Source organism: Chiloscyllium plagiosum, unplaced genomic scaffold (assembly GCF_037043375.1).
Source record: "Chiloscyllium plagiosum isolate Xiang-an unplaced genomic scaffold, Cpla_swu_hap1 HiC_scaffold_35, whole genome shotgun sequence".
Lineage (NCBI taxonomy): Eukaryota > Metazoa > Chordata > Chondrichthyes > Orectolobiformes > Hemiscylliidae > Chiloscyllium > Chiloscyllium plagiosum.
The window spans coordinates 55,549,284-55,621,372 of NW_028270173.1; the positions used below are offsets into that span (position 1 = coordinate 55,549,284).

Sequence of the window (72,089 nt, forward strand, 5' to 3'; positions counted from 1 at the left end):
AGAATTCAATGCAGTGAGGGCAGAAATACAATTCTAATCCTTAACATAAAAGGAGTGGACCAAAGAGAGAGGAGTGACAGAGATGAGCAGTGGGATATGCGTGCTGAAGACTGGAAACATTATTTAGGTGATCAAATGGGTGAGTGGTGAGTGGATTTTGTTTCTTTTTCACATTATTTGTAAACAGAGACAGAATGGTGTCACATAAAAATATGCTAGATGAAAAGAAAAGCACATAATGTCGAGGATAATACATTGGCATGATTACAGGACTGGCTAAATAACAGGAAACTGAGAGTTGGGAGATGTAATTTTACATCAGCACATGGTAGATATTGGAGGGTGAAAGGAGCAGTGATGAAGAGCAGGACAATGAAAGTACTGAAGGTCCGAGTGATCTTAGTGTGCACATCCGTAGAGCCTGAAGGTAGCAAGGCAGATAGATGGTAATTGAGAAAGCATATAGTATACTAGCCTTTAACTGCTTTTTTTCCAGAGGGGTCATAAAGTCAGAGGTTCTGATATGTCTGGGTTTATCTACTTGAGAATGTTTTAAGTCTTTCTTTTAAAACACATGTACAATGAAAGGAGAGTGGCTATTTCTTCCAATACTGGGTTGTATTTTGTTTGGTTTTAAGAACCTGTTATGTTTGCAGCTGCTGATCAAGCTTTAGCTGGGAACCCAGAGAAGCTGTCCGACCCAAAGAAACAGCTCCATTCTGATCCTCTCTCCCCCTCTCAGATATCTCCCCTGTAAGAACCTGTGTTTGATTCTACCGTTTTTGCCAAGGGGATGTTTGTGGGGATTTGGCAAGTATTTGGAACAGCATCATTAAGTCGTAGTGGAGTCGATTGGGTTTTCAGGTAAATTATGTTATTCTGTATTCTGGTTTCTTTTGTTCATGTATAAATAACTTTTATTTTGTTTAAAACAGTGTGATTGGCCAGCTGCATCACTCCTGGAATATCCACTCTACACTTGCGTCAAATAACTAGAAAAGTTAGGATCTGGGCTGCTTTCTTGAAATGCTTTGAGGGGGTCTGGCCTGGTCTATAATACTGGTTAGTCCACAACTGAGTACTCTGTGCAGTTCTGTTCATCACTCTATAGGATGGATGTGCTTGCAGTCTAAATGCTTTCTTTTATTCGCTCATGGGACTTAAGCATTACTAGCTAGGCTGACATTTATTGCCCATTCTGACTTTCCCTTGAGAAGATGGAGGTGAGCTGATTTCTTGAACTGCTCCAGTCCGTGTGCTGTACCTTAATCCTTTTGGGTGGAAATTCCAGGATTTTGGAAGGGCATTCCAGGATTTTGATCCAGAACACTGAAGGAACAACATCACAGGACAGTGAACAGCTTGGAGGGGAATTTGCTGGTGTTCCCATGTTTCTGTTGTAGGGGCACCATGGTAATTAAGAAAGATGGACTTTTTCATTGCAAGGCAGATAAAGTATCAAAGCAGAGGTGCCTTGCTGCAACTGCATTGGGCATTGGTGAGATCTTCAGTCAAACTTGTCCATGCTGACCAAAGACAGCACCTTTCAAACCCATGACCACTTCCATCTAGAAGGACAAGTAAGATCCCTCTCATTCTTCAGAACTCAACTAACTATAGCTCCAACTCCACTTGCTTAATGCTTTCTCATCAGTCACGGGGCTCATCCCAGGAATTACCTGAGTAAGTCTTCTCTGAAGAAGGAGAGGGGATTCTACTGGCATGTACAAATTCCTGAGGGACTTGTCAGGCTGAATGTTGAGAGGGTGTTTAACCTTGCATGACAATCTAGACCCAGGGCAAATGATTCGATAATAAGGAATCTGATTAAGATGAGAAGGAATTCCATCCCTCAGAAGATCATTACTATTTGAAATTCTTAACCCCAGTGTGATGGAAGTTGGGTTATTAAACATATTCAAGTCTAAGTTAAAATATTGATTGACAACTGTCATGTACCATCATGATAATGTGCTGAAAATAAAGCCTTGCTTTTTGTGGAGTTGCATGAAAAGTTTAAGGTTTTAAAAAGTGTGCAAAATTCCCCAATTTTTCAGACTTTCAGACCCACGTTGGTCGAAAACACAGATCAGCTTTCTGTGCTGTGTTAGGATTACTCCTACTAATACACACGCGCACAAAAAAAGGAAAGGAGAAATTAGGTTGTTGGCAGAGAAAAACTGGGAGGACAGTTCCTCTTCATGGGTTACTGTGATGATCTTGATAATTCTTATGCTGGTCAGAACTTATTTTTCAATCATCTTTCTCCGGATGCTCCTAATAGGTTGCAAGGGACACACAATGCCTGGTTCACAGATAAAAGGTCTCTACCTAATCAATTGAAAGTACAACACCAGCTGAAGGAAATGTTGCCTTGTACTCTTCAGGTTTGCAATGAGTTTTGATTGCACATAACAGACAGACAGCTGCTGAAGTCGGGAGAACTGAACTCCTCTCTCTCTTTCTGTAACTTATTCCCAGTTTGAAACTGTACTGTTGGGTCTTTTTCCAGCCTCTGAGCTGCCATGGAGCTGATGCCTGTCTCTCCACCCTACCACCATCACCATTTTCAAATTCAATACTGTACTTGAACCTATCTAACTCCCTTTTCCATAAAAGTCTGAAACTCATTCCATCAGATGAAAAGTTTCAGCACTCAGCTCAATGGCAGAGCTGGTGCATCTCCTGCAGTGGGTAGAGTTGCCAACTTACTCTCTTTTCTGTGCCACTGAGGATAGTCAGAGCTCCTTGTTATTTTTCTTTCCCATTACCTTAAATCTGTGTTCCCTGGTTGTCATCAAATTGCAAAGAACAAAGAGAGATTGAGAAATGTACACTATTAGAGATGGATTTCCAGATCTTAGATCTTTTGCAACTAAAGGCAATTCAATCAATATTCCACCAATATTTAATGCTCAGGCATTGCATAATATGCTGAAGGTCAGAATAAGAGATTTTATTCACTTTCTGTTCCAATCTATGTTATCAGATATTCACAGGTTTTTTTGGCTCTTCAGAATTTGGAAATTTCTGAAAACAGAGACATTTCTTCAAAGAGTTTCAATTTGTACTCATCAGGACACACACAAGAATATCAAAAGAATATAGATATTTCTCCACCAGAAAAGTGTGCTTATTCTTTGGGACAAGATGATTGATTCACTGAGCCATTGCCATAAAAAGAGAAGATATATAGACTCCTCAATATCTCAGCTACTTTAAGAAAAAGTGAGGTTAAACATATTAATTTTGGTTGCAGAGAAGGGATCCCAACATATGGATGTGTCTTCTATCAAGGGTCAATCAACCACATTATGAGCTTATGTGACGACCTCAAGTTTTGTTTTCAAATGATACTCCCAGTACACTCAAGATTGTTCAGCAAATGTCTGATTGTTGAAGAGATTGAACAATAGATGTTTTGTTTCGGGTTTTGCAGGCTTAGGTTGGTTAATTATGGTCTGCATTCTGCTGTTATGAACCAAGGAACATACTGATTGAGTCAATCAGCCTATCAGTGGGATATATTGCCACATATTTAGCATCACACTGACATGGAAATTTATACAAAGCATTGCTCAGTTGTGTGGGAGGCAGAATATCTTTTTGTATTTCCTAAGGAAAATCCTGTTTGTGTAGAATACCACTCACATTGCCACTGCACAGTAACAGAGGGACTGGGCTTGCTTAGTCTTTGAGATGTTTAAATCTACTGTTAAATGTGATTCTCTGATTAGTCTGCTCTTGCTGTAGTGAACAAAACCTCGACCAAGAACAAAATTAGGATTATCATAAATATTATTTTTTAAATTTCCCAATGTTTTGGGGTGTTAGTTACCCATTCCTTCCTACGTAGCAATTCTTTGACCAATTAGGTTTACTCTTTAACCAATCAGCACCTCTTCTCTTGGTCAATTATTGTTGTCATCATTTGGAATTTGGCATTTTTACGTTTGGTCTGATGAGTGCAAAATGAAAAACATTGGCATCATGTCTCAGCAAATATAAGGTAGGAAACATTTACAGACACCCTCTGATGTATAGATACCGTAGCAGGGTAGGGATGAGATATGGATTCCTGATGAAGGGCTTTTGCCTGAAATTTCGGTTTTCCTGCTCCTTGGATGCTGCCTGACCTGCTGCGCTTTTCCAGCACCACACTCTCAACTCTGATCTCCAGCATCTGCAGTCCTCACTTTTGTCTAGGAGCAGGAGTCGGCCATCTGGCCCTTTGAGCCTGCTCCACCCTTCAATAAGATCATGGCTGATCTTTCCATGGCCTCAGCTCCACTTACCCACCCTCTCACTATATCCCTTAACTCCTTTACTGTTCAAAAGATTATCCAACTTAGCTTTAAAAACATTGGATGAGGAGATATCATTAGGGGATATGAGGAAAATATTTCATTAAAACAGGTCAAGCACTTAACAGATAATATATAGAAATCTATCCTCCACTCAGTTATTTTCTACACAGGTTTGTCCAACCATTTATTTGTTATTAAAGGCAACACTAAGCTGGATTAAATCATTTGTTTATTGACAAGGAGGTGATAGCTGATTATATTTCATGAAAAAAGTTGAATCGAGGAATATCTTTATAGAAAATTTAATTACATTCAAAACTGTAGAGCAGAATACAGATTGTTTGGATACAATTTCAAACTATCACCAGCGAAGAATTTCCGAATACCATCTTAGTTGGTATTGTTTGGATGAAAATTTTAATATTCTATTGGGATAATATTGCCAGGAATCATATTTTCTCCAATAATTGATGTAAACAACAACAAATTTGTCATCTGTTATTTAATTATTTAAGGAAAGTATCGATAATAATAAAACACCAAAACCTAAAGGAATAATCGTATTTGTTAATAACATGTTTATTATTTCTGCTTTACAGAATTAGAAACCTGTTACAATTACCACTTTATTCTGAATAATCCATATCGTTGTGACATCAATTACAATGATTCAGCAATGTCAGTCTTATTTGACTTTCAAAGAGACAGTTCAAAATAGAATATCAGGTGAATTCATGACAGATAACTGGAAGAACAAAAAGGCAGCTTCCCTTTTCAGATGAGATCCTTTTAGTGACATTAAGAAGAGGAGTTTCAACTTGCTGCCTGGCAATAAATCAGGAGACCCAATCAGGTGCCTGTCTCACTCTGGTTTGTAGGCCTATATAGAAATTACTTAAAGGTGAAGAAACAATTACCCCAAATTTAATTTTCTGGTCAATTATTTACATGTGGGACTGGTTTACTTTTTCCACCTGCTAACCATCAGTTGCACCTTTAGAAACTCCTTCAAACCTGGTAAATCGGCTGGAAATTTCTCAGAGCTGCTGTCTCTGCCACTCCATGACCTTCCGGTAGGACTGGGTGTGAGCTGAAGAGATACCAATAAAGCACTTTGGACTGAAGGTGGGAAGTGGGGCTGGCAGATTTCTGGAGATGAGTATCATAGCAGGGGGGAGCGAAGAGGAAGGGGCAGACAGCTTCCGAGAGTAGGTGGGATGGTATGGATGGGGGCGAAGAGGAAAAGGGGCGTCTCAGGGTCTGTGTTTGAAGTTAGCAAGCTATTTTAACTCACTAATTGTTAATTTGTATTTATCTTCAATGTCTTTTTCAACTTGTTCCCAAGATATATTCCAACTAGAAATGCTGTCTGCTGGTTTTGCTGAGTATTTATCAGCAAATTCAGTGTTGTATTTGTAGAAAACCCATTTCCAAAAGGCTGACGTTTCAATGCTGGTATCAAATGGAATATTCCAGCGTTTGTACCGGTCATTGAGTTGCCTGTAGTTCTTGGTAGGAAACCATTTCCCGCCGGTATCTTCATTCATGAAGCTGCCATCACTCCCAACACATGTTGTACAATTCTCTGACACCAATATCTCAGTAGTGACATATCTTTCTCCATTCAGCCCTTTACTCCGGTGATATTCAGTGCTGTGCTGTGAGTGCTCCCTGCTTGTACAATCACACAGGACCCCACAGAAGGGACACCGCTCCCCACAGCCACATAACATTGTATACAATTCACTGGATGGATCTGTGGGGAGTGCAGAGATTTTCCCAGCAATATCCTTCCCCCAATCTTTAACCCTTTCGTTCAAATCATTTGTACTGATAAAGCTTTCAATTTCTTGTTTGAAGTTCTGGGCGTTAATCTTTTCAGACTGAAAAGTAACAGGTCCCAGTGTCTCTTGTGGAATCTGTATCTCATCCCCCAGTTTTGCCCTAAATGTCTGAATGATCCCAATCACTGATTGCTCATTATTTGGAGGTGTGATATATGTCAGAGTTTCCCTCACCCGGGTGATAACCCCAGACAGAATATAGAGTGCGTGAGAGCACAGCAGAGGAACATGTTCATCATCTGTGGCTGTACAATAAAGGACAACTTGTTCTTTCAGCCAATCTTTTTCGAATGACATGGTGTGTTTTATATATCGGTAATATTCTTCAAACGTATCTCTCTCCCTCAAGTGAAGCATCAGAGCCACTTGGAAGTTTTTCCGGTACAAGAATTTCCCTCCCTTGCAGTTGTACCTCATGTGATGAGCAATATTCGATCCCAGTTTATTCTCCACAGCTTGGATTATGGCTGGAATCAGACAATTTTCACAGAATAGTTCTGCTCTCCGTTTGGTTTGATCCTTCTCCTGGTAGGTATCCTTAAAACTTTGGCAGTAAGCTGCTTTCTCCTTTTGTAACTGCTCCACAGGATTGTGTTTCTTCAGGAAGTTTTCCTGCACTTCTTCATATTTTTTGATGGCAAATCCACAGATATGAAGTTTAAAATCCACACTGAATTGTTGAGTAAAAGTGAATCTCTGATCCTGGTGTGTCTGGATTTTCCCATCAATGACTCTCAGGAGTTCTCTGCAATGATTAGAATCATAATCCTGTTCCTGGTTCACTGTCTGATTCACAAACTGTTTACACTCCCTCACCCACTGAGCACACAGCTCCTGGGCACTTGGTATGTCATTCTTACCAATAAAAAAAGACTTCAGTTTATCAACACATTTCCAACCACATTGCTGAATATGGCTGCCATTTACTTGGAGTTTTACATCACTCAGTTGACACAGGGTTTTCTTGCTAAGTTGCTCATTGAGGAGTTTGGTATTCGCAGGCATGTTCTGCTGTAGACTTTGTTCCATGTCCTTCATTATATTGGCTTTTGGTGGTGGTGAATAGTTAAACATTGAAATTGTCTCTTGCCACATTTTCTCAAACGCTCTCTCCAGTTGTGTTTCATCCATTTCCCTGTTTTCCTGTCTGCACTGCTGTAGGAGGTTATTGACCTGTTCTTCAATCTGACTCTGATATTGTTCCTTAATCTCATTCACCTTCTGCAAAGCTCTCTTCCTTTGCACTGCTTCATTACACTTTCTGTCCATGTACATCCCACGTTCAATGATCAGAGAATTGATGCTTCCGACAAAATCCTCCCTGTATTTTTCGACAAGGTTTGAGTTATTGTCAGTGGAATAATATTCCTCTAATTTTCGGAGAGCTTTTCCTTTCTGATCATTGAGCAATGCAATCTGTTCACTTTTCAAACTTTGAGCTTCCCTTTCTGGATCCTGTTTTGTATTAAAGATTCTGTTCTGTGCCTTTTGCAGGAAGGAATGTATCTCTTTCCTCAGTTCCCACTCCAGATCGGTGTATGTGACAGAGAGTTCTTTATAAGCTTCGGCTACCAGACTGTTCCGGAAACTGAAGATGAAATTCTCATATTTCACTGCATTCCACAGGGATTTAGTCCACTCAATAAACTCAGAGATGGTCGACAGTCTCCCTTTATTTCTCTTCTCTTTCAGATTCTGAAAAAGCCTTTTCTTCAGCTCAAACACCTTGTGGCTGTAGCTGCTATTAACAGCTGCCATGGGTGGATTCCCATGCCACAGGCCTGGGATATTCCAGTTATTCTCCATCGGATCATACTCTAACACATCGGAGAATTTGCTGAACTGTCCATCTCGGTTTTCCATTTTAGCTGCTGCCCGTGTCATCACATCCAGCTGTTCCAGCAGATGTTTGCAGCCTCTGATATTCTGATCATGAGCAGCCACGTCACTCACATTCTGGTGAACAAAGTAACAAACTGGCCTTTTCCCCACTTCTCTCATTCGTATAAATGCGTGGACCACTATCTGCAGCACGTCCTTCATCTCGGTGGAGTTCTCCATGGCCATATTTATCAAGGTGACATCACTTAACCCGATCACCAGGGTGGCAAGCTCATTGTCATGTTCATAGCTGCCGTCAATGTCTGACAGTTCTGGTGCTTTCAGCCCCTCAGTGTCGATCACCATGATGTACCCACAGCCCAGCTCCATCTGTAGATCTCCTGTAATCTTAATGAGCTGCATGAAGGCCCCACGGGTACAGCGCCCACTGCTCACAGCAAACTGCAAACCAAACATGGTGTTGAGAAGTGTGGACTTGCCTGTGCTCTGCACACCCAGCACCGTCAGCACAAACACATGGGTCTCTCTGCCAATCCTGGCTTCAACTGCCTTCAGTACATCAGCGACCCATTGTAAAGGGATGTTGGAAACATCTCCATCGATGAGCTCCAGAGGGAACCCGTCCAACATCAGCTCAGCAGCAAAGTGGGGTAATATTTGCACTGTGTCTCTCTCTTCCTCATTACGGTTCTCCTGCTTTATCAGTGTTTCATAGATCAGTCCGATTTCTCGCATGAAGTGTTCAAGTCCAAGGGAGCTGGCAGTTATCTGTCGGTCTAATTCCTGTAACTGTTTGTTGATTGTAGGGTCTTTCTGCTCCGTTGACTGTCCCTGAGATTTCTCATACAAAGCTTTATACTGTTCACGTAAAACAGAGAGAGTGTCTCTCGATCTGGAATCCAACTGGAATTTCATCCACTGCAGGAAATATGTCCTCTCATCCCTGTCTGTCAGGGCTGTGATAAAACCTTTCATATCAGCCGATATACCTTTCTCTCGCTGCTGCTTTAGGAGTTTCCTCTTCTCTTCCTCAAGGTCATTCCAATATTTTTGTGGTGAACTCTCCTTTCCCTGTTTTAGGCGACATTGTTCTTTTTCTATTTTGGAAACTTGTTGCCAAGTGAAACCCTGAAAAGACATGTTTTTTGATTTGTATTGGCTAATGGTCTCTCCTTTAATAGGGTTATAAATGTTACCAGATTTTTCTTTACCCTGTGAACACAGCTCGTCATCCTCATCTATTGAAATTCCCATCTCTCTTGCAGTTACTGCCAGTGTCTCCAAATGGCTGGGGTCCCGAATATTATTTTGATGGGTTATTTCCAAGGCCTTTTTCAATGTGGATCGCAGTGTCTTAGTAAACTCTGCATTGTTTCTTTTTCCTTGAAAGAATATTTGTTCCTTTTTAAACACTGAGGATGTAATGAATTCCTTTAAGTGCCCTTTAGTCTCACTGCTCACACTGCTCCCAGTGAGCACTATGTATTTACTCGCTGGAGACTGGGCGAGGGACTTCAGGGTCTTGCTTGAGCCACTGTCAACATTATCAATCCAAATAAAAACAGCTGAAGAGATGGTTGTCAGAAACTGAACCTGTGTGTGGAACTCGTGACCGTCACCTCGAAGGTTTAATATGGTCATTGGCTCTGGGAAAAGATCCAATTCCTCACTCCCACTGGGCAGGTACCAGCACAACTCGACAAGACCATCAGAAATCCTGCGAGGGATATCACCGCCCTCCATATTGTGATGGATGAAGAAGTTGTGATGTTGCTGGGAGGGGCTGAGGACTTCATTTAGAATCATTGATTTGGAGATGGAGCAGGAACCGAGTCGAATGAAGGAAAAGATGGGAATGTCGGCAGTCACCATATTTGTTTCCTTAAAGCCTGCACTGTCTCGGAGTGAGAGTGGGCACCACTTCTTCACAATGGAGCGCAGGGCCCACAGTAGGAAGGTGTAGCCCTTGTTGCCAGCAGGCAGTAACAGTGGCAATGCAAACTGGCACAGGGACATCTTTACCATCAGCTCCTGCTGCACGAATGGGTCAGCACACAGGAAAATAGACACAATGATATCCAGGGGATGGTATAAACCTTCACTGTGTTCATCCTGAGATAGAAAATCCAAGTTTTCTGATTCTGACTGATTTTGTGTCTTAGTTAGTTCATAATTAAAATTTCTTGCCCTGGAATGAACCATCATTAAATTCCGGAGAAAATATCCTGGTATTTCCTGAGGTGAATCAGGTGATTGATTTTGAAGTGTTTCTGCATTTACGCTGAGAATGTCACTCAGGAACAGCTTCTTACTTTGATACGCTAATTCCATGAGGAGTTTGGGAATATTGTTTCCTGTATTAAATTTTCCATAACTAATATCAGAATAATTGTTTTCAGAAACTGAATTATCTCTTTGGACTGAATTCTGTTCTTGGTCAGTTGTGGTTTTGTTTCCTTCCACTGAGTTATGTGACCCTGTGCTGTGTTCTGATTCTCCCAGAACAGGCTTTGTTGTGAACTGTGAGTTAGATTCAGTTATCATCTGTTCCACCTCAGTATTCATGGCTTCCTGATGGTGCAGAGAGAGATCAGGCTCTGGCTGTGCTGAAACTAAGAAAGATATCATATTAAATTATTTGATCAACATTATTCAGCCAGTAATTCAAACAGTGCTGTAAAAAAACAGAACTATACGGCTTTGTTATCCTATCACCTTACACTCTGCATCCGCCAACTCTGGCCTAAGCCCCCAGCTCATGAATTCACTCTCATTCACAAATTCCCTTGGTGTCACTCTGCCTATTGTTTTCATATTGTTTTCTATAGTCATTTCTTGTACAGAACTTGAAAATTACTGAACAAAGTCCTGCATTCACGAGGATTCAAGGAAGGTGAGGCAATCATGAATACCAACTCAAAGACCAATCGGTGTTAACCTGCTTGATTTAAAATTTAACAAAGCCTGGCGGTTAACTGTCGATCATCATTATTGGGTTCAACACAGCCAAGAGTCATCTAGACTTGAAACATGAGCTTGCTGTCTCTCCATGGATGCTGCTTAACCCACTGTGATCGCCAGCATTTGTTATTTTCAGTACAGATTCCACTTGTTGGCCAATCATGACCCTTCTTTAATGTTGGAGAAATGTTGGTTTTCCCTTTGAATTTGTTCACATGCAAAGTATCTTCATGTTTGTAAGACAAAAATCTTTGACAAAATGTGTTTTTTCAGCAATATTATTTTCTTTGTATCAAGAAGAAAATAATTGCTCTCCTGTTTTCTACATATCGCTTCTTCGATATCAGTGTACCTGGACAGCAAGAAACCTTGGTCCCATTGATCTTACCTTCCTGATGTACATGCAGAAAGTGGTTTTACTTTACATGACACTGAATTGCTTTGTTAACTGCTGCCAGTCCCACTCTGTGAGCTGCTGCAATCAATCACAAACTTGGCTCCAATTTGGGATCTGCAGATGATGTATTATCAGCAAAACTCCAAAATGGGTCTTTCAGGAACTGCCCTCAGTTATTCCTCATGTCTTTTTGAAATCTTTCTCCTGTCACTTCAAAATATGCCATTCAATCTCAAATACCTGCACCCACCTCTGCCACCCTAGAGAAAGAACTCCTATCATTCCCCTTATCTATACCCCTCATGCTTTTATAAACCTCTACAAGGTCACCCTTCAACCCCCTACACTCCGGTGAAAAGGTCCCAGCCTATCCAGTATCTCCATATGCTCAGACACTCCATTCCTGGTAAAGTCTTGGTAAGTCACTTCTGAAATCTCTCCAGCTTAATAATACCCTTCCTACAACAGGGCAACCAGCACTGGACAGTACTCCAGAAGAAGTCAAGAGTGTGGTGCTGGAAAAGCTGGGTCAGGCAGCATCCGAGGAGGAGGAAAATCGATGTTTTGGGCAAAAGCCCTTCATCAGGAATGTGGCTTGTGGATCAGGGCTGAGAGATACATGGGAAGGGGTGGGGTTGGTGGGAAGGTACCTGGGAAAGTGATAGGTGGATGAAGGTGAGGGAGAAGGAGATAGGTCAAAGGAGGGAGTGATGGACGGATCCGGAGCATGGTGCCGACTTGGAGGCTTGGGAATGGGATAATGTGGTGGGAGGGGAAATGAGGAAGTTGTTGAAATTCACATTGTTGATGGTGTGGTTGCAGGGTCCCAAGGCAGAATATGAGGGGTTCCTCCTCCAGGCATTGTGTGGGAATGGTTTGGCAGTGGAGGAGGCCCAGGACCTGCATGTCCTTATCGGAGTGGGAGGGGGAGTTGAAGTGTTCAGCAACGAGGTGGTTGGGTTGGTGGGTGCAGGTGACATAAAGATGTTCTCTGAAAAGATCCGCAAGAAGGCGTCCTGTTTCCCCGATGGACAGGAGACCATACCGGGTGCAACGAATGCAGTAGCTGACATTGGTAGAGGTACAGGTACTCGAGAAGAAGCCTCCCTAACATCCTGTATAATCCCAACAAGACATCCATGATGACATCATGATGGACAAATTTTTTAAAATTCTTGAAGTAACAAGCAGAATATGTAAAGAGGAACCAGCATGTAATATATTTGGTCTTTGAAATTCCAAATTTGATGAAGGTGCCTCATATTAGGCCATTTGATAAAAGCCCGTGATGTTGGAGATAATTTCTTAGTATAGATAGAGTATTGACTAATTAATAGAAGGCAGAGCATTGGAATAAATTCAACATTTTCATGTTGGCAATGTGTAACTCAGCATGCAACTGGAATTGGTGCAGGGGCCACAATTATTTACAATATATTCAGGACTTGGATGGGGAAGTGAATATACTATTGTCAAGTTTGTGAGTTTCATGAGCATTGATGGGAGGGTAAGTAGTGAGGATGACACAAAAAGTCCACAGAGGATATATTCAGGTTAAGTGAGTGGGCAAAAACGTGGCAGATGGAATATGTGTGGGAAAATGTGAGATTATGCACATTGGCTGGAGAAAAGGAAGATGAAATAAATTGCAGATATTTTTGTTAGTTAGAATGGATATTTCACACTGTGTCCCCCACAGGCAAAATTAGAAGTGGTTGTAATCATTCAAGAAATAATGTAAACTTTTTATCATTATGGTAAGGAAATGTAGTGTTTTCACATGGGCTGTGTTTGCAAACAACTTGGGTTTTAAAACAGTGAATTGAATTTCTGAATTTTGATTTTTCTGCCCTAGGAAGAGGTCTGTTTTATTTCTGAAGTTTATTTGCTATAGTTATGACATGTTTCAGAGTTTGTGTCAACCTTGACAAAGTATATAAATGTGGAAAGGGAAATGTGACCGTTGTGCTGTGGTTCCCCTCCCCCTTCCTTTGAACATCTCTTGGCTTTGCATTACTTTGCAAACTGGTGTTCTTGTGGGTTTTTATTATATTGTGTTCCTCTCTTGCTTCATTGCTTTGGTGAAGGGCAAAGACATTTTTTAAAAAACTGTGATCACAGTTTTTTAAAAAAACATTTTTTAAAAAATGGGCAGCCTGGTGGCTCAGTGGTGAGCACTGCTGCCTCACAGCGGGGTTTGTTTCCAGTCTCGGACGACTGTCCGTGTGGAGTTTGCACATTCTCCCCGTGTCTGCGTGGGTTTCCTCCGGGTGCTCTGGTTTCCTTCTATAATCCAAAGATGTGCAGGTTCGGTGAACTGACCATGCTAAATTGCCCATAGTTTTCGGGGATAAGTAGATTAGGTCCATTAGTCAGGGGTAATTGGAGGATAATAGGGTTCGGGAATGGGTCTGGGTGGGTTACTCTTTGGAGGGTCAGTGTGGACTTGATGGGCTGAAGGACCTGTTTCCACACTGTAGGGATTCTATGATTCTATAATTATAAATGGAGGAGCTAAATATTATTTAAATGGAGAAAGACTCAAGAAACTGATAGAACAAAGGAGTCCTGGTACATGAATCACAAGAAATTGGCATCCATTATCAAAGGGAATAGATAAAGATTCCTTGGCCTTACAAAGAGTCCAAAACTGAAACAAAGGGAAATAAAACAGACCTCTTCCTAGGGCAGAAAATCAAAAACAAGCACAAACTCTAAAGGCAAAATGAATACCTATGCTATTGAAATACAAAAAAGTTACGGAATCAAAATATCATTGTCCAGGCTAAACCATCATTGTCCAGGCTAAACCATCATTGTCCAGGCTAAACCATCATTATCCAGGCTAAACTATCATTGTCCAGGCTAAACCATCATTGTCCAGGCTAAACTATCATTGTCCAGGCTAAACCATCATTGTCCAGGCTAAACTATCATTGTCCAGGCTAAACCATCATTGTCCAGGCTAAACTATCATTGTCCAGGCTAAACCATCATTGTCCAGGCTAAACCATCATTGTCCAGGCTAAACTATCATTGTCCAGGCTAAACCATCATTGTTCAGGCTAAACCATCATTGTTCAGGCTAAACCATCATTGTCCAGGCTAAACCATCATTGTCCAGGCTAAACTATCATTGTTCAGGCTAAACTATCATTGTCCAGGCTAAACCATCATTGTCCAGGCTAAACCATCATTGTCCAGGCTAAACTATCATTGTCCAGGCTAAACCATCATTGTCCAGGCTAAACCATCATTGTCCAGGCTAAACTATCATTGTCCAGGCTAAATCATCATTGTCCAGGCTAAACCATCATTGTCCAGGCCAAACTATCATTGTCCAGGCTAAACTATCATTGTCCAGGCTAAACCATCATTGTCCAGGCTAAACTATCATTGTCCAGGCTAAACCATCATTGTCCAGGCTAAACTATCATTGTCCAGGCTAAACCATCATTGTTCAGGCTAAACTATCATTGTCCAGGCTAAACCATCATTGTCCAGGCTAAACCATCATTGTCCAGGCTAAACTATCATTGTCCAGGCTAAACTATCATTGTCCAGGCTAAACCATCATTGTCCAGGCTAAACTATCATTGTCCAGGCTAAACCATCATTGTCCAGGCTAAACCATCATTGTCCAGGCTAAACTATCATTGTCCAGGCTAAACCATCATTGTCCAGGCTAAACTATCATTGTCCAGGCTAAACCATCATTGTCCAGGCTAAACTATCATTGTCCAGGCTAAACCATCATTGTCCAGGCTAAACCATCATTGTCCAGGCTAAACTATCATTGTCCAGGCTAAACCATCATTGTCCAGGCTAAACTATCATTGTCCAGGCTAAACCATCATTGTCCAGGCTAAACTATCATTGTCCAGGCTAAACCATCATTGTTCAGGCTAAACCATCATTGTCCAGGCTAAACCATCATTGTCCAGGCTAAACTATCATTGTCCAGGCTAAACCATCATTGTTCAGGCTAAACTATCATTGTCCAGGCTAAACCATCATTGTCCAGGCTAAACTATCATTGTCCAGGCTAAACCATCATTGTCCAGGCTAAACTATCATTGTCCAGGCTAAACCATCATTGTCCAGGCTAAACTATCATTGTCCAGGCTAAACTATCATTGTCCAGGCTAAACCATCATTGTCCAGGCTAAACCATCATTGTCCAGGCTAAACTATCATTGTCCAGGCTAAACTATCATTGTCCAGGCTAAACCATCATTGTCCAGGCTAAACTATCATTGTCCAGGCTAAACTATCATTGTCCAGGCTAAACCATCATTGTCCAGGCTAAACTATCATTGTCCAGGCTAAACCATCATTGTCCAGGCTAAACCATCATTGTCCAGGCTAAACTATCATTGTCCAGGCTAAACCATCATTGTCCAGGCTAAACCATCATTGTCCAGGCTAAACCATTGTCCAGGCTAAACTATCATTGTCCAGGCTAAACCATCATTGTCCAGGCTAAACCATCATTGTCCAGGCTAAACTATCATTGTCCAGGGTAAACCATCATTGTCCAGGCTAAACTATCATTGTCCAGGCTAAACCATTATTGTCCAGGCTAAACCATCATTGTCCAGGCTAAACCATCATTGCCAGGCTAAACTATCATTGTCCAGGCTAAACTATCATTGTTCAGGCTAAACCATCATTGTCCAGGCTAAACTATCATTGTCCAGGCTAAACCATCTTTGTCCAGGCTAAACCATCATTGTCCAGGCTAAACTATCATTGTCCAGGCTAAACCATCATTGTCCAGGCTAAACTATCATTGTCCAGGCTAAACCATCATTGTCCAGGCTAAACTATCATTGTCCAGGCTAAACCATCATTGTCCAGGCTAAACTATCATTGTCCAGGCTAAACCATCATTGTCCAGGCTAAACCATCATTGTCCAGGCTAAACCATCATTGTCCAGCTCCAGCGACACCCATCAGTCACGAAAGACTCCACTGATCACTGTATAGGATCACACTATATAGGACAAACAGGAAGACAGCTAACGATCCGCATCCACGAACATCAACTAGCCACGAAACGACACGACCAGCTATCCCTAGTAGCCACACACGCAGACGACAAGCAACATGAATTTGACTGGGACAACACTACCATTATAGGGCAAGCGAAACAAAGAACAGCCAGGGAATTCCTAGAAGCATGGCACTCATCCACAAACTCCATCAACAAACACATCGACCTGGACCCAATATACCGGCCACTACAGCGGACAGCTGAAACTGACAACCGGAAGCGGCAGGGACAGGCCACTATAAATGCCGGAGGAAACACCACAGAAGCGCTTCACAGGAGGCTCCCAAGCACTGAGGATGTCACCTAGACAGGGGACGAAACGTTTGCAACAAAAACTTCCAGCTTGGCGAACAAAACCACAGCAACGAGCACCCGAGCTACAAATGTTCTCACAAACTTTGAACACCTACGGGCGAGAGACGCTACGACAAGCCAGGAAATGGGAATCCTGCGCTAACCGCCTAAGCGCCACAAACGAACAACTCCGGTTCCTGCATGAATGCCGAAAGAATCGAATCCTTCCACCAAGTGTCAGATACAGACCACCAGTCAACAACCCACAAGCCAGAGACACAGCCAGACAGAAAGGACTCAGGGTGATCCAGGTAATGATTACAGACGCTCACAACATACTTCACAGATACAGACATGAAATTGCGCGCCAAAAGTCGTTAATTTCAAAAACCACGAATCAGGAATGGACCCGGACCATAGAACAGGCTGTCACCATAGGACAGAACAGGACTACACACCGCAAAAAAACGGCACTAAAAGAAAAAATGGCCAAACTAACACAACAAAGAGGACACCACAACACACACCTGGGTTAAAAACCTCTCCCACAGACAGCTCACAGACACGGAAAGAACAATACTGGCCAAGGGACTCAACTACAACCACAGGGATGCCAAGACAGCAGACTTCCTAGCAGCACTAGAATGCACACTCAGGAATAATGGACTGACAGAAGAGACACAACAAACAGTGAGGCAAAGTATCGTACCCCTGATAACAAGGAAAAGACAAACACATAACCTCAACACCAAGGAGAGGGAAGCACTAAAATCACTAAGAAACGATAAGAACATAATCATACTACCAGCAGACAAAGGCAGAATGACGGTCATCCTGGACAAAGCAGAGTACATCCAAAAAGCACAACAACTACTTGCAGATACCAACACCTACCAAAAGAGGGAGTTTGACCCCACCCCACAGCTCACCAATAGGATAAACAACACACTGAGGAACCTACAAAAAAACGGACAGATAACCAGGTCGGACCTACAAAGAATGAAACCTGAAAGCAACAACACCCCCAGATTCGATGGACCTAAAGTGCACAAACCAGACATCCCACTCAGACCCATAGTATCACTACCAGGGACACCATCACACAAACTGGCTAAAGAACTACAGCAGAAACTGAAACACTTGATCAGCGGATCCAGACACTCTATACAATCAACACAGGAATTCTTGGACATCATCAGAAATATACACGTAGACAAGGAAGAAACCATGGTCTCATTCAACGTAACGGCACTGTTCACGTCTATTGACAAAGCCCTAGCCAGAGAAACAATAGCCAACCTGCTGAACAGACATAACAGACAACAGGACGTTGAACCCATCAACAAAGACGGCATACTTAAACTACTGGACTTGTGCCTCATAACACACTTCACATTCAACAACCAGATATACGAACAAATCAAAGGAACACCCATGGGCTTACCGATCTCTGGACTCAGAGCAGAAGCAGTAATGCAAAGGTTAGAACAAACAGTCTTACCACAAATTCAACCCAAACTCTGGGTCAGGTATTTTGATGACACCTTTGTAATCATTAAAAACACGGAAATAGAGAATACACACCGGATCATCAACGCCACACTCACAGGAATCCGATTCACTGGAGAGGAAGAAAAGGACAACCAACTCCCATTCCTAGACGTGATGGTACAGAGAACACCAAACGGAGAATTCACCACTAAGGTACACAGGAAAGCCACACACACAGACCAAGTCCTGAACTATGAAAGCAACCACCCCAACACACACAAACGAAGTTGCATCAAGACACTATTCAAAAGGGCCACAACACACTACAGTACACCAGAACTGCAAAAAGAGGAAGAGGAACACCTATACAAGGTATTTGCAAAAAACGGATATCCTCGCAATTTCATCAACAGATGCCTAAGGGAAAGACAACAGAACGAGGACATGCCGCAACCCAAAGGACTAGCCACACTACCATACATCAAGAACATCTCTGAAATGACATCCAGACTACTGCGACCACTAGGACTTATAACAGCACACAAACCAACAGCCACTCTCAGACAACAACTCACCAAAACGAAGGACCCGATACCCAGCATGAGCAAAACTAATGTAGTGTACAAAATCCAATGCAAGGACTGCACAAAACACTACATAGGACAAACAGGAAGACAGCTAACGATCCGCATCCACAAACATCAACTAGCCACGAAACGACACGACCAGCTATCCCTAGTAGCCACACACGCAGACGACAAGCAACATGAATTTGACTGGGACAACACTACCATTATAGGGCAAGCGAAACAAAGAACAGCCAGGGAATTCCTAGAAGCATGGCACTCATCCACAAACTCCATCAACAAACACATAGACCTGGACCCAATATACCAGCCACTACAGCGGACAGCTGAAACTGACAACCGGAAGCGGCAGGGACAGGCCACTATAAATGCCGGAGGAAACACCACAGAAGCGCTTCACAGGAGGCTCCCAAGCACTGAGGATGTCACCTAGACAGGGGATGAAACGTTTGCAACAAAAACTTCCAGCTCGGCGAACAGAACCACAGCAGTGATCACTGTATGCTTCCTCTCCACCCGAGTGTGGAAGTCACCCTCAGAGAGGGATAGACAGTCAGTATCAAGGAGACCCTCTTCAGCCTGCTACCTGTACCTGTTCATCTCCATCATGGCTAGGACCACAGCCATGAATAGGCTCAGAGACTTGCTACACCTCCCCTGCACCAAGTGCCCAAAGATCACGAGTGTGAGGCTGAAATGCAAACAAGACTTCAACAGGAGACCCTTCAAAAACTGAAAAAAGACTGCAAATGGACACGCTCAATGTAAATCTGAAACACCATCCTCTCCAGGCCCAGACTATGGCCATGGTCTGTCACCTGGTAAATTAACTCATTAGCCATTTGCACGGGATCAACAATGCAGCACTGTCCACCCCAGATCCCTGATGTAGGAGAGGACAGGAATTGCATGTTGATACCATAGGACACTTCCTGGGGCACAAATCAAAAACAGATATAAACTCAAAATCAAATGGAAGCAACCGTAAAACTAACTAACTCAGAATATTGTTATCCAGACTGATAATATCTTCTAGAGCGTGCGGCACCGAGAAGTCTTGAAAGGTTGTGACTGTGCCACTGAGCACCATCTGCTCCCGCTCCATGGACACCCGAGTGCAGATATAAGAGAAAGGTGAAAGAGAAGCAGACGGTCAGGAATGATAAGATCCTCCTCAGCACCATGTCTGCACCTGTTAATGGCAATCTTGGCCAGGCCCAGGCGTAAAGGCATGGGAATGTCTGTAGACTTGTCAGCCCCTCCCCGCATCAGGTACCTGTAGATCAGGAGTGTGGGGCTGAAGTGCAACCAAAGTTTTAACAGCAGCCCCTTCAAAAAAACCAAAAAGGATATGCAAATAGTTGCACTCAACATAAATGTGCCACACCATCTCCTCCAGATTACAGAACGTGCATGTGGGTCTGGCACCCAGTAAATCGGATTCACCAGTTACACGGGCCCACCGTGTGCAGCACTCTCCACCCCTGATCCCCCAAGTAAGAGGGGAGGACCCCTTTGTAGAGGGCCCTCCACTTCCTGAGGGCAGAATATTATGCCAGGGTGTGTGGGTGCTGATTGATAACATCACAGGGTAGAGTGTACAGCATCAGCTTATACAGATAGTGCCTCTGTGCTATCAGAAAGGGGCACCAGGAGGATATCCCTGAGATGGCTCAGATTGCCGCAGGGGAGGGTCCATGGTGCAGAACTAATATCGACATCCAGTCAGACAGGGCTCAGTTCATCTGGAAGCCCACCACACGCCTGAATCACCTTGAGTGCACATGTGGTGTTGGGGCCGAATGCCTTGTCTGCCAGGCTGCAGATGGGACAGGGACAACGTGGGGCTAAAGTAAAAAAACCCTCTTTGAAGGGATCCAAAATCAAAACAAAGGGAAATAAAACAGCCCTCAAAATGGATCAAATCAAAACAAATACAAAGCTCAAGATCAAAAGGAAACTTGTACTACAGAAGCAAAGAAAGATGAACTAAATCATAATATCATGATCCAGGCTAATCATGCTCTCCATCCCTGTGGGTGCCATTGGTCATGAGCAGCCTCCACTGTGCCAGTGAACACTGCATGCTTCCACTCCAGGGGCACCTGAATTCAGATGTAACTGTGAAAGTGGGGCAGACAGTCAGGAACACTGAGCCCCTCCTCAGTATGCTGCGAATGGCCATCTTAGACAGGCTCAGGATCAAAGCCATGAGAAGACTTGTACACTTGTCCATCGGTACCACATCGGATGCCCATGGATCAGGACGGTGGGGCTGATATCGGGGGAACTACACTTTTAAGAGCAGCCCCCTCAACCAACTAAAAGGACCAGACTCTCTCTACATAAATATGAAACATCTCCTCCAGGCCACAGAATTTGCCCATGGTGTGGCACCCAATAACTTTGCTTAGTTGCTGGTTGCATGGACCCCACATGCAGCACTCTGCACTCAGATCCCTGATGTAAGAGGGAACAACACCTTGGTAGATTGCCGTCCACTGGGGATATCCGTTGCTTGTGGGCAGAACATTGTGCCAAGATGTGTCTGTGTGGTAGGGAAAAGCATGACAGTGGAGAGAGTTCAGCATTAGCCATCCAAAAGACACTGGGAAGATATCTCTGAGGCAGCCCAGAATGAAGAACAGCACATCACAGGGTGGGTCTGTGGCACAGGTCCAATGTCGAATTCTGGAACAGACAAGGGTCAGTTCATCCAGATGCCTTTCCTCATCAGACGACTACTTACTGACTACATAACTGCCTTCAACACAACAATACCAACCAAACTCATTTCTAAACTCCAAGACCTAGGTCTGAGCAACCCCCACTCTGTAACTGGGCCCTCGACTCCCTGACACACAAGCTGCAAATTGTTTTCCAGTTGTAGGGGAATCACTGCAATGTGTGGAGACACCAGTGACAATATTCTCTTTCTTAAAGTCATCAAAGTGAACGAGCTGGTTATTGACTTCAAAAAGCAGAGTGCAGGGCTTGCCACTGTCTGCTTCCATGGTGTTGAGGAGGTTGAAAGTGTCAGGTTCCTGGCAGTGACAATAACCAACAATTGGTCCTGTTCCATCCACTTGGGCAAGAAAGGCCAACAACACCTCTACTTCCTCAGGAGGCGAAGGAAATTTAAAGACTGTTGCCAATTTTAATAGATGTACCGTGGAAAGCATTCTATCTGGATGCATTACATCCTGGCATGGCAACTGCTCTGCTCAGGACTGTAAGAAACTACAGAGAGTTGTGAACACATCCCAGTCCATTATGTAAGTGGATCTCTCATCCACTGACTCCATTTATACCTACTGACTTGGTAAGGCAGCCAACATAATCAAAGGCCCCTTCCATCCTGGTTATCATCTCTTCCAACCTCTTCCAAAAGGCAGAAGATAAAAAAGCTTCAATTCATGGACCAACAGATTCAAGAACAGCTTCTTCCCTGCATCTTTTAGACTTCTGAATGGACCGCGCAAATCCTAAATTTAATGTTGATCTCACTCTTTTTGTACCTCCTTTGTAGCCGTAGCACTGTCTTTGCTTTGTTCTATGACTCTAATGCATTTTGTAAGGTATGATCTGTACCCAGGTACATGTGACAACAGTAAATCAAATCAAACCAAATCACTCATTTCAGTCTGGTAAACCTTCTCAGAACTGCTTCCAATATTGACATTAATATCTTCCCATAAGTCTGGTGCTCAGTAGTGTACACAGTATACCCGATGCAGTCTCACCAATGCTGTGCATACATAAAAATCCTCTCTAGTTTAGCATTCAGTTCCCCTTCCAGTCAATCATAACATTCTATTAGTTTTCCTGATTACTTGCTGGGCCTGAATACTGACCTCCAATTCACAAACCAGGACATCAGGTTTCTCTGCATCTCAGAACTCTCCAAGCTCTCAGCATTTAGATTACATTTTTAAAAAATTCTCTCTGCCGAAGTGGACAACTGTGCATTTTCCTACATTATAATCCATTGCCAGATCTTTTCCCACTCATTTAACCCATCTACATCCATTTGTAGGCTCCTTATGTCATCTCATTTTCCCGCCAATCTATCTGCCATTAGCAACTTCGGTACCATGCCTTTAATTCCTTCATCCAAATCCTTGACATCAATTGTCAAGGATTGTGAGTTCAGCACTGACCCCTGTGGCACATGTGATACCATACCACATTGAAAAATAGACCCACTTTTTTCTGCTTTCTGCTTCCTATTGACCAACCAATCTCCTATCTCAGCCTTTGTTACTCCTGACTACATAAAAAAAACTTTATCTCCAAGGAATGATCCCACATTCTAGACTCTCCCTAAAGAGGATACACTCTCTCCATACCAACCTGTCAGGATCCCTCCAGATCTTGTGTTTCAATCAAGTCACTGCTACAGACAGATCTAAACTCCAGCATTTACAAACATAACATGTCAAACTTTCCTCATCAGGTGACCTGGCCATTCCAGATACTACTCTTTAAACCTTCCCTGAACAGCTTCCAGTTTCTTTCCATTCTTTCGTAAATGACAAGACCAATACTGTACACAGAACTGCAGGTGTGGTCACACCAGTGCGCTTTATAACCAAAGCACAACTTCCTAATTTCTGAACACATTTTGAACACATATGCAAATTTTTAAAAATGATTCATTCACGGGATGAGGGCATTGCTGGCGAGGTCAGCAATTATAGCCCATCTCTCATTGCCCAGAGGGCATTAAGAGTCAACCACATTGCTGTGGGCCTGAAGTCATATGTAGACCAGACCAGACCAGACCAGGTAAGGATGGCAATTCCCTTCCTTAAGGGACATGAGCAAACCAGATTTTTTTTTCTGACAATTGACAATGAATTTATGGTCTCTTAATTCCAGATTTGAATGGAATTCATGTTCTGCTGTTTGCTAAGCAGGTGCCAAGGACATTACCTGGGTCTCTGGATTAATCGTCAAATAATAATACCGCAGGGCCTTCACCCTCCCTAAAGTACAGTACAGTATCATTTTTTGTAGTCAGACATGTTTCTAAAAACACAAATGTGGTGAATTCACAGACATTTTTAATACTTATGGAATTACTGTAATGCTAACACAACCATTGTCACACCTATCCACAACCTTGTTGTCTCATAATAATACTCCAGCCCCCCTTATACTCAGACACACGAATAGATAATCTCACATTCTACAGGTTTCCTTGAAATGAAATTGTTTTCCAGTTGTAGGGGAATCACTGCAATGTGTGGAGACACCAGTGGTTTCAGTAAGATCTCTTCTCCTGCATTGACAGCACCTGTTATGTGAAAAGAAAACTATCAGAATTTCCTGACTCTGAATGTTTTCACAATAGAGTTGGAATACATTATAAAATCCAACAGCACCAGAAAGGTGATACTCTGTTTTGGAACAGTGAAAGTAGAAAAATATAGAACACATTAAAAGTCACAGCCCAAGCAGAAGACTGAAGTCTGTCAATCCCATTGGACAGTGAAGAGCAGTGGATTGATCCAATGTACTTGATATCACAGTACAACAACCCCAAGACAGAAATTGATGTTACAGTATAACGAGTGTAACTCAAGCAAGGAATCAATCAGTAAAAAGACAGTCACAAAGGAAATGAGCTGGATGTACTAACCTTTACTTGGAGGTATACAAGATAAGTCTGACCAGTCTGTCTCATTGACCAGTTTTACTGTTTTTGCCCCTTGTGATTATCTCGATCACACGTGCTTATACACATGCTCACAAATATTTTACATTCACACACCTCCAAATAGTATTTCACACTATCCGGCCACCCTCTCACTGTCTCACAGTAATGTAGAAGACCATCCTCACACTCATATATACAAACAGCTAAACTCACACTTGCAGGTTCTTTCCCACATGAATCTATTTCACTGACCTGTACATAAACTGTCTGTGTTCCAGCTGTGGGGGAGTCACTATCGGGACTGGATGGACCAGAGTTTTCACAAAGATCTCAGATACAGGAACAACGGCACTTGCTGAAACACTGTCGAAGACTCTCATCCGTCGTGGGAGATGAAGTTAGTTTCTGATTGTTTCAGTGGCTAAAAGTCTTGTCTTAACAGGTATTTATATCTGGAATAAAGCTGCAATCCGATATAGATAAGGATTAGTTACTGTGGGCACTGATACTTTCTTCGCCAGATCATAAAATTCTGACCTTGTATAGAAGTCAGCATTGGGGTTTCAAACCGTTTCACTTTCACTTGTTCAGTTGCAGTTCTCCACAATGAAACTGTTTCCGGGAAATGCTGAAAGTTTCGTTTTTACTCAAATTTCACATTGGAGAAACATGGTCTACTGCACTGTCCTTCATCTACTTCCTTGATCACCCGTTCAAAAACTCAATCAAACTTGTGAGACATGATTTCTTATGCACAAAGCCGTGCTGACTATTCCAAATAAGTCCTTGCCTCTCCAAATGCCTGTAGATCCTGACTCTTAGAATTCCATCTAACATTTTACTGCCACAGATGTTAGGCTCACCAATCTGTAGTTTCCAGGCATTTCCCTGTGGTTTTTCTTAAATAATGGCACAAAATTAGCCAAACTCTTATCGTCAAGCACTTCCCCTGTGGCTGTCAATGAGACAAATATCTCTGCTAAGGGCCCCACAATTTCCTCGCTCGCTTCCCACAAAGTCCTCAGATACACTTTATCAGCTCCTGGGAAGTTATCTACCTTAATGTATTTTAAGAACCTCCTCTTCTGTAATGTGGATTCTCTTCAAGGCATCACTGTTTAATCCCCCAAGTTCTCTCGCATCCAAGTCTTTCTTGATGGGAAATACTGAGGAGAAATATTCATTTCTAGTCTCACCCATCTCTTGTGGCTCCACACATAGACGACCTTGTTAATCTTTAAGAGGTCCTATTCTCTCCCTAGTTACTATATTGTCCTCATGTACTTGTAGAGTCCCTTTGGATTCTCTCTTCTCTTATCTGCCAAAGGCCTCTCATGTCTCCTTTTAACCATCCTGATTCCTCTCTTAAGTGTACTCTGACACCCTCTAAACTCCTCAAGGAAATAAGTTGATCTCAGTTGCTTATAACTGTCATATTCCTCCTCCCTTTTCTTGACAAGGATCTCAATAACTCTAGTCATCCAGTGTTCCCTACTCCTGCCAGCCTTACCCTTCACTCTCCCAGGAACATGCTAGCCCTGTACTCTCCTTACCTCACTTTTGAGAGCCTCCCACTAACCAGTCCCTTTGCCTGCAAACAGCCTCCCTCAATCAACTTTTGGAAGTTCCTGTCTAAGACCATCAAAGTTGGCCCAGTTTAGAACTTTAACTTGTGGACCAGACCTATTCTTTTGCAGAACTGTTTTAAAACTAATGGAGTTATGGTCATTGGTCCCAAGGTGCTTCCCCACTAACACTTCAGTCATTTGCCCTGCATAATTTCCCAAAAGGAGGTCAAGTTTTGCCCCTTCTCTAGTAGGGCCATCTGCATACAACATGAGAAAGTCTTCCTGAATGAACTCAACAAATTTCTCTCCATCCAAGTCTTTAAAACACTGACAGTCCCAGTCAATGATGCAAAAGTTAAAATTCCCATCGATTACAACCTTATTACTCTTGCAGCTATCACCAGACCCCTTACATATTTACTCCTCAATCTTCTGCTGACCTTTGGAAAGTGTACAGTACAATGCCATGAAAGTGATCTCCACATTTTTATTTGTCAGGTCTACACATATAAACTCAGAGGATGAACCCTCAAGAATGTCATCTGTCAGCATTGCTGTGCTGATCTCCTGAATCAAAAGTGCAATTCCTCATCCTTTCTTGCCTCTCCTCTAACCTTGCTATAATGTCTGTACCATGGAACATTGAGCTGTCAGTCATGCCCTCCCTCAGCCATGTTTCTGTAGTGGCGAAAATATCTGTCCCATGATCCATCCTTGCCCTGAGTTAATTTGTTTTACCTCTTAGGCCTCTGGCATTACAATAAATGCGATTTAACCTCGACTTCTCTTGCTTCCTGCCAGGCTTGATTAAAAAGCTTCCTGATCCCACCCATTAATTAAAACAGTGTCACTGATGTCTGCACAGAATAGCTCATTATAATTATAATACTTCTGAATAAAAAGTTTATTACAAATTATGAGTCCCATCAGACCTTCCATTCCCTGCTGAGTATTCTGTATTCAGCAAAGGTCTCAGTTTTATCCCACTGAGTCCCTACCTTAATGAATTTCAGACACGAGCATGATATTAAATTCCTCATCTGTCATCTTCACCTTCATGCCCATTTCTTTGGACAAGAGTCCTATCCCCATCACACAGATCCTTTCACTCATCTCCAATACTTTCCCTTCCTAAATCCCTCTGTCTTGCCTATTACCTACACTTGTTCATCAAGAACTGTTGATGTGACATTGTGTGCTGCAATTTTTCAGCCCCTTTGCTCATTCCAACCTCTCTCCCTCTGAACTGATGGCACTCCATGCTCTCAGATCCAGCCCTGACTTTGTATTCAAGGCTGCTAACAAGGGTGGTGCTGTTGTTGCCTGGCACATGGATCTCGACATTATGAAGCTCCCTCTGAATGCCCCCTGGACCATGACCCCGACATGGAACACCAGGCCATCATCTCCACAATAGTTGGGCAGCACAGTGGCCAAGTGGTTAGCACTGCTACCTCACAAAGCTAGCGGCCCGGCTTCAGTTACACACTCAGGTGACTGTCTGTGTGGAGATTGCACAATCTCCCTGAGTCTATGTGGGTTTCCTCTGGGTACTCCGGTTTCTCCCATAATGCATAATCTGTCCTCAAAATGTAAGGTTAGTTGGATTGGCCATGGGAAAGGCAGAGTTACAGGGATATGGCAAGCAGGTTGGTCTAGGTTGGGTGCTCTTCAGAGGTTAAGTGTGGACTCGATGGGCTGAATGGCCTGCTTCCATAAGGATTTTATGATTCAGTCACTAATCTCATTTCATCTGGTGATCACCTCCCACAACTACCTCCAAAGTCATTGTCTCCCAACTCTGCACACCTCGCTTCTATCTCCTTTACAAAATCCTTGGACAGAACTGCTCTGGCAGACCCATAGTTAATACCTGCTCCTGTCCCATTGAACTCATCTCTTCCGACATCGATTTGAGTTTTTTCCTTCCCTTGTCCAGATCCTGCCCACTTATATCCCCGATTTTTCGCAGACTTTACCTCAGTTTTGGAATTTCCAGTTCATGGGATACAGCAACCCCTTTCCACGCCGATCCCCATCAGGATGGTCTCAGGGATCTCCGCCTCTTCCTGGGAAAAAGGCCGGTACTGTCCCCATCCACCACCACTCCCCTCTGCCTGGCCCAGCTTGTTCTCACCCTGGGCAACTTCTCCTTTTACTTCTCTCACTTTTTCAGGGAAGAGGTGTACCCATTAGGGCCCCTGTTATATCTGTATCCTTATGGAGTATGAGGAATGTTCCTTGTTCAGTCCTATTCCAGCCCCCACCCACAACTCTTTCTCCAGTATATCAGTAATGTTATTGGTGCTGCTTCTTGCTCTCATCTGAAATTGGAAATGTTCATCTATTTCCACCATGTCCTCACCTTCCCCTGGTCTTTCACTGAATCCTCCCTTTCCTTCTTTCCACATCTCTGTTTCCATGTTTGGTGATAAGCTGGACACCAACATCCACCTCAAACCAACCGACTCCCACAGTTACTTTGACTAGACATCCTCACATCCTGCTTCTTGTAACGACTCTGTTCCATTCTCCCAGTTCGTCTGTCGATGCCAGCTTTGATAAGGTGGCCTCCAAAATATCCACCTCCTTCCTGAACTGAGCACTGATTCCTCAGCACCATGGTTGAGAGGACCCTCAGCCAAGTCTGACCCACACTTTGGCCCTCACCCTATCTCTTCTGATGAACAACAGCAATAAGAATCCCCTTGTTGTCACCTCGCATCCCACCAGCATCCACATCCAAAGGATCATTAGCTGCTATTTCCATCAGTACCAGTAAGATGCTGCCACCAGATGCATATTGCCCTCCTCTCTGTCATCTGCCTTCCCCAAGGCCCATTCCCTCCAGGACACCCTGGCTCATTCCACCTTCACTCTCAACACTGGCCATCCACAGACCCATGGAACCTTCTCCTGTCACTGCAGAAGGTGTAACACCTGTCCCTTTACTTCCTCCCTTCTCACTCTCCAAGGCCCGAAACACACCTTCAAGGTGAAGTAGCGATTTACCTGCACTGGATTCAAACTAGCCGAGTATATATGCTGTTCACAATGTGGTCTCCACTGCACTGAGGAAATAAAGCATGGAGTGGGAAAGGAAGTTCAGCCTGGGTGCTTGCTTTGCAGAACACCTACACTCTGTCTGCAAAATAAGAGCCTGAGCTTCCAATTGTCTGCCATTACAACACCCCGTCCTGTTCCCTGGCCAACATCTGTCTCAGGTTTGCTGCAGTGCTCCAGTGAAGCTCAGTGCAAGCTGGAAGAACAACGCTGCCTTATCCACTTAGGGACCTGCAGCCTTCTGGACTCAATACTGAGTTCAACAATTTTCAGGCTTTAGCTTCTCCTATGTCTTCCCCCAGGTCCAGGCCAGGGAGAACATACCAGGCCTTGTTATCACATGGTCTGCTATTACACACAACCTATTTTTAACCACTAACAGTCCCTCTTTATAGATATTCAGTTTCCTAAGCTGACTGCTATACAGTCCTTTGGCTGTCCAACTGTTTCTCTCTTTAGGCTCTATCTCCACCTGATTTTAATCCTGACCTTCTCCCCCACCCAATCTTCTGCATAAAAACCAACATTTTCCGCACTACCATTAGTTCAGAAGAAGGGTTCCTGGTCCTGAAACATTAGCTCTGATGACCCTCCCAGATGCTGCCAGACTTGCTGACCTTTGCCAGCAATCTCTGGTTTTTGTTTCTGATTTCCTGCATCCACATTACTTTCGGTTTTTGTTCTTTCAGCTGGAGATTCTCTTTCCTTTTTCAGACCAATAATACTGACAGGAGCAGCTGCTGTTTTGTTTGTTTCCAGGTTCCTAATTCAAACCCCTGGAACTGTCAGACTGGCCAAAATCCAATCCCTTTATCACAGGTTAGTTTTATTGACCAGTTTGTGGAATGGAACTGATAATGTCACAAATTGAACTCACAATATTTACTGGAAATCATTGTGTTTGTGACTGATCAGATTCCCATTCAAAAGAGTGTCCTGTATCGGTGTTAATTATTGATTATTTCAAAATAGAATCTGAGCTGTAAAGACAGACCATGTACCCGATTTGGGTCACCCACCTCCAGGCTCCTTCACCTGGCAGAGATCATTGTGTGTGAACTAGTTCCCTTTTCATTCATCTCACTTTCTCCAAGTGAAAGGTTTGGCCACAACTGGCTGGCTCCTTGTGGGTGATGTGAAACATTCCCTTTTCACAGTCCGATTCGAGTCCCCACCCAAATTCTTTCTTTGATACGTTGATGATATAGTTGATGTTGCTTCCTGCTTTTGCCTGAAGTTAGAAAAATTCATTACTTTTGTAACTGATTCCATCATTCTCTCACTCTGACCACACACATCTCTGACTCTTCCCTTCCCTTGCTGGACTTCCATGTTTCTATTTCTGAAGTGAAACTTTCCATCTATATCCATAACAAGCCCACCCACTCCCATAATTACCTCGACTGCATTTCCCCGAACACTGCTTCCTGCAAGGATTCCATTCCATTCCACTCTCCATCTCCACTGCATCTGTTCTGTTGATGCCACATCCCACAGAGGTGCCTCTGTCATTTAGTTCTTTTTCCTCAACCATGAATTTTCCTCCAAGCTTGTGGTTGACAGGGGCCTCAGTCACGTATGATCCATTTTCTGAATTTCTGCACTTATCCCATCCCTCCACCCCTCCCAGGATAACAGCATGCCTACCCTTGTTCTCATGTTCCATCCCTACACAACCTCACATTCCAAAGGGTGATATTGGACTTGAAATATTAAGACCTGCTGCCAGACATGCTGAGTTTTCCCTGAACTTCCTGTTTTTATTTAAATTCTGTAACCAATTGTGGTTTGTCACACCTCCTTGTAGGCTGTTCAACCTTCCTTCAAATCTGTAAAGGATGTGCCACTAAGGGACAGTGGGCACGTGTCTGCAGGAAATTTGGTGCCAAAAGTCAAGCCAAACCCAGAACAAAATTGAAGAAGGTGAGGACGGCAGATGCTGGAGATCAGAGTCGAGAGTGTGGCGCTGGAAAAGCACAGCAGATGCGGCAGCATTTATGGAGAGAAATCAGAGTTAACGTTTCAGGTCAAGTGGCCCTTCCTCAGAAAGTGATGGTAGTGAGGAAAATGTGGGATTTTATTCACGGGTAGGGTGGGGAAGGATGTAAGGAGTAAACAAGAGGTGGAGATAGAGCCCAAACAAAGAGAAGAGCAGTTGGACAGACAAAGCAGTTGACAACAATCTGGTGACGAGGGTGAATAGCTGTTAATGGAGACGGTTAGCTGGCTAACAATAGGTTGTGTGTAATAGCAGAACTGTGTGATAACAAGACCTGATGTGTGAGGATCGGCGTAAGGACATGGCAGAGATCAATCCCAGAAATTTTTCAACTCAATATTAAGACCAGAATGTGCAGAGGGGCCATATAGAAAATGAGGCGTTATGTTTCCAGTTCAGACTGAGCTTTGCTGGATCACTGCGGCAGCCTGAGACAGAGACGTTGGCCAGGGAACAGGGTGGCGTGTTAATGTGGCAGGATGGGCAGGGCCATCACTGTGAACAGAATGCAAGTATTCTGTGAAGCAGTCACCAGGCTATGCTTCATTCCCCCAATGTAGGGGAGAGACCAAATACTGAGCAGGGAATGCAGTAGACGAGGCTGTGGGAAGTGAATTGAAAGTGTTGCTGCTTCATCAGGAAGCTATGCAGAACACCGAGTGTGAGATAGCTAGCAGGACATAGTTATACTGCAGAACACCGAGTGTGAGATAGCTAGCAGGACATAGTTATACTGCAGAACACCGAGTGTGAGACAGCGAGCAGGCCATAGTTATACTGCAGAACACCGTGTGTGAGACAGCTAGCAGGACATAGTTATACTACAGAACACCGAGTGTGGGACAGCTAGCAGGACATAATTATACTGCAGAACACGGAGTGTGAGACAGCTAGCAGGCCGTAGTTATACTGCAGAACACCGAGTGTGAGACAGCTCGCAGGCTATAGTTATACTGCAGAACACCGAATTGAAGACAGCTAGCAGGCCATAGTTATACTGCTGAACACTGAGTATGAGACAGCTAGCAGGCTATAGTTATACTGCAGAACACCGAATTGAAGACAGCTAGCAGGCCATAGTTATACTGCAGAACACTGAGTGTGGGACAGCTAGCAGGACACAGTTATACTGCAGAACACCGAGTGTGAGACAGCTAGCAGGCTGTAGTTATACTGCAGAACACCGAGTGTGAGACAGCTAGCAGGCTGTAGTTATACTGCAGAACACCGAGTGTGAGACAGCTAGCAGGACATAATTATACTGCAGAACACGGAGTGTGAGACAGCTAGCAGGCCGTAGTTATACTGCAGAACACCGTGTGTGGGACAGCTAGCAGGACACAGTTAGACTGCAGAACACCGAGTGTGGGACAGCTAGCAGGCCATAGTTATACTGCAGAACACCGAGTGTGAGACAGCTACAGGCCATAGTTATACTGCAGAACACCGAGTGTGAGACAGCTAGCAGGCTATAGTTATACTGCAGAACACCGAGTGTGAGACAGCTAGCAGGCCATAGTTATACCGCAGACGACCGAGTGTGAGACAGCAAGCAGGCCATAGTTATACCGCAGATCACCGAGTGTGAGACAGCTAGCAGGCCATAGTTATACTGCAGAACACTGAGTGTGAGACAGCTAGCAGGCCATAGTTATACTGCAGAACACCGAGTGTGAGACAGCTAGGTGGCCATATTTATACTGCAGAACACCGAGTGTGAGACAGCTGGCAGTCTATAGTTATACTGCAGAACACTGAGTGTGTGACAGCTAGCAGGCTATAGTTATACTGCAGAATACTGAGTGTGAGACAGCTCGCAGGCTATAGTTATACTGCAGAACACCGAGTGTGAGACAGCTGGCAGGCTATAGTTCGACAGCAGAATACAGAGTGTGAGACAGCTAGTAGGCCATAGTTATACTGCAGATCACCGAGTGTGAGACAGCTAGTGAGTCCATAGTTCAGTGCTGAAAACCGATTGTGAGACAGCAAGGAGGCCATAGTTATACTGCAAAACACCGAGTGTGAGTCAGCTAGCAGGCTACAGTTATACTGCAGAACACCGAGTGTGAGACAGCTAGCAGGCTATAGTTATACTGCAGAACACCGAGTGTGAGACAGCTAGCAGGCTATAGTTATACTGCAGAACACCGAGTGTGAGACTGATCGCTGGCTATAGTTATACTGGAGAACACCAAGTGTGAGACAGCTGGTAGGTTCCAGTTATACTGCAGTACACCGAGTATGACACAATGAACAGGCCATAGTTATACTGCAGAACACTGAGTGTGAGACAGCTCGCAGGCCATAGTTATACTGCAGAACACTGAGTGTGGGACAGCTAGTGAGTCCATAGTTCAGTGCTGAACACCGAGTGTGAGACAGCTAGCAGGTTATAGCTATACTGCTGAAAACCGATTGTGAGACAGCAAGGAGGCCATAGTTATACTGCAAAACACCGAGTGTGAGTCAGCTAGCAGGCTACAGTTATACTGCAGAACACCGAGTGTGAGACAGCTAGCAGGCTACAGTTATACTGCAGAACACCGAGTGTGAGACAGCTAGCAGGCTATAGTTATACTGCAGAATACTGAGTATGAGACAGCTCGCAGGCTATAGTTATACTGCAGAACATCGAGTGTGAGACTGATCACAGGCTATAGTTATACTGGAGAACACCGAGTGTAAGACAGCTAGTAGGCTACAGTTATACTGCAGAACACCGAGTGTGAGACAGTGAACAGGCTATAGTTATACTACAGAACACCGAGTGTGAGACAGCTAGCAGGCCATAGTTGTACTGATGAACACTGAGCGTGAGACAGCTAACAGGCCATAGTTATACTGCAGAACACCGAGTGTGAGACAGCTAGCAGGCTATAATTATACTGCAGAACACCGAGTGTGAGACAGCTCGCAGGCCATAGTTATACTACAGAACACCGAGTGTGAGACAGCTAGCAGGCCATAGTTATACTGCAGAACACCGAGTGTGGGACAGCTAGCAGGCTATAGTTATACTGCATAACACCGAGTGTGAGACAGCTAGAAGGCCATAGTTATACTGCAGAACACCAAGTGTGAGACAGCTAGCAGTCTATAATTATACTGCAGAACACTGAGTGTGTGACAGCTAGCAGGCTATAGTTATACTGCAGAATACTGAGTGTGAGACAGCTGGCAGGCTATAGTTCTACAGCAGAATACAGAGTGTGAGACAGCTAGTAGGCCATAGTTATACTGCAGAACACCGAATCGAACACAGCTAGCAGGCTGTAGTTATACAGCAGAACACCGAGTGTGAGACAGCAAGCAGGCCATAGTTATACTGCAGATCACCGAGTGTGAGACAGCTAGTGCGTCCATAGTTCAGTGCTGAACACCGAGTGTGAGACAGCTGGCAGGTTATAGCTATACTGCTGAAAACCGATTGTGAGACAGCAAGCAGGCCATAGTTATACTGCAGATCACCGAGTGTGAGACAGCTAGTGAGTCCATAGTTCAGTGCTGAACACCGAGTGTGAGACAGCTAGCAGGTGATAGCTATACTGCTGAAAACCGATTGTGAGACAGCAAGGAGGCCATAGTTATACTGCAAAACACCGAGTGTGAGTCAGCTAGCAGGCTACAGTTATACTGCAGAACACCGAGTGTGAGACAGCTAGCAGGCTATAGTTATACTGCAGAACACCGAGTGTGAGACAGCTAGCAGGCTATAGTTATACTGCAGAACACCGAGTGTGAGACTGATCGCTGGCTATAGTTATACTGGAGAACACCAAGTGTGAGACAGCTGGTCGGTTCCAGTTATACTGCAGTACACCGAGTATGAGACAATGAACAGGCTATAGTTATACTGCAGAACACTGAGTGTGAGACAGCTCGCAGGCCATAGTTATACTGCAGAACACCGAGTGTGAGACAGCTCGCAGGCCATAGTTATACTACAGAACACCGAGTGTGGGACAGCTAGCAGGCTATAGTTATACTGCAGTGTGTGACAGCTCGCAGGCCATAGTTATACTACAGAACACCGAGTGTGAGACAGCTAGCAGGCCATAGTTATACTGCAGAACACTGAGTATGAGACAGCTAGCAGGCTATAGTTATACTGCAGAACACTGAGTGTGTGACAGCTCGCAGGCCATAGTTATACTACAGAACACCGAGTGTGAGACAGCCAGCAGTCCATAGTTATACTGCAGATCACCGAGTGTGAGACAGCTAGTGAGTCCATCGTTCAGTGCTGAACACCGAGTGTGAGACAGCTAGCAGGTTATAGTTATACTGCTGAAAACCGAGTGTGAGACAGCTAGCAGGCCGTAGTTATACTGCAGAACACCGAGTGTGAGACAGCTAGCAGGCTGTAGTTATACTGCAGAACACTAAGTGTGAGACAGCTCGCAGGCTGTAGATATATTGCAGAACACCGAGTGTGAGACAGCTAGCAGGCTATAGTTATTCTGCAGAACACCGAGTGTGAGACAGCTAGCAGGCCATAGTTATACTGCCAAACACCAAGTGTGTGACAGCTCGCAGGCCATAGTTATACTGCCGACCACCGAGTGTGAGACAGCTAGCAGACCATAGTTATACTGCTGAAAACCGAGAGTGAGAGTGCTCGCAGGCCATAGTTATATACAGAACACCGAGTGTGGGACAGCTGGCAGGTTATAGTTTTACTGCAGAACACCGAATCGAACACAGCCAGCAGGCTGTAGTTATACTGCAAAACACCGAGCGTGAGACAGCTAGCAGGATTTAATTATAGAGCAGAACACGGAGTGTGAGACAGCTAGCAGGTTATAGTTATACCCAAAACGCCGAGTATGAGACAACTAGCAGGCCATAGTTATACTGCAGAACACAGAGTGTGAGACAGCTAGCAGGCCATAGTTATACCGCAGAACACCGAGTGTGAGACAGCTAGCAGGCCATAGTTATACCGCAGATCACCGAGTGTGAGACAGCTAGCAGGCCATAGTTATACTGCAGAACACTGAGTGTGAGACAGCTAGCAGGCCATAGTTATACTGCAGAACACCGAGTGTGAGACAGCTAGGTGGCCATATTTATACTGCAGAACACCGAGTGTGAGACAGCTGGCAGTCTATAGTTATACTGCAGAACACTGAGTGTGAGACAGCTAGCAGGCCATAGTTATACTGCAGAACACCGAGTGTGAGACAGCTAGGTGGCCATATTTATACTGCAGAACACTGAGTGTGTGACAGCTAGCAGGCTATAGTTATACTGCAGAATACTGAGTGTGAGACAGCTGGCAGGCTATAGTTCTACAGCAGAATACAGAGTGTGAGACAGCTAGTAGGCCATAGTTATACTGCAGAACACCGAATCGAACACAGCTAGCAGGCTGTAGTTATACAGCAGAACACCGAGTGTGAGACAGCAAGCAGGCCATAGTTATACTGCAGATCACCGAGTGTGAGACAGCTAGTGAGTCCATAGTTCAGTGCTGAACACCGAGTGTGAGACAGCTGGCAGGTTATAGCTATACTGCTGAAAACCGATTGTGAGACAGCAAGCAGGCCATAGTTATACTGCAGATCACCGAGTGTGAGACAGCTAGTGAGTCCATAGTTCAGTGCTGAACACCGAGTGTGAGACAGCTAGCAGGTTATAGCTATACTGCTGAAAACCGATTGTGAGACAGCAAGGAGGCCATAGTTATACTGCAAAACACCCAGTGTGAGTCAGCTAGCAGGCTACAGTTATACTGCAGAACACCGAGTGTGAGACAGCTAGCAGGCTATAGTTATACTGCAGAACACCGAGTGTGAGACAGCTAGCAGGCTATAGTTATACTGCAGAACACCGAGTGTGAGACTGATCGCTGGCTATAGTTATACTGGAGAACACCAAGTGTGAGACAGCTGGTCGGTTCCAGTTATACTGCAGTACACCGAGTATGAGACAATGAACAGGCTATAGTTATACTGCAGAACACTGAGTGTGAGACAGCTCGCAGGCCATAGTTATACTGCAGAACACCGAGTGTGAGACAGCTCGCAGGCCATAGTTATACTACAGAACACCGAGTGTGGGACAGCGAGCAGGCTATAGTTATACTGCAGAACACTGAGTGTGAGACAGCGAGCAGGCTATAGTTATACTACAGAACACCGAGTGTGAGACAGCTAGCAGGCCATAGTTATACTGCAGAACACTGAGTATGAGACAGCTCGCAGGCCATAGTTATACTACAGAACACCGAGTGTGAGACAGCTAGCAGGCCATAGTTATACTGCAGAACACTGAGTATGAGACAGCTAGCAGGCTATAGTTATACTGCAGAACACCGAGTGTGTGACAGCTCGCAGGCCATAGTTATACTACAGAACACCGAGTGTGAGACAGCCAGCAGTCCATAGTTATACTGCAGATCACCGAGTGTGAGACAGCTAGTGAGTCCATCGTTCAGTGCTGAACACCGAGTGTGAGACAGCTAGCAGGTTATAGTTATACTGCTGAAAACCGAGTGTGAGACAGCAAGGAGGCCATAGTTATACTGCAGAACACTGTGTGTGAGACAGCTAGCAGGCCGTAGTTATACTGCAGAACACCGAGTGTGAGACAGCTAGCAGGCTGTAGTTATACTGCAGAACACTAAGTGTGAGACAGCTCGCAGGCTGTAGATATATTGCAGAACACCGAGTGTGAGACAGCTAGCAGGCTATAGTTATACTGCAGAACACTGTGTGTGAGACAGCTCGCAGGCTATAGTTATACTGCAGAACATCGAGTGTGAGACTGATCACAGGCTATAGTTATACTGGAGAACACCGAGTGTAAGACAGCTAGTAGGCTACAGTTATATTGCAGAACACCGAGTGTGAGACAGTGAACAGGCTATAGTTATACTACAGAACACCGAGTGTGAGACAGCTAGCAGGCCATAGTTGTACTGATGAACACTGAGCGTGAGACAGCTAACAGGCCATAGTTATACTGCAGAACACCGAGTGTGAGACAGCTAGCAGGCTATAATTATAGTGCAGAACCCCGAGTCTGAGACAGCTCGCAGGCCATAGTTATACTACAGAACACCGAGTGTGAGACAGCTAGCAGGCCATAGTTATACTGCAGAACACCGAGTGTGGGACAGCTAGCAGGCTATAGTTATACTGCATAACACCGAGTGTGAGACAGCTAGCAGGCTATAGCTATACTGCTGAACACCGAGTGTGAGACAGCTAGAAGGCCATAGTTATACTGCAGAACACCAAGTGTGAGACAGCTAGCAGGCCGTAGTTATACTGCAGAACACCGAGTGTGAGACAGCTAGCAGGCTGTAGTTATACTGCAGAACACTAAGTGTGAGACAGCTCGCAGGCTGTAGATATATTGCAGAACACCGAGTGTGAGACAGCTAGCAGGCCATAGTTATACTGCAGAACACTGAGTATGAGACAGCTCGCAGGCCATAGTTATACTACAGAACACCGAGTGTGAGACAGCTAGCAGGCCATAGTTATACTGCAGAACACTGAGTATGAGACAGCTAGCAGGCTATAGTTATACTGCAGAACACCGAGTGTGTGACAGCTCGCAGGCCATAGTTATACTACAGAACACCGAGTGTGAGACAGCCAGCAGTCCATAGTTATACTGCAGATCACCGAGTGTGAGACAGCTAGTGAGTCCATCGTTCAGTGCTGAACACCGAGTGTGAGACAGCTAGCAGGTTATAGTTATACTGCTGAAAACCGAGTGTGAGACAGCAAGGAGGCCATAGTTATACTGCAGAACACTGTGTGTGAGACAGCTAGCAGGCCGTAGTTATACTGCAGAACACCGAGTGTGAGACAGCTAGCAGGCTGTAGTTATACTGCAGAACACTAAGTGTGAGACAGCTCGCAGGCTGTAGATATATTGCAGAACACCGAGTGTGAGACAGCTAGCAGGCTATAGTTATACTGCAGAACACTGTGTGTGAGACAGCTCGCAGGCTATAGTTATACTGCAGAACATCGAGTGTGAGACTGATCACAGGCTATAGTTATACTGGAGAACACCGAGTGTAAGACAGCTAGTAGGCTACAGTTATATTGCAGAACACCGAGTGTGAGACAGTGAACAGGCTATAGTTATACTACAGAACACCGAGTGTGAGACAGCTAGCAGGCCATAGTTGTACTGATGAACACTGAGCGTGAGACAGCTAACAGGCCATAGTTATACTGCAGAACACCGAGTGTGAGACAGCTAGCAGGCTATAATTATAGTGCAGAACCCCGAGTCTGAGACAGCTCGCAGGCCATAGTTATACTACAGAACACCGAGTGTGAGACAGCTAGCAGGCCATAGTTATACTGCAGAACACCGAGTGTGGGACAGCTAGCAGGCTATAGTTATACTGCATAACACCGAGTGTGAGACAGCTAGCAGGCTATAGCTATACTGCTGAACACCGAGTGTGAGACAGCTAGAAGGCCATAGTTATACTGCAGAACACCAAGTGTGAGACAGCTAGCAGGCCGTAGTTATACTGCAGAACACCGAGTGTGAGACAGCTAGCAGGCTGTAGTTATACTGCAGAACACTAAGTGTGAGACAGCTCGCAGGCTGTAGATATATTGCAGAACACCGAGTGTGAGACAGCTAGCAGGCTATAGTTATTCTGCAGAACACCGAGTGTGAGACAGCTAGCAGGCCATAGTTATACTGCCAAACACCAAGTGTGTGACAGCTCGCAGGCCATAGTTATACTGCCGACCACCGAGTGTGAGACAGCTAGCAGACCATAGTTATACTGCTGAAAACCGAGAGTGAGAGTGCTCGCAGGCCATAGTTATATACAGAACACCGAGTGTGGGACAGCTGGCAGGTTATAGTTTTACTGCAGAACACCGAATCGAACACAGCCAGCAGGCTGTAGTTATACTGCAAAACACCGAGCGTGAGACAGCTAGCAGGATTTAATTATAGAGCAGAACACGGAGTGTGAGACAGCTAGCAGGTTATAGTTATACCCAAAACGCCGAGTATGAGACAACTAGCAGGCCATAGTTATACTGCAGAACACAGAGTGTGAGACAGCTAGCAGGCCATAGTTATACCGCAGAACACCGAGTGTGAGACAGCTAGCAGGCCATAGTTATACCGCAGATCACCGAGTGTGAGACAGCTAGCAGGCCATAGTTATACTGCAGAACACTGAGTGTGAGACAGCTAGGTGGCCATATTTATACTGCAGAACACCGAGTGTGAGACAGCTGGCAGTCTATAATTATACTGCAGAACACTGAGTGTGTGACAGCTAGCAGGCTATAGTTATACTGCAGAATACTGAGTGTGAGACAGCTGGCAGGCTATAGTTCTACAGCAGAATACAGAGTGTGAGACAGCTAGTAGGCCATAGTTATACTGCAGAACACCGAATCGAACACAGCTAGCAGGCTGTAGTTATACAGCAGAACACCGAGTGTGAGACAGCAAGCAGGCCATAGTTATACTGCAGATCACCGAGTGTGAGACAGCTAGTGAGTCCATAGTTCAGTGCTGAACACCGAGTGTGAGACAGCTGGCAGGTTATAGCTATACTGCTGAAAACCGATTGTGAGACAGCAAGCAGGCCATAGTTATACTGCAGATCACCGAGTGTGAGACAGCTAGTGAGTCCATAGTTCAGTGCTGAACACCGAGTGTGAGACAGCTAGCAGGTTATAGCTATACTGCTGAAAACCGATTGTGAGACAGCAAGGAGGCCATAGTTATACTGCAAAACACCGAGTGTGAGTCAGCTAGCAGGCTACAGTTATACTGCAGAACACCGAGTGTGAGACAGCTAGCAGGCTATAGTTATACTGCAGAACACCGAGTGTGAGACAGCTAGCAGGCTATAGTTATACTGCAGAACACCGAGTGTGAGACTGATCGCTGGCTATAGTTATACTGGAGAACACCAAGTGTGAGACAGCTGGTCGGTTCCAGTTATACTGCAGTACACCGAGTATGAGACAATGAACAGGCTATAGTTATACTGCAGAACACTGAGTGTGAGACAGCTCGCAGGCCATAGTTATACTGCAGAACACCGAGTGTGAGACAGCTCGCAGGCCATAGTTATACTACAGAACACCGAGTGTGGGACAGCGAGCAGGCTATAGTTATACTGCAGTGTGTGACAGCTCGCAGGCCATAGTTATACTACAGAACACCGAGTGTGAGACAGCTAGCAGGCCATAGTTATACTGCAGAACACTGAGTATGAGACAGCTAGCAGGCTATAGTTATACTGCAGAACACCGAGTGTGTGACAGCTCGCAGGCCATAGTTATACTACAGAACACCGAGTGTGAGACAGCCAGCAGTCCATAGTTATACTGCAGATCACCGAGTGTGAGACAGCTAGTGAGTCCATCGTTCAGTGCTGAACACCGAGTGTGAGACAGCTAGCAGGTTATAGTTATACTGCTGAAAACCGAGTGTGAGACAGCAAGGAGGCCATAGTTATACTGCAGAACACTGTGTGTGAGACAGCTAGCAGGCCGTAGTTATACTGCAGAACACCGAGTGTGAGACAGCTAGCAGGCTGTAGTTATACTGCAGAACACTAAGTGTGAGACAGCTCGCAGGCTGTAGATATATTGCAGAACACCGAGTGTGAGACAGCTAGCAGGCTATAGTTATACTGCAGAACACTGTGTGTGAGACAGCTCGCAGGCTATAGTTATACTGCAGAACATCGAGTGTGAGACTGATCACAGGCTATAGTTATACTGGAGAACACCGAGTGTAAGACAGCTAGTAGGCTACAGTTATACTGCAGAACACCGAGTGTGAGACAGTGAACAGGCTATAGTTATACTACAGAACACCGAGTGTGAGACAGCTAGCAGGCCATAGTTGTACTGATGAACACTGAGCGTGAGACAGCTAACAGGCCATAGTTATACTGCAGAACACCGAGTGTGAGACAGCTAGCAGGCCATAGTTATACTGCAGAACACCGAGTGTGGGACAGCTAGCAGGCTATAGTTATACTGCATAACACCGAGTGTGAGACAGCTAGCAGGCTATAGCTATACTGCTGAACACCGAGTGTGAGACAGCTAGAAGGCCATAGTTATACTGCAGAACACTGTGTGTGAGACAGCTAGCAGGCCGTAGTTATACTGCAGAACACCGAGTGTGAGACAGCTAGCAGGCTGTAGTTATACTGCAGAACACTAAGTGTGAGACAGCTCGCAGGCTGTAGATATATTGCAGAACACCGAGTGTGAGACAGCTAGCAGGCTATAGTTATTCTGCAGAACACCGAGTGTGAGACAGCTAGCAGGCCATAGTTATACTGCCAAACACCAAGTGTGTGACAGCTCGCAGGCCATAGTTATACTGCCGACCACCGAATGTGAGACAGCTAGCAGACCATAGTTATACTGCTGAAAACCGAGAGTGAGAGTGCTCGCAGGCCATAGTTATATACAGAACACCGAGTGTGGGACAGCTGGCAGGTTATAGTTTTACTGCAGAACACCGAATCGAACACAGCCAGCAGGCTGTAGTTATACTGCAAAACACCGAGCGTGAGACAGCTAGCAGGATTTAATTATAGAGCAGAACACGGAGTGTGAGACAGCTAGCAGGTTATAGTTATACCCAAAACGCCGAGTATGAGACAACTAGCAGGCCATAGTTATACTGCAGAACACAGAGTGTGAGACAGCTAGCAGGCCATAGTTATACCGCAGAACACCGAGTGTGAGACAGCTAGCAGGCCATAGTTATACCGCAGATCACCGAGTGTGAGACAGCTAGCAGGCCATAGTTATACTGCAGAACACTGAGTGTGAGACAGCTAGCAGGCCATAGTTATACTGCAGAACACCGAGTGTGAGACAGCTAGGTGGCCATATTTATACTGCAGAACACCGAGTGTGAGACAGCTGGCAGTCTATAATTATACTGCAGAACACTGAGTGTGTGACAGCTAGCAGGCTATAGTTATACTGCAGAATACTGAGTGTGAGACAGCTGGCAGGCTATAGTTCTACAGCAGAATACAGAGTGTGAGACAGCTAGTAGGCCATAGTTATACTGCAGAACACCGAATCGAACACAGCTAGCAGGCTGTAGTTATACAGCAGAACACCGAGTGTGAGACAGCAAGCAGGCCATAGTAATACTGCAGAACACCGAGTGTGAGACAGCTAGTGAGTCCATAGTTCAGTGCTGAACACCGAGTGTGAGACAGCTGGCAGGTTATAGCTATACTGCTGAAAACCGATTGTGAGACAGCAAGGAGGCCATAGTTATACTGCAGATCACCGAGTGTGAGACAGCTAGTGAGTCCATAGTTCAGTGCTGAACACCGAGTGTGAGACAGCGAGCAGGCCATAGTTATACTGCAAAACACCGAGTGTGAGTCAGCTAGCAGGCTACAGTTATACTGCAGAACACCGAGTGTGAGACAGCTAGCAGGCTATAGTTATACTGCAGAACACCGAGTGTGAGACAGCTAGCAGGCTATAGTTATACTGCAGAACACCGAGTGTGAGACTGATCGCTGGCTATAGTTATACTGGAGAACACCAAGTGTGAGACAGCTAGCAGGCTACAGTTATACTGCAGAACACCGAGTGTGAGACAGCTAGCAGGCTATAGTTATACTGCAGAACACCGAGTGTGAGACAGCTAGCAGGCTATAGTTATACTGCAGAACACCGAGTGTGAGACTGATCGCAGGCTATAGTTATACTGGAGAACACCAAGTGTGAGACAGCTGGTAGGTTCCAGTTATACTGCAGTACACCGAGTATGAGACAATGAACAGGCTATAGTTATACTGCAGAACACTGAGTGTGAGACAGCTCGCAGGTCATAGTTATACTGCAGAACACCGAGTGTGAGACAGCTCGCAGGCCATAGTTATACTACAGAACACCGAGTGTGGGACAGCTAGCAGGCTATAGTTATACTGCAGAACACCGAGTGTGTGACAGCTCGCAGGCCATAGTTATACTACAGAACACCGAGTGTGAGACAGCTAGCAGGCCATAGTTATACTGCAGAACACTGAGTATGAGACAGCTAGCAGGCTATAGTTATACTGCAGAACACTGATTCGAAGACAGCTAGCAGGCCGTAGTTATACTGCAGAACACCAGGTGTGAGACAGCTAGCAGGCCAGAGTTATAGTGCAGAACATCGAGTGTGAGGCAGCTAGCAGTCCATAGTTTTCCTGCCGAACACCGAGTGTGAGACAGCTAGCAGGCCATAGTTATACTGCAGAACACCGAGTGTGGGACAGCTAGCAGGCCATAGTTATACTGCAGAACACCGAGTGTGAGACAGCTAGCAGGCTATAGTTATACTGCAGAACACCGAGTGTGAGACTGATCGCTGGCTATAGTTATACTGGAGAACACCAAGTGTGAGACAGCTAGCAGGCTACAGTTATACTGCAGAACACCGAGTGTGAGACAGCTAGCAGGCTATAGTTATACTGCAGAATACAGTCAGCAGAGATAGCAGGCAGGCCATAGTAATACTGCTGACACCGAGTATGATATAGCTGGCAGGCTATAGTTACACTGCTGAACACCGAATCGAAGACAGCGAGAAGGCCGCAGTTATGCTGCAGAACACCGAGTGTGAGACAGCTCGCAGGCCAGAATTATACTGCTGAACACTGAGTGTGAGACAGCTAGCAGGCTATAGCTATATTGCAGAACACCGTGTGTGAAACAGCGAGCAGGCCATAGTTACAGTGCTGAACACCGAGTGTGAGACAGCTAGCAGGCTATAGTTATACTGCAGAACACTGATTCGAAGACAGCTAGCAGGCCGTAGTTATACTGCAGAACACCAGGTGTGAGACAGCTAGCAGGCCAGAGTTATAGTGCAGAACATCGAGTGTGAGGCAGCTAGCAGTCCATAGTTTTCCTGCCGAACACCGAGTGTGAGACAGCTAGCAGGCCATAGTTATACTGCAGAACACCGAGTGTGGGACAGCTAGCAGGCCATAGTTATACTGCAGAACACCGAGTGTGAGACAGCTAGCAGGCTATAGTTATACTGCAGAACACCGAGTGTGAGACTGATCGCTGGCTATAGTTATACTGGAGAACACCAAGTGTGAGACAGCTAGCAGGCTACAGTTATACTGCAGAACACCGAGTGTGAGACAGCTAGCAGGCTATAGTTATACTGCAGAACACCGAGTGTGAGACAGCTAGCAGGCTATAGTTATACTGCAGAACACCGAGTGTGAGACTGATCGCAGGCTATAGTTATACTGGAGAACACCAAGTGTGAGACAGCTGGTAGGTTCCAGTTATACTGCAGTACACCGAGTATGAGACAATGAACAGGCTATAGTTATACTGCAGAACACTGAGTGTGAGACAGCTCGCAGGTCATAGTTATACTGCAGAACACCGAGTGTGAGACAGCTCGCAGGCCATAGTTATACTACAGAACACCGAGTGTGGGACAGCTAGCAGGCTATAGTTATACTGCAGAACACCGAGTGTGTGACAGCTCGCAGGCCATAGTTATACTACAGAACACCGAGTGTGAGACAGCTAGCAGGCCATAGTTATACTGCAGAACACTGAGTATGAGACAGCTAGCAGGCTATAGTTATACTGCAGAACACTGATTCGAAGACAGCTAGCAGGCCGTAGTTATACTGCAGAACACCAGGTGTGAGACAGCTAGCAGGCCAGAGTTATAGTGCAGAACATCGAGTGTGAGGCAGCTAGCAGTCCATAGTTTTCCTGCCGAACACCGAGTGTGAGACAGCTAGCAGGCCATAGTTATACTGCAGAACACCGAGTGTGGGACAGCTAGCAGGCCATAGTTATACTGCAGAACACCGAGTGTGAGACAGCTCGCAGGCCATAGTTATACTGCAGAACACCGAGTGTGAGACAGCTAGCAGGCCATAGTTATACTGCAGAACACCGAGTGTGAGACAGCTCGCAGGCCATAGTTATACTGCAGAACACTGAGTGTGAGACAGCTAGCAGGCTATAGTTATACTGCAGAATACAGTCAGCAGAGATAGCAGGCAGGCCATAGTAATACTGCTGACACCGAGTATGATATAGCTGGCAGGCTATAGTTACACTGCTGAACACCGAATCGAAGACAGCGAGAAGGCCGCAGTTATGCTGCAGAACACCGAGTGTGAGACAGCTCGCAGGCCAGAATTATACTGCTGAACACTGAGTGTGAGACAGCTAGCAGGCTATAGCTATATTGCAGAACACCGTGTGTGAAACAGCGAGCAGGCCATAGTTACAGTGCTGAACACCGAGTGTGAGACAGCTAGCAGGTTGTAGTTATACTGCTGAAAACTGAGTGTGAGACAGCAAGCAGGACATAATTTTTACTGCAGAACACCAAGTGTGAGACAGATAGCAGTCTATAGTTATACTGCAGAACACCGTGTGTGAGACAGCTAGCAGGCCATAGTTATAATGCAGAACACCGAGTGTGAGAACGCTAGCAGGCCATAGTTATACTGCAGAACATCGAGTGTGAGCAGCTAGCAGTCCATAGTTATACTGCCGAACACTGAATGTGAGACAGCTAGCAGACCATAGTTATACTGCAGAACACCGAGTGTGAGACAGCGAGCAGGCCATAGTTATACTGCAGAACACCGAGTGTAAGACAGCTAGCAGGCTGTAGTTATAATGCAGAACACCGGGTGTGAGACAGCTAGCAGGCCATAGTTATACTGCAGAACACCGAGTGTGAGACAGATCGCAGGCCATAGTTACACTGCAGAACACCGAGTGTGAGACAGCTAGCAGGCCATAGTTATACTGCAGAACACTGAGCATGAGACAGCTAGCAGGCTATAGTTATACTGCAGAACACCGAATCGAAGACAGCTAGCAGGCCGTAGTTATACTGCAGAACACCGGGTGTGAGACAGCTAACAGGCCAGAGTTATACTGCTGAACACTGAGAGTGAGACAGCTATCGGGCTGTAGGTATATTCTAGAACACCCGAGTGTGAGACAGCTAGCAGGCTGTAGTTATACTGCAGAACACCGAGATAGAGACAGCTATTGGGCTGTAGGTATATTCTAGAACACCCGAGTGTGAGACAGCTCGCAGGCCATATTTATACTGCAGAACACCGAGTGTGAGACAGATCGCAGGCCATAGTTATACTGCAGAACACCGAGATAGAGACAGCTAGCAGGCCGTAGTTATACTGCAGAACACTAAGTGTGAGACAGCTAGCAGGCTGTAGTTATACTGCAGAACACCGACTGTAAGGCAGATTGCAGGCTATAGTTATACTGCGGAACACTGCGTATGTGACAGCTAGCAGGCCATAGTTATACTGCAGAACACCGACTGTGAGGCAGCGAGCAGGCCATAGTTATAAGGCAGAACACCGAGTATGAGACAGCTAGCAGACCACAGTTATACTGCAGAACGCCGAGTGTGAGACAGCTAACAGGCCACAGTTAAACTGCAGATCACCGAGTGTGAGGCAGCGAGCAGGCCATATTAATACTGCAGAACAGCGAGTGTGAGACAACTAGCAGGCCATAGTTATACTGCTGAACACCAAGTGTGAGACAGGTAGCAGGCCATAGTTATACTGCTGAACACCAAGTGTGAGGCAGCGAGCAGGCCATAGTTATACTGGAGAACACCGAGTGTGAGACAACTAGCAGGCCATAGTTATACTGCAGAACACCAAGTGTGAGGCAGCTAGCAGGCCATAGTTATACTGCAGAACACCAAGTGTGAGGCAGCTAGCAGGCCATAGTTATACTGCAGAACACTGAGTGTGAGACAGCTAGCAGGCCATAGTTATACTGCTGAACACCAAGTGTGAGGCAGCGAGCAGGTCATAGTTATACTGCAGAACACCGAGTGTGAGACAGCTGGCAAGTTGTAGTTATACTGCTGAACACCAAGTGTGAGGCAGCGAGCAGGCCATAGTTATACTGCAGAACACTAAGTGTGAGACAGCTAGCAGGCTGCAGGCATACTGTAGATCACTAAATGTGAGACAGCTAGCAGGCTGTAGTTATACTGCAGAACACCGAGTGTGAGACAGCTAACAGGCTGTAGTTATACTGCAGAACACCGAGTGTGTGACAGCTAGCAGACTATAGTTATACTGCAGAACACCGAGCGTGAGACAGCTAGCAGGCTATAGTTATTCTGCAGAACACCGAGTGTGTGACAGCTAGCAGGCTGTAGTTATACTGCAGAACACCGAGTCTGAGAGAGCTAGCAGGCCATAGTTATACTTCAGAACACCAAGTGTGAGGCAGCGAGCAGGTCATAGTTATACATGCAGAACACCGAGTGTTGGACAGCTAGCAGGCTGTAGTTATACTGCAGAACACTAAGTATGAGACAGCTAGCAGGCTGTAGGTATATTGCAGAACATTGAGTGTGAGACAGCTAACAGGCTATAGTTATACTGCAGAATACTGAGTGTGAGACAGCTAGCAGGCGAATGTTATACTGCAGAACACTGAGTGTGAGACAGCTTGCAGGCTATAGTTATTCGGCAGAACACCGAGTGTGAGACAACTCGCAGGCGATAATTATACTGCAGAACACGAAATCGAGCACAGCTAGCAGGCTGTAGTTATACAGCAGAACACCGAGTGTGAGACAGCTAGCAGGCTGCAGTTATACTGCAGAACACTAAGTATGAGACAGCTAGCAGGCTGTAGGTATATTGCAGAACATTGAGTGTGAGACAGCTCACAGGCTATAGTTATACTGCAGAATACTGAGTGTGAGACAGCTAGCAGGCGAATGTTATACTGCAGAACACCGAGTGTGAGACAGCTAGCAGGCTGTAGTTATACTGCAGAACACGAAGTATGAGACAGCTAGCAGGATATAGTTATACTGCTGAACACCGAGTGTGTGACAGCTAGCAGGCTATAGTTATACTGCAGAATACTGAGTGTGTGACAGCTCGCAGGCTATAGTTATACTGCAGAATACATAGTGTGAGACAGCTAGTAGGCCATAGTTATACTGCAGAACACCGAATCGAACACAGCTAGCAGGCTGTAGTTATGCAGCAGAACACCGAGTGTGAGACAGCCAGCAGTCCATAGTTATACTGCAGATCACCGAGTGTGAGACAGCTAGTGAGTCCATCGTTCAGTGCTGAACACCGAGTGTGAGACAGCTAGCAGGTTATAGTTATACTGCTGAAAACCGAGTGTGAGACAGCAAGGAGGCCATAGTTATACTGCAGAACACTGTGTGTGAGACAGCTAGCAGGCCGTAGTTATACTGCAGAACACCGAGTGTGAGACAGCTAGCAGGCTGTAGTTATACTGCAGAACACTAAGTGTGAGACAGCTCGCAGGCTGTAGATATATTGCAGAACACCGAGTGTGAGACAGCTAGCAGGCTATAGTTATACTGCAGAACACTGTGTGTGAGACAGCTCGCAGGCTATAGTTATACTGCAGAACATCGAGTGTGAGACTGATCACAGGCTATAGTTATACTGGAGAACACCGAGTGTAAGACAGCTAGTAGGCTACAGTTATACTGCAGAACACCGAGTGTGAGACAGTGAACAGGCTATAGTTATACTACAGAACACCGAGTGTGAGACAGCTAGCAGGCCATAGTTGTACTGATGAACACTGAGCGTGAGACAGCTAACAGGCCATAGTTATACTGCAGAACACCGAGTGTGAGACAGCTAGCAGGCTATAATTATACTGCAGAACCCCGAGTGTGAGACAGCTCGCAGGCCATAGTTATACTACAGAACACCGAGTGTGAGACAGCTAGCAGGCCATAGTTATACTGCAGAACACCGAGTGTGGGACAGCTAGCAGGCTATAGTTATACTGCATAACACCGAGTGTGAGACAGCTAGCAGGCTATAGCTATACTGCTGAACACCGAGTGTGAGACAGCTAGAAGGCCATAGTTATACTGCAGAACACCGAGTGTGAGACAGCTAGCAGGCCGTAGTTATACTGCAGAACACCGAGTGTGAGACAGCTAGCAGGCTATAGTTATTCTGCAGAACACCGAGTGTGGGACAGCTAGCAGGCTATAGTTATACTGCATAACACCGAGTGTGAGACAGCCCGCAGGCTATAGCTATACTGCTGAACACCGAGTGTGAGACAGCTAGAAGGCCATAGTTATACTGCAGAACACCGAGTGTGAGACAGCTAGCAGGCCGTAGTTATACTGCAGAACACCGAGTGTGAGACAGCTAGCAGGTTGTAGTTATACTGCAGAACACTAAGTGTGAGACAGCTCGCAGGCTGTAGATATATTGCAGAACACCGAGTGTGAGACAGCTCGCAGGCTATAGTTATTCTGCAGAACACCGAGTGTGAGACAGCTAGCAGGCCATAGTTATACTGCCAAACACCAAGTGTGTGACAGCTCGCAGGCCATAGTTATACTGCCGACCACCGAGTGTGAGACAGCTAGCAGACCATAGTTATACTGCCGACCACCGAGTGTGAGACAGCGAGCAGACCATAGTTATACTGCTGAAAACCGAGAGTGAGAGTGCTCGCAGGCCATAGTTATATACAGAACACCGAGTGTGGGACAGCTGGCAGGTTATAGTTTTACTGCAGAACACCGAATCGAACACAGCCAGCAGGCTGTAGTTATACTGCAAAACACCGAGCGTGAGACAGCTAGCAGGATTTAGTTATAGAGCAGAACACGGAGTGTGAGACAGCTAGCAGGTTATAGTTATACCGCAAAACGCCGAGTATGAGACAGGATTTAGTTATACTGCAGAACACAGAGTGTGAGACAGCTAGCAGGCCATAGTTATACCGCAGACGACCGAGTGTGAGACAGCTAGCGGGCCATAGTTATACCGCAGAACACCGAGTGTGAGACAGCTAGCAGGCCATAGTTATACTGCAGAACACTGAGTGTGAGACAGCTAGCAGGCCATAGTTATACTGCAGAACACCGAGTGTGAGACAGCTAGGTGGCCATATTAATACTGCAGAACACCGAGTGTGAGACAGCTGGCAGTCTATAGTTATACTGCAGAACACTGAGTGTGTGACAGCTAGCAGGCTATAGTTATACTGCAGAATACTGAGTGTGAGACAGCTCGCAGGCTATAGTTATACTGCAGAACACCGAGTGTGAGACAGCTGGCAGGCTATAGTTCTACAGCAGAATACAGAGTGTGAGACAGCTAGTAGGCCATAGTTATACTGCAGAACACCGAATCGAACACAGCTAGCAGGCTGTAGTTATACAGCAGAACACCGAGTGTGAGACAGCTCGCAGGCCATAGTTATACTGCAAAACACCGAGTGTGAGTCAGCTAGCAGGCTACAGTTATACTGCAGAACACCGAGTGTGAGACAGCTCGCAGGCCATAGTTACACTACAGAACACCGAGTGTGGGACAGCTAGCAGGCTATAGTTATACTGCAGAACACCGAGTGTGAGACAGCTAGCAGGCTATAGTTATACTGCAGAACACCGAGTGTGAGACTGATCGCTGGCTATAGTTATACTGGAGAACACCAAGTGTGAGACAGCTGGTAGGTTCCAGTTATACTGCAGCCCACCGAGTGTGAGACAATGAACAGGCCATAGTTATACTGCAGAACACCGAGTGTGAGACAGCTAGCAGGCTATAGTTATACTGCAGAACACCGAGTGTGAGACTGATCGCTGGCTATAGTTATACTGGAGAACACCAAGTGTGAGACAGCTGGTAGGTTCCAGTTATACTGCAGTACACCGAGTATGAGACAATGAACAGGCTATAGTTATACTGCAGAACACTGAGTGTGAGACAGCTCGCAGGCCATAGTTATACTGCAGAACACAGAGTGTGAGACAGCTCGCAGGCCATAGTTATACTACAGAACACCGAGTGTGGGACAGCTAGTGAGTCCATAGTTCAGTGCTGAACACCGAGTGTGAGACAGCGAGCAGGCCATAGTTATACTGCAAAACACCGAGTGTGAGTCAGCTAGCAGGCTACAGTTATACTGCAGAACACAGAGTGTGAGACAGCTAGCAGGCTATAGTTATACTGCAGAACACCGAGTGTGAGACAGCTAGCAGGCCGTAGTTATACTGCAGAACACCGAGTGTGAGACAGCTAGCAGGCTGTAGTTATACTGCAGAACACTAAGTGTGAGACAGCTCGCAGGCTGTAGATATATTGCAGAACACCGAGATAGAGACAGCTAGCAGGCTATAGTTATACTGCAGAACACTGTGTGTGAGACAGCTCGCAGGCTATAGTTATACTGGAGAACACCGAGTGTAAGACAGCTAGTAGGCGACAGTTATACTGCAGAACAACGAGTGTGAGACAGTGAACAGGCTATAGTTATACTACAGAACACCGAGTGTGAGACAGCTAGCAGGCCATAGTTGTACTGATGAACACTGAGCGTGAGACAGCTAACAGGCCATAGTTATACTGCAGAACACCGAGTGTGAGACAGCTAGCAGGCTATAATTATACTGCAGAACCCCGAGTGTGAGACAGCTCGCAGGCTATAGTTATACTGCAGAACACCGAGTGTGAGACAGCTAGCAGGCTATAGTTATACTGCAGAACACCGAGTGTGAGACAGCTCGCAGGCTATAGTTATACTGCAGAACACCGAGTGTGAGACAGCTAGCAGGCTATAGTTATACTGCAGAACACTGTGTGTGAGACAGCTCGCAGGCCATAGTTATACTACAGAACACCGAGTGTGAGACAGCTAGCAGGCCATAGTTATACTGCAGAACACCGAGAGTGGGACAGCTAGCAGGCTATAGTTATACTGCATAACACCGAGTGTGAGACAGCTAGCAGGCTATAGCTATACTGCTGAACACCGAGTGTGAGACAGCTAGAAGGCCATAGTTATACTGCAGAACACCAAGTGTGAGACAGCTAGCAGGCCGTAGTTATACTGCAGAACACCGAGTGTGAGACAGCTAGCAGGCTATAGTTATTCTGCAGAACACCGAGTGTGGGACAGCTAGCAGGCTATAGTTATACTGCATAACACCGAGTGTGAGACAGCCCGCAGGCTATAGCTATACTGCTGAACACCGAGTGTGAGACAGCTAGAAGGCCATAGTTATACTGCAGAACATCGAGTGTGAGACTGATCACAGGCTATAGTTATACTGGAGAACACCGAGTGTAAGACAGCTAGTAGGCGACAGTTATACTGCAGAACAACGAGTGTGAGACAGTGAACAGGCTATAGTTATACTACAGAACACCGAGTGTGAGACAGCTAGCAGGCCATAGTTGTACTGATGAACACTGAGCGTGAGACAGCTAACAGGCCATAGTTATACTGCAGAACACCGAGTGTGAGACAGCTAGCAGGCTATAATTATACTGCAGAACCCCGAGTGTGAGACAGCTCGCAGGCCATAGTTATACTACAGAACACCGAGTGTGAGACAGCTAGCAGGCCATAGTTATACTGCAGAACACCGAGAGTGGGACAGCTAGCAGGCTATAGTTATACTGCATAACACCGAGTGTGAGACAGCTAGCAGGCTATAGCTATACTGCTGAACACCGAGTGTGAGACAGCTAGAAGGCCATAGTTATACTGCAGAACACCAAGTGTGAGACAGCTAGCAGGCCGTAGTTATACTGCAGAACACCGAGTGTGAGACAGCTAGCAGGCTATAGTTATTCTGCAGAACACCGAGTGTGGGACAGCTAGCAGGCTATAGTTATACTGCATAACACCGAGTGTGAGACAGCCCGCAGGCTATAGCTATACTGCTGAACACCGAGTGTGAGACAGCTAGAAGGCCATAGTTATACTGCAGAACACCGAGTGTGAGACAGCTAGCAGGCCGTAGTTATACTGCAGAACACCGAGTGTGAGACAGCTAGCAGGCTGTAGTTATACTGCAGAACACTAAGTGTGAGACAGCTCGCAGGCTGTAGAAATATTGCAGAACACCGAGTGTGAGACAGCTAGCAGGCTATAGTTATACTGCAGAACACCGAGTGTGAGACAGCTCGCAGGCTATAGTTATTCTGCAGAACACCGAGTGTGAGACAGCTAGCAGGCCATAGTTATACTGCCAAACACCAAGTGTGTGACAGCTCGCAGGCCATAGTTATACTGCCGACCACCGAGTGTGAGACAGCAAGCAGACCATAGTTATACTGCTGAAAACCGAGAGTGAGAGTGCTCGCAGGCCATAGTTATATACAGAACACCGAGTGTGGGACAGCTGGCAGGTTATAGTTTTACTGCAGAACACCGAATCGAACACAGCCAGCAGGCTGTAGTTATACTGCAAAACACCGAGCATGAGACAGCTAGCAGGATTTAATTATAGAGCAGAACACGGAGTGTGAGACAGCTAGCAGGTTATAGTTATACCCAAAATGCCGAGTATGAGACAACTAGCAGGCCATAGTTATACTGCAGAACACAGAGTGTGAGACAGCTAGCAGGCCATAGTTATACCGCAGAACAGCGAGTGTGAGACAGCTAGCAGGCCATAGTTATACCGCAGATCACCGAGTGTGAGACAGCTAGCAGGCCATAGTTATACTGCAGAACACTGAGTGTGAGACAGCTAGCAGGCCATAGTTATACTGCAGAACACCGAGTGTGAGACAGCTAGGTGGCCATATTTATACTGCAGAACACCGAGTGTGAGACAGCTGGCAGTCTATAGTTATACTGCAGAACACTGAGTGTGTGACAGCTAGCAGGCCATAGTTATACTGCAGAATACTGAGTGTGAGACAGCTCGCAGGCTATAGTTATACTGCAGAACACCGAGTGTGAGACAGCTCGCAGGCTATAGTTATACTGCAGAATACTGAGTGTGAGACAGCTGGCAGGCTATAGTTCTACAGCAGAATACAGAGTGTGAGACAGCTAGTAGGCCATAGTTATACTGCAGAACACCGAATCGAACACAGCTAGCAGGCTGTAGTTATACAGCAGAACACCGAGTGTGAGACAGCAAGCAGGCCATAGTTATACTGCAGATCACCGAGTGTGAGACAGCTAGTGAGTCCATAGTTCAGTGCTGAACACCGAGTGTGAGACAGCTGGCAGGTTATAGCTATACTGCTGAAAACCGATTGTGAGACAGCAAGGAGGCCATAGTTATACTGCAAAACACCGAGTGTGAGTCAGCTAGCAGGCTACAGTTACACTGCAGAACACCGAGTGTGAGACAGCTAGCAGGCTATAGTTATACTGCAGAACACCGAGTGTGAGACTGATCGCTGGCTATAGTTATACTGGAGAACACCAAGTGTGAGACAGCTGGTAGGTTCCAGTTATACTGCAGTACACCGAGTATGAGACAATGAACAGGCTATAGTTATACTGCAGAACACTGAGTGTGAGACAGCTCGCAGGCCATAGTTATACTGCAGAACACCGAGTGTGAGACAGCTCGCAGGCCATAGTTATACTACAGAACACCGAGTGTGGGACAGCTAGCAGGCTATAGTTATACTGCAGAACACCGAGTGTGTGACAGCTCGCAGGCCATAGTTATACTACAGAACACCGAGTGTGAGACAGCTAGCAGGCCATAGTTATACTGCAGAACACTGAGTATGAGACAGCTAGCAGGCTATAATTATACTGCAGAACACCGATTCGAAGACAGCTAGCAGGCCGTAGTTATACTGCAGAACACCGGGTGTGAGACAGCTAGCAGGCCAGAGTTATACTGCAGAACATCGAGTGTGAGGCAGCTAGCAGTCCATAGTTTTCCTGCCGAACACCGAGTGTGAGACAGCTAGCAGGCCATAGTTATACTGCAGAACACCGAGTGTGGGACAGCTAGCAGGCCATAGTTATACTGCAGAACACCGAGTGTGAGACAGCTCGCAGGCCATAGTTATACTGCAGAACACCGAGTGTGAGACAGCCAGCAGGCCATAGTTATACTGCAGAACACCGAGTGTGAGACAGCTCGCAGGCCATAGTTATACTGCAGAACACTGAGTGTGAGACAGCTAGCAGGCTATAGTTATACTGCAGAATACAGTCAGCAGAGATAGCAGGCAGGCCATAGTAATACTGCTGACACCGAGTATGAGATAGCTGGCAGGCTATAGTTACACTGCTGAACACCGAATCGAAGACAGCTAGCAGGCCGCAGTTATGCTGCAGAACACCGAGTGTGAGACAGCTCGCAGGCCAGAATTATACTGCTGAACACTGAGTGTGAGACAGCTAGCAGGCTATAGGTATATTGCAGAACACCGTGTGTGAAACAGCTAGCAGGCCATAGTTACAGTGCTGAACACCGAGTGTGAGACAGCTAGCAGGTTGTAGTTATACTGCTGAAAACTGAGTGTGAGACAGCAAGCAGGACATAATTTTTACTGCAGAACACCAAGTGTGAGACAGATAGCAGTCTATAGTTATACTGCAGAACGCCGTGTGTGAGACAGCTAGCAGGCCATAGTTATAATGCAGAACACCGAGTGTGAGAACGCTAGCAGGCCATAGTTATACTGCAGAACATCGAGTGTGAGCAGCTAGCAGTCCATAGTTATACTGCCGAACACTGAATGTGAGACAGCTAGCAGACCATAGTTATACTGCAGAACACCGAGTGTGAGACAGCTCGCAGGCCATAGTTATACTGCAGAACACCGAGTGTAAGACAGCTAGCAGGCTGTAGTTATAATGCAGAACACCGGGTGTGAGACAGCTAGCAGGCCATAGTTATACTGCAGAACACCGAGTGTGAGACAGCTCGCAGGCCATATTTATACTGCAGAACACCGAGTGTGAGACAGATCGCAGGCCATAGTTATACTGCAGAACACCGAGTGTGAGACAGCTAGCAGGCCATAGTTATACTGCAGAACACCAAGTATGAGACAGCTAGCAGGCTATAGTTATACTGCAGAACACCGAATCGAAGACAGCTAGCAGGCCGTAGTTATACTGCAGAACACCGGGTGTGAGACAGCTAGCATGCCAGAGTTATACTGCTGAACACTGAGAGTGAGACAGCTATCGGGCTGTAGGTATATTCTAGAACACCCGAGTGTGAGACAGCTAGCAGGCTGTAGTTAAACTGCAGAACACCGAGATAGAGACAGCTATTGGGCTGTAGGTATATTCTAGAACACCCGAGTGTGAGACAGCTCGCAGGCCATATTTATACTGCAGAACACCGAGTGTGAGACAGATCGCAGGCCATAGTTATACTGCAGAACACCGAGATAGAGACAGCTAGCAGGCCGTAGTTATACTGCAGAACACTAAGTGTGAGACAGCTAGCAGGCTGTAGTTATACTGCAGAACACCGACTGTAAGGCAGATTGCAGGCTATAGTTATACTGCGGAACACTGCGTATGTGACAGCTAGCAGGCCATAGTTATACTGCAGAACACCGACTGTGAGGCAGCGAGCAGGCCATAGTTATAAGGCAGAACACCGAGTATGAGACAGCTAGCAGGCCACAGTTATACTGCAGAACGCCGAGTGTGAGACAGCTAACAGGCCATAGTTAAACTGCAGATCACCGAGTGTGAGGCAGCGAGCAGGCCATAGTAATACTGCAGAACAGCGAGTGTGAGACAACTAGCAGGCCATAGTTATACTGCTGAACACCAAGTGTGAGACAGGTAGCAGGCCATAGTTATACTGCTGAACTCCAAGTGTGAGGCAGCGAGCAGGCCATAGTTATACTGGAGAACACCGAGTGTGAGACAACTAGCAGGCCATAGTTATACTGCAGAACACCAAGTGTGAGGCAGCTAGCAGGCCATAGTTATACTGCAGAACACCAAGTGTGAGGCAGCTAGCAGGCCATAGTTATACTGCAGAACACTGAGTGTGAGACAGCTAGCAGGCCATAGTTATACTGCTGAACACCAAGTGTGAGGCAGCGAGCAGATCATAGTTATACTGCAGAACACCGAGTGTGAGACAGCTAGCAGGCTGTAGTTATACTTCAGAACACTAAGTGTGAGACAGCTAGCAGGCTGTAGGTATATTGCAGAATACCGACTGTGAGGCAGCTAGCAGGCGAAAGTTATACTGCAGAATACTGAGCGTGAGACAGCTGGAAGGCCATAGTTATACTGCAGAACATTGAGTTGAGACAGCTCGCAGGCGAAAGTTATACTGCAGAATACTGAGTGTGAGACAGCTGGCAGGCTATAGTTATACTGCAGAACACTGAGTGTGAGACAGCTAGCAGGCCATAGTTATACTGCAGAACACCGAGTGTGGGACAGCTAGCAGGCCATAGTTATACTGCAGAACACCGAGTGTGAGACAGCTCGCAGGCCATAGTTATACTGCAGAACACTGAGTGTGAGACAGCTCGCAGGCTATCGTTATACTGCAGAATACAGTGAGCAGAGATAGCAGGCAGGCCAGAGTAATACTGCTGACACCGAGTATGAGATAGCTGGCAGGCTATAGTTACACTGCTGAACACCGAATCAAAGACAGCTAGCAGGCCGCAGTTATGCTGCAGAACACCGAGTGTGAGACAGCTAGCAGGCCAGAATTATACTGCTGAACACTGAGTGTGAGACAGCTAGCAGGCTATAGGTATATTGCAGAACACCGTGTGTGAAACAGCGAGCAGGCCATAGTTACAGTGCTGAACAGCAAGTGTGAGGCAGCGAGCAGGCCATAGTTATAAGGCAGAACACCGAGTATGAGACAGCTAGCAGGCCACAGTTATACTGCAGAACACCGAGTGTGAGACAGCTAGCCGGCTGTAGTTATATTGCAGAACACTAACTGTGAGACAGCTAGCAGGCTGTAGGTATATTGTAGAACACTGAGTGTGAAACAGCTAGCAGGCCATAGTTATACTGCAGAACACTAAATGTGAGACAGCTAGCAGGCTGTAGTTATACTGCAGAACACCGAGTGTGAGACAGCTCGCAGGCTATAGTTATACTGCAAAACACCGAGTGTGAGACAGCTAGCAAGCGATGGTTATACTGCAGAACACTAAATGTGAGACAGCTAGCAGGCTGTAGTTATACTGCAGAACACCGAGTGTGAGACAGATCGCAGGCCATAGTTATACTGCAGAACACCGAGATAGAGACAGCTAGCAGGCCGTAGTTATACTGCAGAACACTAAGTGTGAGACAGCTAGCAGGCCACAGTTATACTGCAGAACGCCGAGTGTGAGACAGCTAACAGGCCATAGTTAAACTGCAGATCACCGAGTGTGAGGCAGCGAGCAGGCCATAGTAATACTGCAGAACAGCGAGTGTGAGACAACTAGCAGGCCATAGTTATACTGCTGAACACCAAGTGTGAGACAGGTAGCAGGCCATAGTTATACTGCTGAACTCCAAGTGTGAGGCAGCGAGCAGGCCATAGTTATACTGGAGAACACCGAGTGTGAGACAACTAGCAGGCCATAGTTATACTGCAGAACACCAAGTGTGAGGCAGCTAGCAGGCCATAGTTATACTGCAGAACACCAAGTGTGAGGCAGCTAGCAGGCCATAGTTATACTGCAGAACACTGAGTGTGAGACAGCTAGCAGGCCATAGTTATACTGCTGAACACCAAGTGTGAGGCAGCGAGCAGGTCATAGTTATACTGCAGAACACCGAGTGTGAGACAGCTAGCAGGCTGTAGTTATACTTCAGAACACTAAGTGTGAGACAGCTAGCAGGCTGTAGGTATATTGCAGAATACCGACTGTGAGGCAGCTAGCAGGTGAAAGTTATACTGCAGAATACTGAGCGTGAGACAGCTGGAAGGCCATAGTTATACTGCAGAACATTGAGTTGAGACAGCTCGCAGGCGAAAGTTATACTGCAGAATACTGAGTGTGAGACAGCTGGCAGGCTATTATACTGCAGAACACCGAGTGTGAGACAGCTAGCAGGCCATAGTTATACTGCAGAACGCTGAGTGTGAGAACGCTAGCAGGCCATAGTTATACTGCAGAACATCGAGTGTGAGGCAGCTAGCAGTCCATAGTTATACTGCCGAACACTGAGTGTGAGACAGCTAGCAGGCCATAGTTATACTGCAGAACACCGAGTGTGGGACAGCTAGCAGGCCATAGTTATACTGCAGAACACCGAGTGTGAGACAGCTCGCAGGCCATAGTTATACTGCAGAACACCGAGTGTGAGACAGCTAGCAGGCCATAGTTATACTGCAGAACACCGAGTGTGAGACAGCTCGCAGGCCATAGTTATACTGCAGAACACCGAGTGTGAGACAGCTCGCAGGCCATAGTTATACTGCAGAACACTGAGTGTGAGACAGCTAGCAGGCTATAGTTATACTGCAGAATACAGTGAGCAGAGATAGCAGGCAGGCCATAGTAATACTGCTGACACCGAGTATGAGATAGCTGGCAGGCTATAGTTACACTGCTGAACACCGAATCAAAGACAGCTAGCAGGCCGCAGTTATGCTGCAGAACACCGAGTGTGAGACAGCTAGCAGGCCAGAATTATACTGCTGAACACTGAGTGTGAGACAGCTAGCAGGCTATAGGTATATTGCAGAACACCGTGTGTGAAACAGCGAGCAGGCCATAGTTACAGTGCTGAACAGCAAGTGTGAGGCAGCGAGCAGGCCATAGTTATAAGGCAGAACACCGAGTATGAGACAGCTAGCAGGCCACAGTTATACTGCAGAACACCGAGTGTGAGACAGCTAGCCGGCTGTAGTTATATTGCAGAACACTAACTGTGAGACAGCTAGCAGGCTGTAGGTATATTGTAGAACACTGAGTGTGAAACAGCTAGCAGGCCATAGTTATACTGCAGAACACTAAATGTGAGACAGCTAGCAGGCTGTAGTTATACTGCAGAATACCGAGTGTAAGACAGCTAACAGGCCATAATTATACTGCAAAACACCGAGTGTGAGACAGCTAGCAAGCGATGGTTATACTGCAGAACACTAAATGTGAGACAGCTAGCAGGCTGTAGTTATACTGCAGAACACCGAGTGTAAGACAGCTAGCAGGCCATAGTTATACTGCAGAACACTAAGTGTGTGACAGCTAGCAGGCCATAGTTAAACTGCTGAACACCGAGTGTGAGACAGCTGGCAGGCTATAGTTATACTGCAGAACACCGAGTGTGAGACAGCGAGCAGGCTATTGTTATACTGCAGAACACCGAGTGTGAGACAGCTGGCAGGCTATAGTTATACTGCAGAACACCGCATATGAGACAGCTGGCAGGTTATAGTTGTACTGCAGAACACCAAATCGAAGACAGCTAGCAGGCTGTAGTTATACTGCACAACACCGAGCATGAGACAGCTAGCAGGCTATAGTTATACAGCAGGAGAAAGTGAGGTCTGCAGATGCTGGAGATCAGAGATGGAAATGTGTTGCTGGAAAAGCGCAGCAGGTCAGGCAGCATCTAGGGAACAGGAGAATCGACGTTTCGGGCATTAGCCCTTCTTCAGGAATGAGGAAAGTTGGTCCAGCAGGCTAAGATAAAAGATAGGGAGGAGGGACTTGGGGGAGGGGCGTCGGAAATGTGATAGGTGGAAAGAGGTCAAGGTGAGGGTGATAGGTCACGCCATTTCCGCCACCTCCAAACGGACCCCACCAAGGATATATTTCCCTCCCCTCCCCTATCAGCATTCCGTAAAGACCACTCCCTCCGTGACTCCCTCGTCAGATCCACACCCCCCACCAACCCAACCTCCACTCCCGGCACCTTCCCCTGCAACCGCAGGAGGTGCAAGACTTGCGCCCACACCTCCCCCCTCACCTCCCTCCAAGGCCCCAAAGGAAACTTCCATATCCGCCACAGATTCACTTGTACCTCCACACATATCATCTATTGCATCCTTTGCACCCGATGTGGCCTCCTCTATATTGGGGAGACAGGCCGCCTACTTGCGGAGCGTTTCAGAGAACACCTCTGGGACACCCGGACCAACCAACCCAACCACCCTGTAGCTCAACATTTCAATTCCCCCTCCCACTCCACCAAGGATATGCAGGTCTTTGGACTCCTCCATCGTCAGACCACAGCGAAACGACGATTGGAGGAAGAACGCCTCATCTTCCGGCTAGGAAGCCTCCAACCACAAGGGATGAACTCGGATTTCACCAGTTTCCTCATTTCCCCTCCCCCAGCCTGTCTCAGTCAAATCCATCAAATTCAGCACCGCCTTCCTAACCTGCAATCTTCTTCCCGACCTCTCCGCCCCCACCCCAGTCTGACCTATCACCCTCACCTTGACCTCTTTCCACCTATCACATTTCCAACGCCCCTCCCCCAAGTCCCTCCTCCCTATCTTTTATCTTAGCCTGCTGGACCAACTTTCCTCAATCCTGAAGAAGGGCTAATGCCCGAAACGTCGATTCTCCTGTTCCCTAGATGCTGCCTGACCTGCTGCGCTTTTCCAGCAACACATTTCCATCTATAGTTATACAGCACAACACCGAGTGTGAGACAGCTAGCAGGATAAAGTTATACTGCAGAATACTGAGTGTGAGACAGCTGGCAGGCTATATTTATACTGCAGAACAACGAATTGAACACAGCTAGTAGGCTGTAGTTATACTGCAGAACACCAAATCGAACAAAATCAGCAGGCTATAGTTAGACTGCAAAACACCGAGCGTGAGACAGCTAGCAGGATATAGTTATAGAGCAGGACACCAAGTGTGAGACAGCGAGCAGGCCATAGTTATACCGCAGAACACCTAGTGTGAGACAGCTTGCAGGCCATAGTTGTACTGCTGAACACCGAGTGTGAGACAGCTAGCAGGCCATAGTTATACTGCAGAACACCGAGTGTGAGACAGCTCGCAGGCTATAGTTATACTGCAGAACACCGAGAGTGAGACAGCGAGCAGGCTATAGTTATACTGCAGAACACCGAGCGTGAGACAGCTAGCAGGCTATAGTTATTCTGCAGAACACTGAGTGTGAGACAGCTAGCAGGCTGTAGTTATACTGCTGAACACCGAGTGTGAGACAGCTCGCAGGCTATAGTTATACTGCAGAACACTAAGTGTGAGACAGCTCGCAGGCTATAGTTATACTGCTGAACACCGAGTGTGAGACAGCTAGCAAGTTGTAGTTATACTGCTGAACACCAAGTGTGAGGCAGCGAGCAGGCCATAGTTATACTGCAGAACACTAAGTGTGAGACAGCTAGCAGGCTGCAGGCATACTGTAGATCACTAAATGTGAGACAGCTAGCAGGCTGTAGTTATACTGCAGAACACCGAGTGTGAGACAGCTAACAGGCTGTAGTTATACTGCAGAACACCGAGTGTGTGACAGCTAGCAGGCTATAGTTATACTGCAGAACACCGAGTGTGTGACAGCTAGCAGGCTGTAGTTATACTGCAGAACACCGAGTGTGAGACAGCTCGCAGGCTATAGTTATACTGCAGAACACTGAGAGTGAGACAGCGAGCAGGCTATAGTTATACTGCAGAACACCGAGCGTGAGACAGCTAGCAGGCTATAGTTATTCTGCAGAACACTGAGTGTGAGACAGCTAGCAGGCTGTAGTTATACTGCTGAACACCGAGTGTGAGACAGCTCGCAGGCTATAGTTATACTGCAGAACACTAAGTGTGAGACAGCTCGCAGGCTATAGTTATACTGCTGAACACCGAGTGTGAGACAGCTAGCAAGTTGTAGTTATACTGCTGAACACCAAGTGTGAGGCAGCGAGCAGGCCATAGTTATACTGCAGAACACTAAGTGTGAGACAGCTAGCAGGCTGCAAGCATACTGTAGATCACTAAATGTGAGACAGCTAGCAGGCTGTAGTTATACTGCAGAACACCGAGTGTGAGACAGCTAACAGGCTGTAGTTATACTGCAGAACACCGAGTGTGTGACAGCTAGCAGGCTATAGTTATACTGCAGAACACCGAGCGTGAGACAGCTAGCAGGCTATAGTTATTCTGCAGAACACCGAGTGTGAGACAGCTAACAGGCTGTAGTTATACTGCAGAACACCGAGTGTGTGACAGCGAGCAGGCTGTAGTTATACTGCAGAACACCGAGTCTGAGACAGCTAGCAGGCCATAGTTATACTTCAGAACACCAAGTGTGAGGCAGCGAGCAGGTCATAGTTATACATGCAGAACACCGAGTGTTGGACAGCTAGCAGGCTGTAGTTATACTGCAGAACATTGAGTGTGAGACAGCGCGTGTGAGACAGCTGGCAGGCTATATTTATACTGCAGAACACCAAATCGAAGACAGCTAGCAGGCTGTAGTTATACTGCAGAACACCGAGCGTGAGACAGCTAGCAGGCCAGAATTATACTGCTGAACACTGAGAGTGAGACAGCTATCGGGCTGTAGGTATATTACAGAACACCCGAGTGTGAGACAGCTAGCAGGCTGTAGTTATACTGCAGAACACCGAGAGTGAGACAGCTAGCAGGCCATAGTTATACTGCAGAACGCCGAGAGTGAGACAGCTAGCAGGCCATAGTTAAACTGCAGATCACCGAGTGTGAGGCAGCGAGCAGGCCATAGTAATACTGCAGAACAGCGAGTGTGAGACAACTAGCAGGCCATAGTTATACTGCTGAACACCAAGTGTGAGACAGGTAGCAGGCCATAGGTATACTGCTGAACACCAAGTGTGAGGCAGCGAGCAGGCCATAGTTATACTGGAGAACACCGAGTGTGAGACAACTAGCAGGCCATAGTTATACTGCAGAACACCAAGTGTGAGGCAGCGAGCAGGCCATAGTTATACTGCAGAACACTGAGTGTGAGACAGCTAGCAGGCCATAGTTATACTGCTGAACACCAAGTGTGAGGCAGCGAGCAGGTCATAGTTATACTGCAGAACACCGAGTGTGAGACAGCTAGCAGGCCGTAGTTATACTGCAGAACACCGAGTGTGAGACAGCTAGCAGGCTGTAGTTATACTTCAGAACACTAAGTGTGAGACAGCTAGCAGGCTGTAGGTATATTGCAGAATACCGACTGTGAGGCAGCTAGCAGGCGAAAGTTATACTGCAGAATACTGAGCGTGAGACAGCTGGAAGGCCATAGTTATACTGCAGAACATTGAGTTGAGACAGCTCGCAGGCGAAAGTTATACTGCAGAATACTGAGTGTGAGACAGCTGGCAGGCTATAGTTATACTGCAGAACACCGAGTGTGAGACAGCTAGCAGGCCATAGTTGTACTGCAGAACACCGAGTGTCAGAATGCTAGCAGGCCGTAGTTATACTGCAGAACATCGAGTGTGAGGCAACTAGCAGTCCACAGTTTTCCTGCCGAACACCGAGTGTGAGACAGCTAGCAGGCCATAGTTATACTGCAGAACACCGAGTGTGAGACAGCTAGCAGGCCATAGTTATACTGCAGAACACCGAGTGTGGGACAGCTAGCAGGCCATAGTTATACTGCAGAACACCGAGTGTGAGACAGCTCGCAGGCCATAGTTATACTGCAGAACGCCGAGTGTGAGACAGCTAACAGGCCATAGTTAAACTGCAGATCACCGAGTGTGAGGCAGCGAGCAGGCCATAGTAATACTGCAGAACAGCGAGTGTGAGACAACTAGCAGGCCATAGTTATACTGCTGAACACCAAGTGTGAGACAGGTAGCAGGCCATAGTTATACTGCTGAACACCAAGTGTGAGGCAGCGAGCAGGCCATAGTTATACTGGAGAACACCGAGTGTGAGACAACTAGCAGGCCATAGTTATACTGCAGAACACCAAGTGTGAGGCAGCTAGCAGGCCATAGTTATACTGCAGAACACTGAGTGTGAGACAGCTAGCAGGCCATAGTTATACTGCTGAACAACAAGTGTGAGGCAGCGAGCAGGTCATAGTTATACTGCAGAACACCGAGTGTGAGACAGCTAGCAGGCCGTAGTTATACTGCAGAACACCGAGTGTGAGACAGCTAGCAGGCTGTAGTTATACTTCAGAACACTAAGTGTGAGACAGCTAGCAGGCTGTAGGTATATTGCAGAATACCAACTGTGAGGCAGCTAGCAGGCGAAAGTTATACTGCAGAATACTGAGCGTGAGACAGCTGGAAGGCCATAGTTATACTGCAGAACATTGAGTTGAGACAGCTCGCAGGCGAAAGTTATACTGCAGAATACTGAGTGTGAGACAGCTGGCAGGCTATAGTTATACTGCAGAACACCGAGTGTGAGACAGCTAGCAGGCCATAGTTGTACTGCAGAACGCCGAGTGTCAGAATGCTAGCAGGCCATAGTTATACTGCAGAACATCGAGTGTGAGGCAGCTAGCAATCCATAGTTTTCCTGCCGAACACCGAGTGTGAGACAGCTAGCAGGCCATAGTTATACTGCAGAACACCGAGTGTGGGACAGCTAGCAGTCCATAGTTTTCCTGCCGAACACCGAGTGTGAGACAGCTAGCAGGCCATAGTTATACTGCAGAACACCGAGTGTGAGACAGCTAGCAGGCTATAGTTATACTGCAGAATACAGTCAGCAGAGATAGCAGGCAGGCCATAGTAATACTGCTGACACCGAGTATGAGATAGCTGGCAGGCTATAGTTACACTGCTGAACACCGAATCGAAGACAGCTAGCAGGCCGTAGTTATGCTGCAGAACACCGAGTGTGAGACAGCTAGCAGGCCAGAATTATACTGCTGAACACTGAGTGTGAGACAGCTAGCAGGCTATAGCTATATTGCAGAACACCGTGTGTGAAACAGCGAGCAGGCCATAGTTACAGTGCTGAACACCGAGTGTGAGACAGCTAGCAGGTTGTAGTTATACTGCTGAAAACTGAGTGTGAGACAGCAAGCAGGACATAATTTTTACTGCAGAACACCAAGTGTGAGACAGATAGCAGTCTATAGTTATACTGCAGAACACCGTGTGTGAGACAGCTAGCAGGCCATAGTTATAATGCAGAACACCGAGTGTGAGAACGCTAGCAGGCCATAGTTATACTGCAGAACATCGAGTGTGAGCAGCTAGCAGTCCATAGTTATACTGCCGAACACTGAATGTGAGACAGCTAGCAGACCATAGTTATACTGCAGAACAGCGAGTGTGAGACAGCTCGCAGGCCATAGTTATACTGCAGAACACCGAGTGTAAGACAGCTAGCAGGCTGTAGTTATAATGCAGAACACCGAGTGTGTGACAGCTAGCAGGCCATAGTTATACTGCAGAACACCGAGTGTGAGACAGCTCGCAGGCCATAGTTATACTGCAGAACACCGAGTGTGAGACAGCTAGCAGGCCAAAGTTATACTGCAGAACACCAAGTGTGAGACAGCTCGCAGGCCATAGTTATACTGCAGAACACCGAGTGTGAGACAGCTCGCAGGCCATAGTTATACTGCAGAATACTGAGTGTGAGACAGCTAGCAGGCTATAGTTATACTGCAGAATACAGTCAGCAGAGATAGCAGGCAGGCCATAGTAATACTGCTGACACCGAGTATGAGATAGCTGGCAGGCTATAGTTACACTGCTGAACACCGAATCGAAGACAGCTAGCAGGCCATAGTTATACTGCAGAACACCGAGTGTGAGACAGCTAGCAGGCCAGAATTATACTGCTGAACACTGAGTGTGAGACAGCTAGCAGGCTATAGGTATATTGCAGAACACCGTGTGTGAAACAGCGAGCAGGCCATAGTTACAGTGCTGAACACCGAGTGTGTGACAGCTAGCAGGTTGTAGTTATACTGCTGAAAACTGAGTGTGAGACAGCAAGCAGGACATAATTTTTACTGCAGAACACCAAGTGTGAGACAGATAGCAGTCTATAGTTATACTGCAGAACACCGTGTGTGAGACAGCTAGCAGGCCATAGTTATAATGCAGAACACCGAGTGTGAGAACGCTAGCAGGCCAGAGTTATACTGCAGAACATCGAGTGTGAGCAGCTAGCAGTCCATAGTTATACTGCCGAACACTGAATGTGAGACAGCTAGCAGACCATAGTTATACTGCAGAACACCGAGTGTGAGACAGCTCGCAGGCCATAGTTATACTGCAGAACACCGAGTGTGAGACAGCGAGCAGGCCATAGTTATACTGCAGAACACCGAGTGTGAGACAGCTCACAGGCCATATTTATACTGCAGAACACCGAGTGAGAGACAGATCGCAGGCCATAGTTACACTGCAGAACACCGAGTGTGAGACAGCTCGCAGGCCATAGTTATAGTACAGAACACCAAGTGTGAGACAGCGAGAAGGCCATAGTTATATTGCAGAACACCGAGAGTGAGACGCTAGCAGGCCGTAGTTATACTGCAGAACACCGAGTGTGAGACAGCTGGTAGGCCATAGTTATATTGCAGAACACCGAGTGTGAGACAGCGAGCAGGCCATAGTTATACTGCAGAACACCGAGAGTGAAACAGCGAGCAGGCCATAGTTATACTGCAGAACACCGAGTGTGAGACAGCTAGCAGGCCATAGTTATACTGCAGAACACCGAGTGTGAGACAGCGAGCAGGCCATAGTTATACTGCAGAACACCGAGTGTGGGACAGCTAGCAGGCCATAGTTATACTGCAGAACACCGAGAGTGAAACAGCGAGCAGGCCATAGTTATACTGCAGAACACCGAGTGTGAGACAGCGAGCAGGCCATAGTTATACTGCAGAACACCGAGTGTGAGACAGCGAGCAGGCCATAGTTATACTGCAGAACACCGAGTGTGAGACAGCGAGCAGGCTATAGTTATACTGCAGAACACCGAGAGTGAAACAGCGAGCAGGCCATAGTTATACTGCAGAACACCGAGAGTGAGACAGCGAGCAGGCTATAGTTATACTGCAGAACACCGAGAGTGAAACAGCGAGCAGGCCATAGTTATACTGCAGAACACCGAGAGTGAGACAGCGAGCAGGCTATAGTTAGACTGCAGAAAACCGAGTGTGAGACAGTTGCAGGCCATAGTTTTTTCTGCAGAACACCGATAGTGAGACAGCAAACAGGCTATAGTTATACTGCTGAACACCGAGTGTGAGACAGCAAGCAGGCCAAAGTTATACTGCAGAACACCGAGTGTGAGACAGCTCGCAGGCTATAGTTATACTGCAGAACTCCGAGAGTGAGAGAGCTCGCAGGCTATAGTTATACTGCAGAACACTGAGTGTGAGACAGCGAGCAGGCCATAGTTATACTGCAGAACACCGAGTGTGAGACAGCTCGCAGGCTATAGTTATACTGCAGAACACCGAGTGTGAGACAGCTAGCAGGCCAGAATTATACTGCTGAACACTGAGTGTGAGACAGCTAGCAGGCTATAGCTATATTGCAGAACACCGTGTGTGAAACAGCGAGCAGGCCATAGTTACAGTGCTGAACACTGAGTGTGAGACAGCTAGCAGGTTGTAGTTATACTGCTGAAAACTGATTGTGAGACAGCAAGCAGGACATAATTTTTACTGCAGAACACCAAGTGTGAGACAGATAGCAGTCTATAGTTATACTGCAGAACACCGTGTGTGAGACAGCTAGCAGGCCATAGTTATAATGCAGAACACCGAGTGTGAGAACGCTAGCAGGCCATAGTTATACTGCAGAACATCGAGTGTGAGCAGCTAGCAGTCCATAGTTATACTGCCGAACACTGAATGTGAGACAGCTAGCAGACCATAGTTATACTGCAGAACACCGAGTGTGAGACAGCGAGCAGGCCATAGTTATACTGCAGAACACCGAGTGTGAGACAGCTCGCAGGCTATAGTTATACTGCAGAACTCCGAGAGTGAGAGAGCTCGCAGGCTATAGTTATACTGCAGAACACTGAGTGTGAGACAGCTCGCAGGCTATAGTTATACTGCAGAACACCGAGTGTGAGCCAGCTCGCAGGCTATAGTTGTACTGCAGAACAACGAGTGTGAGACAGCTCGCAGGCTATAGTTATACTGCAGAACACCGAGTGTGAGACAGCTCGCAGGCTATAGTTATACTGCAGAATACCGAGTGTGAGACAGCGAGCAGGCCAGAGTTATACTGCAGAACTCCGAGAGTGAGACAGCTCGCAGGCTATAGTTATACTGCAGAACACCGAGTGTGAGACAGCTCGCAGGCTATAGTTATGCTGCAGAACACCGAGTGTGAGACAGCTCGCAGGCTATAGTTATACTGCAGAACTCCGAGAGTGAGACAGCTCGCAGGCTATAGTTAGACTGCAGAACACCGAGTGTGAGACAGCTCGCAGGCTATAGTTATACTGCAGAACACCGAGTGTGAGACAGCTCGCAGGCTATAGTTATACTGCAGAACACCGAGTGTGAGACAGCTCGCAGGCTATAGTTATACTGCAGAACACTGAGTGTGAGACAGCTCGCAGGCCATAGTTATACTGCAGAACTCCGAGAGTGAGACAGCTCGCAGGCTATAGTTATACTGCAGAACACCGAGTGTGAGACAGCTCGCAGGCTATAGTTATACTGCAGAACACTGAGTGTGAGACAGCTCGCAGGCCATAGTTATACTGCAGAACTCCGAGAGTGAGACAGCTCGCAGGCCATAGTTATACTGCAGAACTCCGAGAGTGAGACAGCTCGCAGGCTATAGTTATACTGCAGAACACCGAGTGTGAGACAGCTCGCAGGCTATAGTTATACTGCAGAACACCGAGTGTGAGACAGCTCGCAGGCTATAGTTATACTGCAGAACTCCGAGAGTGAGACAGCTCGCAGGCTATAGTTATACTGCAGAACACCGAGTGTGAGACAGCGAGCAGGCTATAGTTATACTGCAGAACACCGAGTGTGAGACAGCTCGCAGGCTATAGTTATACTGCAGAACACCGAGTGTGAGACAGCTAGCAGGCCATAGTTATACTGCAGAACACTGAGTGTGAGACAGCGAGCAGGCCAGAGTTATACTGCAGAACTCCGAGTGTGAGACAGCTAGCAGGCTATAGTTATACTGCAGAACACCGAGAGTGAAACAGCTAGCAGGCTATAGTTATACTGCAGAACACCGAGTGTGAGACAGCTAGCAGGCTATAGTTATACTGCAGATCACCGAGTGTGAGACAGCTAGCAGGCTATAGTTATACTGCAGAACACCGAGTGTGAGACAGCTCGCAGGCTATAGTTATACTGCAGAACACCGAGTGTGAGACAGCTCGCAGGCTATAGTTATACTGCAGAACACCGAGTGTGAGAGAGCTCGCAGGCTATAGTTATACTGCAGAACACCGAGTGTGAGACAGCGAGCAGGCTATAGTTATACTGCAGATCACCGAGTGTGAGACAGCTAGCAGGCTATAGTTATACTGCAGATCACCGAGTGTGAGACAGCTAGCAGGCTATAGTTATACTGCAGAATACCGAGTGTGAGACAGCTAGCAGGCTATAGTTATACTGCAGATCACCGAGTGTGAGACAGCTAGCAGGCTATAGTTATACTGCAGAACACCGAGTGTGAGACAGCTCGCAGGCTATAGTTATACTGCAGAACACCGAGTGTGAGACAGCTCGCAGGCTATAGTTATACTGCAGAACACCGAGTGTGAGACAGCTCGCAGGCTATAGTTATACTGCAGATCACCGAGTGTGAGACAGCTAGCAGGCTATAGTTATACTGCAGAACACCGAGTGTGAGACAGCTCGCAGGCTATAGTTATACTGCAGAACACCGAGTGTGAGACAGCTAGCAGGCTATAGTTATACTGCAGATCACCGAGTGTGAGACAGCGAGCAGGCTATAGTTATACTGCAGAACACCGAGTGTGAGACAGCTCGCAGGCTATTGTTACACTGCAGATCACCGAGTGTGAGACAGCGAGCAGGCCATAGTTATACTGCAGAACACCGAGTGTGAGACAGCTCGCAGGCTATAGTTATACTGCAGAACACCGAGTGTGAGACAGCTCGCAGGCTATAGTTATACTGCAGAACACCGAGTGTGAGACAGCTCGCAGGCTATAGTTATACTGCAGAATACCGAGTGTGAGACAGCGAGCAGGCCAGAGTTATACTGCAGAACACCGAGTGTGAGACAGCTCGCAGGCTATAGTTATACTGCAGAACACCGAGTGTGAGACAGCTCGCAGGCTATAGTTATACTGCAGAACACCGAGTGTGAGACAGCTCGCAGGCCAT

General features: G+C 46.3%; 1 protein-coding gene across 2 annotated transcripts; it reads right to left on the bottom strand.

The window, feature by feature from the left end:
* Window positions 1-4,870: 4,870 nt before the first annotated feature.
* LOC122545314 (interferon-induced very large GTPase 1-like) lies at window positions 4,871-25,001 on the bottom strand. 2 transcript variants are annotated; one of them, XM_087979701.1, is made up of 3 exons: window positions 24,694-25,001; window positions 23,968-24,078; window positions 4,871-10,605 (listed from the first exon to the last, which is right to left on the bottom strand). In XM_087979701.1, the coding sequence occupies exon 3, from the start codon at window positions 10,556-10,558 to the stop codon at window positions 5,588-5,590; it is 4,971 nt and encodes a 1,656-aa protein (XP_087835827.1). In that variant the 5' UTR covers window positions 10,559-10,605; window positions 23,968-24,078; window positions 24,694-25,001; the 3' UTR covers window positions 4,871-5,587. The 2 variants fall into 2 exon arrangements, with proteins under 2 accessions (XP_087835827.1, XP_087835828.1); XM_087979702.1 differs by lacking the exon at window positions 23,968-24,078.
* Between the last annotated feature and the right edge of the window lie 47,088 nt (window positions 25,002-72,089).

Coding starts and splice junctions, on each gene's coding strand:
- LOC122545314 (XM_087979702.1), bottom strand. CDS start 10,558: ATGAATACTGAGGTGGAACAGATGATAACTGAATCTAACTCACAGTTC.